This window comes from Enoplosus armatus, chromosome 6 (assembly GCF_043641665.1).
Source record: "Enoplosus armatus isolate fEnoArm2 chromosome 6, fEnoArm2.hap1, whole genome shotgun sequence".
NCBI classification, from domain to species: Eukaryota; Metazoa; Chordata; class Actinopteri; order Centrarchiformes; family Enoplosidae; genus Enoplosus; species Enoplosus armatus.
This window is the reverse complement of record NC_092185.1, coordinates 4,186,667-4,258,755: the sequence shown is the minus strand read 5'-3', so window position 1 is coordinate 4,258,755 and position 72,089 is coordinate 4,186,667. Positions and strand designations below refer to the sequence as shown.

The 72,089-nt window shown below is 41.1% G+C and overlaps 2 protein-coding genes across 2 annotated transcripts; both read left to right on the top strand.

Annotated features, from left to right (window-relative positions):
* Positions 1–36,485: 36,485 nt before the first annotated feature.
* LOC139286215 (zona pellucida sperm-binding protein 3-like) lies at positions 36,486–44,619 on the top strand. The gene is made up of 10 exons (XM_070906950.1): positions 36,486–36,554; positions 39,994–40,162; positions 40,913–41,220; positions 41,347–41,465; positions 41,560–41,663; positions 42,227–42,404; positions 42,645–42,762; positions 42,858–42,940; positions 43,538–43,614; positions 44,555–44,619. The coding sequence occupies exons 1-10, from the start codon at positions 36,486–36,488 to the stop codon at positions 44,617–44,619; spliced, it is 1,290 nt and encodes a 429-aa protein (XP_070763051.1).
* A 7,459-nt stretch (positions 44,620–52,078) lies between these two features.
* Positions 52,079–69,810, top strand: LOC139286742 (ceramide kinase-like). Its single transcript, XM_070907644.1, has 14 exons — positions 52,079–52,214; positions 54,916–54,954; positions 57,196–57,336; positions 57,619–57,741; positions 64,544–64,669; positions 64,756–64,822; positions 65,011–65,156; positions 65,577–65,651; positions 66,808–66,960; positions 67,315–67,420; positions 67,639–67,718; positions 68,390–68,595; positions 68,774–68,991; positions 69,099–69,810. Exons 1-14 carry the CDS (start codon positions 52,079–52,081, stop codon positions 69,184–69,186), a joined length of 1,704 nt encoding a protein of 567 aa, XP_070763745.1. The 3' UTR covers positions 69,187–69,810.
* Positions 69,811–72,089: the final 2,279 nt, after the last annotated feature.

Below are 72,089 nucleotides of genomic sequence, written 5' to 3'. Positions count from 1 at the left end.
AGTTATCTATCAGATCTTTTATTGCCTTTTGTCTCTTCTCGCCCCCCTGAGATCCGCGGACGCATCGCTCCGTGTTGTTCCAAGGTCCAGATTAATTCACAAAGGTGATAGAGCGTTTGCGGTCAGAGCTCCCAGACGTTGGACTGACCTGCCGGTGGAGATCAGGGTGAACTCTGTCTCAGTCTCTTAAAACACTTTTAAAAACTCACTTTTTAAAAATTGCCTATGAGTTCATTCATGTTGTACGACCTACACAACATGTTAGTTCATTTTACTGTCTTTGTGTTTTTAATGTGTTCTCTTTTTATTGTGAAGCACTTTGTAACTGTGTTTTGAAAGCTGCTATATAAATAAAGTTTATCATTATTATTACTACTTTTAACTTGAGGTAAAAAATAAATAAATACAGGTTGAGTCGACTCATATCCTGTAATTAAGCCGTGTTTTATCAGAATTGTGTAACTGTATTTGTGTGTGAAATACGAGTCTCTGACAGCAGCAGCCTGATTACACACAGCAGCAGTAAAAACTTAAGTATCAGTGATTAAACACGGCACATTTTATCACCGTGCGAGTTAATGAATCACTGCAGACGTCTCCTCTCTGATCTTTTCGCTGCAAAGAAACAAGGAAATCACATCTACAAACTGCAGCTTAGCCACATGAGGAGGGACGTTCGCCGCCAGATGAAACAGTCGTTTTCTCTCTCTGTTTTGGTCCTACGTCCAAACTAAGAAGTCAGTTTTCACACCTGACAAGAGAGCCTTTTAATCATCTGAGATTTATACTGTGTCCACACAAAAACCTTGTCTGCAAAGCTGGATAAGCGAGATCACGTGTGAATCCGTGTTCCCAGGCTTCAAGTTATGCGCTTGTGGCCAAATCACAGCAGTTTGGACCAATCAGCAACAATGGAGAGTATTTCTTCATTGAAAGAAGAGCAAAGAACTGAAGGCTTTTCCTCCTCCTACATCATGTGGCTCGTTAATCTGATTGGTTGAAGTTAGCCCGTGACAGACAGATGGCTCATCCAATCACCTGCCAAGTATTATTTGAAAGTGCCGGCCCTTTTCCAAATGGTTTCCAAGGACGACCTCTCAGGTGGTTCAGTGTAACAAACCATCTGATGCGTCAAGTTACACGAAAACTGAAGTCATTTATTAAAAATCTTAACACTTCAAATAAAGAGGTGAACAGATACCACAAAGTCATCTGACAGAATCAACGTAAATACAGGTTAAAGACAAAAGCTCTGCACTGACATTTAAAATGATCACAGAGAAAGTTTGAGGAGACGGAGAATCTTCTTAACTCTGACCATCAACTACTACCAACACTCAGTCAGGAAGTTTTCATTTCCAGATTTATCCACTGTGGGAATTCAGTCAAACGTCTGTTTCCTGTTGAGAAAAAAATTTCAGCAATTTAGAGTTATACAATTATTCAATAATTAAAATTAGCTCCCCCTTTATCAGCTGCGACATTTAAGTGATGTACACATTAATACGTCAATAATCATATCAACATAATAATAATCTAATCTAAAAATATAATAATCAATATAATAAATATTATTCTGAAAGGAGCCATTCTGCAAAATGAGCACTTTTCTTTTGATGCTAATACTTTTACTTCAGTAAAAGTTTGAATGCAGCACTTTTACTTGTAACAGAGTCTTTTAAGATGTGAGTACTTCTCAGTGTGCGTGGAGGGCCAAACATGCATTTTCTAACTTTAGCCGGCTTAGTAACCAGTGAGTTTTATATTCGACTCCCAGCGGATGCTTTTCTGAAGAGTCAAGACACCACCAGCGTGTTTTGATGCAAAATATATGTTGTTTAGAATACCGTGAGAAGCGTCCGTTGTCTCATATCAGTCAAGTTTGTTCTCGTCGTACTTTTTTATCTGTCTATTGTTCTGTCATTCTGTGCATCTATTGAAGATGTAATGACCAACAAAGTTAAAAACCTTTTATTCTTCTGACCTTTCTGCTTCATATTTGCAGAGAGATGTAACCGCGCGTTAAATGATTCATTTCCAGTTCTGCAGTAAAGATGAGCAATGGATTTTTTTTCACAAACCATCTTAAAAACAAGCAGAGACGATTCAAAGAGCCATCTCTTCGGCAGATATTGCAGCTGTAAAACAAAGCTGGGACTTAAACATCGTCTGGACGCGAAAGACCGGTTCAGTTCTCCAGCCGGCGGAGAGGGAGACCTGAAACAAGTTTAATGTTCCCATAAAAAGAGGAGCATGCAGTGAATGAAACTGGCCTCAGGTCAGCAGTGAGCACATTTCATCCAAATTCAATCTGAAATTTACATTCTGTTTCCTGTCATTGCTATGCAGAGCACAGAGTTTCTCAAGGCAACACATAAAATATCTATAGAGGGAGAATTGAACTCGAACTCGACTGCATGATTCTTTCTTCATCTCTCACTCAGTGTTTCTCTGCAGAATCTCAGCAGCAAAACCTGCAGAAATCTGATAAAAAATATCTTTTGTTTGTTTTTTAATCTCAGTCAGATGCTTTTTTTTTAATCTATCTATTATTAGCAAACATTTGCACTCAAAAATAAAATACATTTCTCCAGCAGTGATGTTGAAATTCACCAGCTGATAGTGGAGCTGCAGATTATCTCCGTGATATCAGGAGCACATTTTCATACAGTAATATGAAGCTGAAAGCTCACGCAAAAAAATAAATTATACATTATGATCCATTCAACCGTCTCCTGGTAATTACATTTATGACACAACTAATCTGCAACAGACAAAATGTTTTGAGAGAAACGGATTATGATTTTTATCCAGATAATGAAGAAACGCATCTGGCAAGACACAAACTGTTTATTCTGCACATATCAGCAAATTGTTTAATGAAAACATATTTCATTTGTTTTCCTACAACATCCACCCTTGCAGCTAAACCATGATAAAACTTTTCTATGGTTCTGTTTAGGCACTTGGTCGGGTTCAAGAAAGATAGTGGTCTTAAAAAGTTCAAAAAGTTTACTTACTAACATTTAACTAACTTCTATCATTTTAATACCTGATATCAGATATCTATTCTATATCTATTTTGAGGTACATTTCCCTCAGAGGGCACCGAGTGTATTTCAGGTGAGTTTCTCTCTCACAGGTTAACCTCAGAGCTAAGAGGAAGCCCCCCCCCCCTGCTGCGTCCCTCCTTATCATCTAATAGGCACATTATTCAGCCGGCGTCTCTAAAGGTTCTGCTGCAGCTGGATTTATGGTTCGGCTTTAAGTCAGAGGTAGAGCAGCACATTAGGCAGATCAGAGCGGCCTGTGTGGAATTATTACGCTCACTTTACTGCACAGGAGGAGGATTAATTAAAGGAAACACAGAGGTGATACATCAGCAGGCCGTCACTTCATTTCCCCCCGCAGACACGACTGTGGTTATACTGGATACTAAACACAGTGTGAGGCTGCTGCACTGAGAGAGTATCAGTAGTACATAAAGTACCGCAAAGAGTCGTCGTTACTGCAGGTTTTCGAATATCAGGCTTCATATTTCAATGCAGTCCTGTTGAATAATATCACACGGCTCCTCCTGCTGCCTTTGTGGAAATTATTAAAGACTCAAGCGAAAGCAAATTTCATGTTTTTTGTACTTTTAGAGTTGGAAATAAGCCGCTTAATAAAATGAGACACTCAGAGTTTTTGCAGTAAAATCTATAAAAATGTGGTGAAGCTCATCAGTAGCAGAGATGGTTGGTAGTGGGACAATATCAAACACAGCTCATTGTTTTTAATTAGCTCCACCTTTTCAGTTACTGCTGCTGTGAAACGAGAAGCCGCGGCGTTCACTGTTTCTTTACAACACAGTGACTTACCGAACAACTCAGAAGGAGAGTTTAGAGACAAACTGTCTTTGTTATTTTACAATTTTAAAAACTGGTTTTAGTTTTCATTCTGATGAGCTAGCTAGCCAGGAACATGCTAGCGTTAACCCACCACAATAGTCAGAACACGTTTCGCTTACTAGCAAGAGGACACAGCAAAAACAGTAAAGTAAAGCAAAAGCTAGCTGGCTTGTTAAGCTAGCTAGCTTTTTACTTACCAGGTCTTTGTTTCCTCGAAGGTCAGCGTTGGTGTGATGGTTCGATGGTTCGATGGTTCATCCACGACGCAAATTCACATGACGAACGAAGCGAGCGCAAGCGAGACGCGGCGATAACGGCGAGTTCGGGTGTCTTTAAACGTCACATACACACATTCATCCCAATCACACTTTGTCACATACCTTTATCTGTCGCATCCGGGATTCGATCCCATGTTGTCACATCGATGGTCGACGTTTTTCTCCACTGGACCATTTTCAGCGCTGGTGAACGCGAACAACCAGAGAGATGAGATCAGGCTGACGGAGGAGTCTGCAGAAAATCCACTTTCATGAATCTGGAGAGAAAAAACATAACAAACTTCAGGTTGGACATAAATTCAAACTGAAACATGTTGCAGAGTGAAATAAGAAATGTAAATGTCTGATGTTTCTGAGTGTGCTCGCTCTGAGAGTCCTGATAGCTCAACATGATGTTACCTAGTTTATTAACGTGAAAGTTGAAGGTTCAAATCCTTGTTTAAAATACAAATTTAGTTTTCTCTCTCTCTCCAAAACCACATTTTCTACATTAGAATCTAACCAGGAAGCATTGATATCCAGATAAGTTAGGCTGATATGATGGCATGATTTATCCTTTTAGAGATGAGCCGAGCACATGAGACTCTTCAGTTATAATCAGATTACTTTGTAGATGAAAATCAAAGCTTTTCTTCATCGCTGTCATGACATCCTTTTTTTTCTCTTTTTTTTTTTACAACGTTGTCATTTGAACTCCAAATCTAATTAGTCTGTTTGAGAGCTGATGAACCTGTCAAACATCTGATAGCTCACTCAGTTAAGTGGTAATTAAACAGAACAGATGTTGTGGGTTCAATTCCTGTCGGGAGTTAAGCATTTTTCTCTCGTCCGCTAAGACATAACAGGGTTCAACCAAGAAAAGTTCATTCATATCTAGATTTTTATTTAATTTCCAGAGTTAAAGCTAACACGTTGCTTTCTCAACACACTGGTTAACTTCCCTCTGCAGCTTTTTATTTCCTGTCGTGGCGGTTAAACCCAGAGGAGGAACCTCCGCAGGATGTTTGATGGCGCTCCCTGGCAACTCATTCGTCTGAGGATGAGCAGTAAACAAAAGAGCAATAAGCGCTCTTCTCTGATAAGACTTTGATTCATCCTGTTCTCTTATCGCCCGCTTCTCAGACTCACCTGCAGGCCTTATTTCCACCGACACGCCAAACCTTCTCCGCCGCCATTTATCTGAGGAGTTCACATACGAGGCAGACAGGAAGACGGCGTCGACTGTGTGTCACAGACGATGATATCTGCGGGGAATTAACCGACAGGCCGTCATATGTGGATAAAAACATACACTTTGAAATGACTGAACAGCCGCTGCGCGGAGGATTTAAACACTTAAACCCAGTTGGAAATCTGAGGGAAAAATACCTGAAAGTTTCACAAGAAGAACATGAAATGTGTTTCACATGTGAAGAATGTACATGTACTTCTTCAGTTGCAGAGTCATCAAAATACTCCAAATGAATTTAGTAGCATAGTAGTATAATAGTATCTTTAATCTCAAGGCCTAAATGAACCAAAGGGGACGTGGACGTCGTCTCATTAAACTGGAAGCAGCCAGAAAAGGATGGAAGGAAAAACGCAAGAAGGGCAAAATTTCTTTTTTTGCTATTCTCCTTTTCCTTCCATCCTCATTATCATTTCAAAAATAATAATTATAAAGGATAATCAGGGGTGTAGTGGTGCTGCAGGGGAATGTACTCACCCGGAGGACTGAAACAACACTATTAAATTAAGTTATCGACATTTTTCATGATGATTCTTTTGTAGATTTGATTTGGTCATGTGATCCAGATTAATCATACCACATTTGACATTAGGTGGCACAGCAGCACATTAACTCACCAGTGCATTGTTTGAATGTCACCACCAATAATAATACGAAGAATTATGATAAGAAACTTTATTTATAAAGCACAATTCATGCATAAAATGCAACACAAAGGGCCGAAAATAAAGGCAAATAATCATCACATTTACAATGAAACAAGGATTAAATAGAACGTAGAATAAAGTTAAGTAAATACTTTTACTTAAGTATTGTACTTAAAAACTCGAGGCGCTTGTACTTGAGTATTTCCATTTTATGCAGCTTTATACTTTTACTCCACTACATTATTTTTCTGATAAACTGAAAGATGAAGTGAAGTCTTTTACGTGTTGAGAAGATTTTCCTCCTTCTTAAGCTAAATAAACTATTTAAACCCTCCTTGGATCCTTTTAATGCAGGACTTTTACTTGTAGTGGAGTATTTTCATGCTGTGATATTAGTACATTTGCTTAAGTATCTGAATACTTCTTCCACCGCTGGTTGTTGACTGTTAATGTCCTGTTGACTCTCTTGAATATCAATGAGATTAACCTCCTTAAATAAAGTTGGTAAAGCTGATAATATGATGATAAATAAGACTCCACGTCTGACTGAATGTGGCGGACACACTCAGTGCTCAGGTAAGTGACTCAAAGTGTACACAAAGTGAGTACTATGTACAGTACTAATACTAAGTGTAACTGTGTGAACCTGTGAGTCGTCGTTTTAATTTAATCAGCTGCAGCTTCATATTTCTTCAGCAGAGAAACTGCAGCAGCAGCTCATTACACAAATTAATTCATGGGAAGTTTACAAATGAGCTTTATTTCTTATTTCTAAATGGACACTGGATCCAGCAGTACTCCTGGAAATTAAAAACCCGAGGGAGACCCTGAACCAAAAGTAATTCTGCTTTTAAAGGAGAGTTTGGTCACTTGAAGACAACAAAGCATTTTCACAGACTGAACCCTCTGAATTTAAAGAGAAGGCGGCCTTTAGAGCATTTTATAAATTGTTTCTAGGAGTGTGTCACCTGTGTGAATAATGTTGATTATTAATACTATATGATTGGAGTGAAAGTGTCTCTGCTTCCTCCCACTGTACAAAAATGAAGCCAAAATATCTCGGATACGGCCGCTGCCATCTTGCACTGGTGACGTCATTTGGAGCCAGAGTCTGTGCAGTGGTGACCGGGGGTGGAGCCGCGGTATCGAGGTCCCGCCCATACACCTGCCCGACCCAATCACGAGCGCACCACAGTCAATCACAGCTGTCAATCATAACGTTTCACCCCATTTTTATAGCATCAAATAACTAATTAAAACCAAACTGCTCAGAAAAATGAACACTTGAACAAGCATCAGCTGATAAGAACTACCTAAAATGATGGAAACCATCTTTGGAAAAAGTGTATTTCAATGTGTATTTTGATTTTTTAGTTTGGCCCATGTCCCATCCACTAATATGTGAGGGGGCGGGGCTTATGACTTATACTGCAGCCAGCCACCAGGGGGCGATCAAGATGTTTTGGCTTCACTGTTGGGGAGCTGTCATATCGTCCATCTTTACATACAATCTATGATATTTACTGTATTCACAATGGAAAATTGACATCATTTTAATTTGGTTTAAATTAGTTCTCATATTATTTACTCAAACTGAACATTCAGAGCGGCTGTTAGTGACTCTTGGCTCAATTTTATTCGGTCTGTATACGCTACCCATCCATCATATTATTCGTCATTTCGACGTGGTCTCCAATCATTGTTATGTTGATACCACAAAGTAGGGCCACAGAAAATCTAAGCTTTCAAGAGGAAAATAATATAAAAACTTACAGAAAAGGTCATAATATTACAAGAATAAAGTCACTGTCTGACTGACATCCGTGTTCATACTGTTTGGAGATGATAACTCCCGCTCTCATTGGCCGTCCGATCCTCTTCAGTCAGACCACAGAATCTGGTTTTCAGTCAGCTTGTTAAACCTCTCCTGCTCTCTGTTTAGTTGCTCTCATTTCGTTGTTTTTTCTGTTTCTGTTATCAGACAACCGGATGAGCTGATCCGGTGAGTTAATAGTGATTTTGTTCTTTCACAGAAAGCTTTCTTTGGCTTCATGTTTGACTTGTGAAGAGTCAAACAGTCACAGATTGGACTCTTTATAATCTCCTGAGAAAAACAAACCTGTTGACCTGTTGTCAATGACCAATTACTGCATTAGATTAACCACTTCACTTATGAGAAGACAACTGTAAGAGCTGAACCTCTGCCTCTTCACTATATTATCAGCATATCTATATATAGCTATCTACACACATAACACACTCCAACGTTCATTTGTAGTATGATAGAGGCTCTGAGTATCACTTGGACCCATTAGTATGTATCAGCTGCATTAATTATTACAACATTTAGGTAAATCTTCTTGTTCTCTGTCTTCTCCTTAGCCTAACTTAGCATTATAGACCGTATAAAAGAAGTTGACGTCACCCATTGGTTTGTGGACTACCGTTTTGAAGCCTCAAGCTTTTTGGCCGTCACAGCCGGAAGTGACCATATTTTGACGAGAGGGTAGAGAACCTGAGAACCAGCAACCTGACTGCACCTGGCTCCTGGCTACACTGTGCGAAGTCGCTGCTAACAAAATTAGCTTGTAAATGTACTCCTTAGAGTGTCTTTTATTACAATTGAACGTCTCTATCCTGATTGACAGGTAGCCGTGGTAGCAATTTGTCAATCACAAGTCGCCCCGCCCGAAAGCATACCCTGCTTCATCGTCTATTTTTCTCTAAATGGGACCATAATTTACTAAATTAACATCATGTTGTATTGAAGGAGACTTGAAACTAGTGATTGAGACCATAAACTCATTAGGAAAATGTGACTGAGGTAATAAATCAAGTGAGAAGTCGGATCATTTTCTCATAGACTTCTATACAATCTGAGTTATTTTTGCCCCTGCTGGCCATTAGAAAGAATGCAGGTTTAAGGCACTTCCGCATTGGCTTCACTTTTCAGACCTGGAGGTTGGTGCTAGCTTAGCACTAAGACTGGAAGCAGTGGGAAACTGCTGGCCTTGCTCAGTCAAAAGAGAAGAAATACACCTTCCATCACCAATCCATCCTGTAGTCAGCAAGTTTTGTTGACTGGAGCCAGGGGGGTCAAGACCTTGAAGCTGACTGCAAGCTAACTGGCTATATCATCTTAATAATCTCCGCTACCTGAGTGTTGCATCGATGGATATTTTCATTAACCAAAACATGCTGATTTGTGTTGAGGGATGTGAACCCACAGACGGACTGCATCGTGCAGTGGGAGACCCCGGGTCTTACTACCTTTCCAGCATTGATGGGGTGCGAAAAGAGCAAGTCTGCCCATTATGTGTGTGCCGTAGACTCTGAGGAGTCGTCCCCATATGGGAGTCCACCATTAACGGCTGTTAATGAACCGAAGGAGAACTTCAAATGTATTTATGTGGTACATTATAAAGATGAACTTTTCATCTAAAGGCCCAAAGTGTCCCAGAGTTTCTACTCAATCCCTGGAGTAGAACAAAAAGAAGCTTTCAGAAGCTTTTCCAACATCAAAGCTTTAAAATATTGATAATTTTCTTCTTTTAACAAGATCCTTTTCACATTATAGCAATTTAGTTTTCATGTTACAATATTTTCATGTTATACTTTGTCTTAACAAGAAACTTTTCTTAAGCCACAAAACGTTGTCGTTATTAGCTAAAACCATATAAAACATATAACCAAACCTTTATTTTCAATAATTAATTATTGTCAGTTTTTCTAGCTGATGTATGCCGGATCTTTAACTTATTATAATAACATGTCCACTTGTCATATACAGATGTAAGTCTGTGTATCTCTATAATGAAGACAGTTCTGTTTTAATTAGTTCATTTTGTGTAAAAACAAGAATGTTTTGTGATATAACAGATAAAATGTCACGTTGTTAAAACAAGAAACAAAAAAAAGTTTTTTTTTTACTTTCCTCTAATCTTTTCTAACTTTTCTTTTGTGAAATGTTGGATCCTTTTACCTTTATGGGCCTCGAGCAATTATTTAAATGAGGCAATCTGATGGGAATTCACAGTTTGGTGTTAAAGCGCCACTGTTTTGTAAGAGGTCACAGCTAAAAAATGACTGCTTTACTCTTTAATAATGTGTCGTAACGTGTTTTCTTTGTAAAACTTAATATGAAAAATAACTAGTAAATGTCAAATAAATGTAGTGGAGTAAAAAGTACAATATTTGTCTCTGAAATGTAGTGAAGTAGAAAGTACAACAAAACCGATATACTCAACCCTAACCATCATTAGGGTTAAAACATGTTAGCAGCTGTGATTTAGCTTTAGGATGTTTTTGTATTTGGTCATGTGCACCATGAAAGATCCCCGCTCGTCGTTTATACTGAGTGAGACATCCAGCAGAGCAGAACTGTGTTATTCTCTGTCTGTGCAGGAGGTAATAGTCCAACAGTCTTTGTGTGAGCCCGGACTGGCAAACAAAACCAAATAACGGCCGTGTCGTTTCATAGTATTTAATGACCGTAAAACGCCTGAGGTCGGCTCTGTGTGGATCTGACTCAGAGAGCCGTGTGTGCTGAAATGTTGACTGAAGGGAAGTGAAAACATATAAAAAGTAATTTCCTCCAAACTTTCCACCCTGAACTCAAACTGTTCAGATGTGTGCTGTAATAAGATATCAGGATCAACGTCAGCGTGGATTAACTCGTCTCAGTTCGAAACAGAAGGTAAAGTTTGCAGCTTATTCTCTGCTCGGTCGAGGTGTTTCATCTGAGTCAGCCACTGATCACTACACCGCCTCCGGGAGCAGGTGGAGCCGCACTGGTCAGCTGCACCTATTAGAAGTCATGTGCATCAAATAATAATCTGTCACATGAAGGAACATAAAGTAAACAGGTAGTTATTAGCCCCTAAATAAGCCTAAATTTATATTGATATTAGTTTTGTTTTAACCGTCAGTTTATGTAGCTTGTTGCTGCTTTACTGTTTGAGTTAGCTTGTATGTGACACTTAGCTTGAATGTCGCTCATTACCTGTATTCCCGTGACGTTAGCGTTAGCTCGGTCTGCTAACGCTGTTTCTGCTTTTAAATCCGGTCTTAAAACACATTTTGTCTTTTCGCCTAACAATTAGTCTTATTTCTTTACATAATAAAGCTCTGTTGAGCCACCACTTGACTTAAAGTTTATTTTTACAATTTTCCAACACTTCTACTCTTTGGATGATGTGTTTGAATTTCTTTCATACAGTTCTTTAATTGTGTCCTTATATTTTGCTGCTCGTGTCCTGGCTTGAAAAGTGCTATACAAATAAATGTGTTATTATTATCATTAAGTTGTTAATCCGCAACTGCTGTAATTAACACTGTTTAAGTTTGAGTGCTGCTCCACGTACTGTCAGATTTTTATAATAATGACAATGGGAGGGAATGGAGGCAGAGAGAGTGTCTCATGGCTTCTCTCTAAAACTATAAATCATATCATCATATCAGCCTAAATGATCTGAATATCAATGTTTCTTGAACCCTAATGCGGAAACAAAAAGAAGTCTTGAACCTACAATCTCTTGAGTTACAAACCAGTTGATTAACCAGCTGAACTACCAGATCTAACTGGTGTGAACTTGCCGTTATCTGTGTTGCATTCGGTTCATTCATCACGTTAATTTGCATCGGGGGACCAATCGCAAATCATCAGGACGTTAACCTTCGAGGGAACAAAGAGCTGGTGAGTAAAAAGTTCCAGCTTCTCAGTTGTTATTTGCTGGTCTTCTTCATCTTCTGAATCTTCTTTGGGTGTTAGACGCTTGTTGGTCTGAGAAAACAAGCACTTAAAATGTCCCAACTTGGGCTTTGGCTGGTTGTTATGGGTGATTTTTTAACAATTAATGAATCATTTAATTGAGAAAATTGGCTGCAACTAACAATTATTTTATCATAATCAAAACTTATGTTTAACCAAAAAATATTTAGGCACTGTAAAGGAAAAGGGTAGAGGAGGAGGACGAATCAGTAAGAAGAAGAAAATGTGTAAATGTGTTTGATAAGGAACATTTTCCATCCATTATTTTCTGACTGAATCAGATTACAGACGAAATATAAAAAGAGTGAAAAATGTTTTGTTTCAAAAATAGAGTGAAATGACTGTAATGAGTAGATATTAGGATCAGCGCACATCTGCTGCACAAGACTTAAATAGCTCCAGTCTTTAATAACTTCACCACCACGAACCACACTTACATAAAGCTGCTGCACATGAAGGAGTCTCCAGATCTAGAAGCACGTCGCTTTACTCTACATAAAAGAGACACAACATGATGTTATTTTGATGGTTTCTGTCTGATAACATCTTTAAGGAAGGAATGTATGTTGGTTTGTCGGTTCCTGCAGAGACTTTAAAGGCCTTTAAACTTCTCTTCCACATCTAAGTGCTCTGCTCTCTCTGGAGTCATCAAACTAAATATCTGAGTTGATTTAAACATGAAACATGATTCAGACAATTGACTCGGGGCCATTCGGTGTTTTTATAGACGAGTTTCAGCTGATTACATCATAGACTGAGAGCTGAGCGTGGTCAATGACATGAAGCTAAGTGTAAAAATGTTCACAGGACAGAGTCTGTTCACTTCACTGTGAAGCTGAATCCCTTCAGTTTTTACCCTCAAATTCAATAAATATACCCATTAACATTGATGCAAACAAGGCAAAGAATCTACAGCCATGCTAGCAGCTGTGCAGCTGCACTTAGCATGCTAACATGCTGACAATGCTAATATGTTGATGTTAAGCAGGTTTGTTGTAACCCTAGTGACAAACAGAGCAATACGTTTATAGTCAGTAACAATAAATAGAAAAGTAGAAATAAATAATTAATGACAGTAGCATCGTTAGCGAACAACGGCGCGTACTGTTAATTGTCAGCAAAAAACTGACTTGTTCATTTAAAGGCTCTAATCTCTGGTTTACTATTTTATTTATCTCACGACTCCTTGGAACCTAGAACTGGTCCACTTGCTTATGCGGCAGTGTTTACCATGTTCACCATCTTATTTTAGCGTGTTAGCATGCTAATATATGTTAATTAGCATAAAGACAAAGTACAGCGGAGGCTGATGGGAATGTCATTAGTTTTGCAGGTAACAACTGTTGTCCCAACTGAAGTTTTGACCTGATGATGGCGCAAGAGAAAAAGTCAGAGGATCATCAAAGTCAGTAGGATACATCCTCTGGAGACCATGAATATCTGTACTAAATATCATAGCAGTTGTCAAGATATTTCAGTCTGGACCAAAGTGGTGGACAGACCAACATTGCCATCCCTAGAGCCGCTAGCCTGGCTAATAATACAAATTATCATGGTTTATTTATGGATTATAGTTTTTATGTGGCAGAAACCACTAACTAGACAACAAGTTTATTCTAAAGACACATTTTTACCATCGACTCCTGTCTCATAAGTGTCTGTAAACCAGGTGTCTGGTGTGGAGCAGTTTACACTTTGACAGAAGAGGTTAAATAAAAGTGGATGGAGACCAAATGAGGGCTAAAACAAGAGTAAATATGGGACTCACATTTGTCAGGCGGACTCCTGACACGACTCCGACAGCGTGATCACGTTGCTGTGCTGGATGTGGAAGTAGGCAGCTGTTTGCTAACACATCTACTTTATAAGCTGATATATATATAATATGTCATATGTGTTTACAGACTGTTCTGCTGCTGTGGATGAAGAATATTTTAATGCAGGTTTAAGGATAAAGCATTCTTCAACAGATTCCTGGTGTGTGAGTGTGTGTGTGTGTGTGTGTGTGTGTGTCATCCATTTTTTTTTTTATCCTTTGAGATTTTGGATTAAAGCGTCCTGCCTCCATGCTGAGCAGCTACAGGAGCCTCTAGACTCAGCAACCAAAAAGCAGAACGAAAAAGCTGAGAAATCCTGACAAAAAACCCCCCTAAAAGTTCAAAAGACACAGACAACCTCTGAAGAATCACAGGAGGACGTATACTGAATAGCCACTCTGGATGTCAGTGCATGAGCCTGTTTAACGTTAAAATTTTATAAAGTTATTGAACACGTTACTATAAAAGATGACATATCTGCACTTTCCTCTTTTTTTCACTGACAGATGTTCCTGTGTATCATCAGCTGACGGTCTGTCTGCAGCTGCACCGGCACTAATGTTAACCAGCAGGCGCTCCATAAATCCATCACTGATACTGACTGATTCGTCTGCCATGTCGCCTCCTGGAGCTCTAAACAGCAGCTTCCAGCAGTCAGATAACAACCGTCATCGTCTCAGCAGCAGCAGCAGCAGAAATAGCAGAGCCATTATCCTGCTGTGTGTTATCAGGGACGGATGAGGAGGATATCACCTCTAATCTCCCACCGCCGCCGTCGCTCGCACCGCCGCCTCCGCCGCCAACCACTGCAGCAGCAGGCCGAGGAAAATGGATTCTTCACGCTCACCGCCAAAACATTCCTCCTCTTCCTCCTCCTCCTCCTCCTCTTGGCCAACAATTAGGTGAAAAATGAAACCTTGGCAGGAGAGAAAGAAGGAGTGGAGCTCTCTGACCACAAACAAACAATCAGTCTGACTTTTAATTAAAGTAAAGAGAGACAAACTTCTCTGTTTCGAGAAGGTGAGGGAGCTGGAAGTGATGTACAGGAGTGTCAAACAACCACACACACACACACACACACACACACTACGCACTTTATAGAGGTGAGTTTCATCTAATTGCCACATCTGCTGCTGCAGAAGCCAATTTCTGCTAAAGGAAATATAGATGAAAAGGGAGGAGTGACAAAAATACAAATTAAATTCATTCACAATGATGCCTTCTTATATCAACATTATGAGATATTAAGTCAGAAACTTTCTAAGTCAAAATTATGACTTCTTAAGTCCAAGTATTTGAAAAGGTAGGCCTATGTTTATTTATTTAAACTATTACTTTATAAGTCAGCATTTTGAGATAGTAATGTATTTATTCATTTTTATTTTTATCATTTAAAAGTTTTCATCTGTTGTTTTTCGTGGATAAAATGGGCTCCTGTCGCTGCCAAGTACGAAAAGAATGAAAGGATCGTCGGCCTGTGAAATGTTTTGTCATCCTGCAGGTTCAGTTTAGCTTCTTAAGTACTGAAAACTGGGGAAAGAAAGAGCAGCGACTGTGCAGCTGAGGTGAAAAATCCTCCAGAGAGGTTTACAGAAATGTCAAAGAGCAGGAGACGCAGGAGGTGAAGATAACCAACAATGACACAGATGGCGGCAGGTTTCTGACCTTTGAACGCCTCAGAGAACTTTGTGACATGTGAAACTGTGCAGGAAGGATGACGCCTCGCCTGATACTCCAGAAAACCCGAAGAGAGCCGAGAGCCTGAGAAGAGACGGAGTTGACCAGCCAGTTACACTTGGAGCGCTGGAACCAACCAAGTTTTATTATCAGTGATGTATGTATTAAATGCCTCATAAATTTATTAAAACTGCAGCAGCAGCAGTCACGTGCAATCTGTCACGTCGGCTGCCTCAGTTGTTTTTATTTTCAACTCTGTCCCGGCCTCCAGCCACCTCTCACTTCCCCCCCAGCCCACCATTCATTCCCCCACCTGTCCACCAGGTGCCCTCGGACTTTCCCACCTATCTTGGTCACCTGACTTCCACATCCACCTGCTCACTGTAGCAAAATGTTTAATTCAAAAGGACTCGTGGTGCGTTGAACACCCTGTTGTGTTACGCAAGCGTTGCATCTATGGCAACTGAGAAGGCCATTCTCTGCGTTCTTTATTATCAGTTTGTTCTATTTCAAAACTTTACTATAAAATACGTATGTCAAACATGTCTTCTAATGTCTTCAATTGTTGCATACACCAAGCTGCAGTGGACGCATTTGTAAAGGACCGTAGATGGATCCATTGTGCGAACTGCCTTTTTAATACAGCAGGGTTTGTATACACGTCACTGCTAATAACAAAGTAAGTGTGAATTCTGGAAATGAAGTTATCGGTTTACTTCATCTTGACACCTTTGCTGCCAGCGTTTCCCAGATTTGATCTCTGTGACAGGTGAGTTGTGTCCTCAGTGAGTCTGGTGACTGCTGGGACTATAACAATGTATTAATACTTGAGTATTTAAATGTTCTACTACTTTATACTTGTACCCCACTACATTTCAGAGGGAAATATTTTAAATTTTAAATAACTTTTAATTCGTTTTACTTATTTATTTGTTAACTTCAGTTACTAGTTACTTTGCGTATTCAGATTAATAATACAAAATGTAATCGACAAATGAATTATTAAGTATTATTACATGTTAGGTTTGGTAAGACAAAACTTTATTGATCCCTATAACATGACAGTGATGAACACGTTAATGCATCAGTGATTATAATCTAATAATATATATTATTCTGCATAATGAGTATAATAATTGGTGCATTCTACTTTTGATACTTTAACTATATCTTGATGTTAATACTTTTGTACTTTTACTTAAGTTACATTTTTCTTGTAACAGAGTATTTCTACACTTTTACTTGAGTAAAAGATCCGAGTACTTCTCTGCTGCAGTAACGTCGGTCCTCTGACTTCACTGCTGTTCAGTCAGCTGACTGTCACTCAGACTCTTTGCTTCCTGCTGTTATGAATCATGTGTAACCCGTCTGTCAACAGCTGATATATGAATAAAGATTTAATCACTGCAGTTGACGCTTAAAGTGATGATTGTGATTCTGTTTACAAAATGAATGAGGAAACCATTTAATGCTGCTGAACACATGCTGCTCCAACACCAGCACACAGCTGATCTACGGCGCTCTGATTGATTTATTCAGACAGATGTCTTGAGGTAATTAATTGAGTCAATAAATGCTAATCAGTCACAGAGCCGACAGCTCAGCTTACGTACAGAAACACTTCAACTGTATTCACTTCCATCAGTGATTAATTCAATGTGGAGCGGTTTATCACAATATACAATACACATACACTTTGTTTAGAGTCATGTCATTCTCAATATGGCTGTTTTTATTTATTTCCAGTTGCTGTGGTTTTTAAAAAAATATATTATTTCAAAGTGAAAGTCAGCATTTCCTGCTGATGTTTCACATTAAAAGCCCTCCAGGAAGGGGAGGGATTCTGTCCTTTGAGACGCTGGAGGTGTTCATTTCAAAGAGGCAAAGAAGAACTACTGAAATTCAGAGCAGCAGAGTGGTGAGTGTGACATGACTCTGAATTAGCGCAGTGGAAATGTACTTTATACTGATTTTATCAAGACAGCAGGTAAGTTTTGGTTGAGTTTGTATCTTGTTTGCTTTTCACAAAAATATGATCAAGTCTACTTATAAAACAGAGGAAATTGGAAATAAAGGCATGTCTCTAATATAAACCTGTTTACTTATTAAAATGATTTTTATCACTTTAAGCACCACAAACTGAAAGACAGTAACCTCTGATGTACATCTGATAAACTGAGTGAAACTGGTCCTGGTCCATAAGAAAACCTTGGTTGTTTTGTAGAGTGAACTGTCCCTTTAAAGCTGGCAGGCAGAGCTGAACGTCCTCCCTCTGATCCGACCTGAGGTTTTCATTCTCAGTGTTTCCTTGAAATAATCGAAGAGTTTGTTTTGGGAAATGGAGCGCTGCAGCCGCTGGATGATCCTGTTTCCTGAGAACTCACAGCGTTAAAAATTAAACACTCATCAAAAATGAAAGAGCGGCACTGTGTGTGTGTGTGTGTGTGTGTGTGTGTGTGTGTGTGTGTGTGTGTGTGTGAAGCTCTGCTGATGGTACACTCTCTGTTACTGCTGCTCACACTGATCCGGATAATATGTTCAGTTCAAAGCTTCTGTCAGAGAAATGTTTCTTTACTAACATTTGATGGTAACACTGAAACTGAAACGTCATCTTCTCCATAACCACAAATGTTTTTAAAGGAATAGGTTAACGTTTTGGGAAATTTGCTTATACGCTTTCTTTCCCAGAGTTTAGTGAGGATATTGAAACCCCTCTTAAGTCTGGACAATAAATTTAGAGCTATCACCAACAGCCGGCTAACTTAGCGTAGCATAACGTCTGGAAACAGGGGGAAACAACTAGCCTAGCTCTGCCTAAAGGTAACAAAATCAACCTACCAGCACCACAAAAGCTCACTAATTAACGCATTGTTTGTTTAATTGGTACAAAAACCGAAGTCTCAAAACAACAATACACCTTTTTATGCAGATTATGTTCCAGACTATTTCTGGCCTCGGAGCAGTTGCCAGGCAACTGGCAGGAAGTTACTGTAAAGTTACAATTGTGGTTTTTGCACTCAAGGTTTTGTACAAATTAAAGACACAGGATGTAACATGTTAATTTGTGAGTTTTAACAGTGCTCGCACAGAGCCAGGCTAGCTGTTTCCCTCCTGTTTCTAGTCTTTATGCTAAGCTACAGCTAACCAGCTGCAGGAGTTAGCTTCATCTTTAACAGACAGATATGAGAGGGGTATCAATCAACACTGTTAACCTAATATGGATATGAAGACCCTTAAATTAAAGCTGAAAGTCAGCATTTTAGCATCACATTGACTGTTTAAGAGTACAGGGACAAAAGATACCAAAATAATATCACTGTACAAATACGTTTTGACTGCAGTGAACAAATGAAATTTGTTTTAAAGGGCTGAAACACACCTGTAAAATCTGTTAAACTGTGTTTCCTTCTTGTGTTTTAGTATCTAATGACTTTAAACTGCCGTCCAGCTCGGTGTGCACAGACACAACTTGTCCTGTAAGTGAGGAGCTGAGTGTGTTCAGAGCTGAGTGAGAAGTCATTACTGTGAATAATGACTCGCTGAAGGCGCCCGTGGCCTTCGCCTTATTAGAGCGCCGATGATGACACCTCCAGCAGAGAGAACAGAAAGGAGCGATGGGAGGGGGGGGGGGCAGAGGAAGACCAGGATCCAATTACCACCAGCGCTGAAAGCTCTCTGTGGGCGAGCGGCGGCCTTTTCTCCAGGCGGCGGTAGTCGTGGAAGGTTTTTGCCGTCAAGGTCAGGTGGTGGTGAAGAGCTCTGAGACCGTTTTTCAGGTCAGAGAGGAAAAAAAAGATCTTTATGTTTCATCTCTGTTGGAGGTCAGAAATGACATCCTGGTACTGGATACATACATGTAATCCTTTTAAAAGTAGTCCAGCTGCTGTGACCTTTGACCTTGTCTGTCGGTGTGAGGCAGACTTCAAGAAGAAGAAGAAGAAGACGAAGAAAAAGAGACTGCATGTTGAGGTCATCCTTGAAAAAAACATATTACACCTCCTTTATTAAACTGCCATCAGCCTTCTATTAAAGACACCTTCATCTTTGAATTACAGTCTTCTAAAGCTGCACTAATCAATATGTTGATTGTTATACACTGAATGAACAGACTAATTAGCAGGTCTATGGTGGAGTATTAGGCGAAAAAAAGATAATATTTTGAGAGAGAAGTCTCAATATAATACACAAAGACTGAATTACATGAATTACAATCCTGACATCCATTACTACTACTCTTATGAAACAGCTTCTTCGTCCTGCTTCTCACTGTTAGCAGAGACTCCAGTCTGTAGTTCATAAGTCACCGATAATTACACTGAATAATTACCAGATAAAAGTTTCACCTCTCTGTCTGTCCATACGCACTCTCCCTCCCTCTCTCTTTTCGTCAGAATGTTTTTTGATCGCTCCTCGTTTGACCGGAAAATCGATCCATAACAAAGGCCTCATTTACACTTTACACTTTACACACTACTTCTATTTGTTTTCACGGCTACATGCAAATCAGGATCGTCCATCCTCCAGTCCAGACGGAGGTGGTGATGCACCTGAAGCTGTTTGGTAACTGCCAGTATCACCAGAAGAAGAGTGAGTTCTGCGCTTTAGCAGTTTAGTTACAACAATAACAGTTTGGCTAGCATTAGCCAACAACTATCCATCCTACGAGCGAGACAAACGCTTTATCGTCTACGTGGCTCTAACTCACAGAGACACGTGGATCAATGCTCCCTCGCCCCCACAGGTCATTCAGTGGTTAAATTGATCAGGGATTGATCAGATTGCATTCAATGGTATGTGTAGAAATGGCTTGTTGCTTTAATGAGACAGAGAACGAATGGCTGATTTCGACGATGGTCGTATGAAGAAAATGAGACACACTGCTTACAGACATAGTTACACTATGAGAGGAGTAAGGATTGGAGGTCTCGGATGGACAGATGCATTTACATGTTTTCAACATCTGGCTAGAGTGCGTCTCAAACCAGCTCCTGAATCGCTTTTCAATCCGTCTTGAATTTTTAACACTTTTTTTTAAATCAGAGAGTTGTTCTTGAAAAAACTGACATACAATGTAATGCATTCCCTTTGTTAAACTGCCATCAGCCTTCAATTAAAGGCAGCTTCATCTTTGAATTACAGTCTTTTAAAGCTGCACTAATTCATATGTGTGATACTTACACTGAATTAATTGACTAATTAGAAGTTCTGCGGCTCGATGGTGAGGAATATTATTCAAAAAAAATGATTAGGGTCAATGATTAGCTGCCTGAAGAAGATGCAGCTCACTGAACACAAACCAATGTGGACCAAAACTGTCCATGGACATCACTGTTTAGCGTGTTTTGTCCCTCAGTTAATTTGTTTTAGCTCCTCTACAGCTTCACCAGCGACGTCAACGTCACTGCAGTAAGAAAATAAAAACACAGATTTCTTTCAAATCTGTATCTGCAGTTGGTTTCTGTGTTTGATCCTCAGTGTTTCTCTGAGCAGCAGATATGAATCTGATGACTTTGTGTCCTCAGAAAACCAAACATGTTTTATTCATGACTCCGTCAGTTTCTGCCTCTGAAGAAGTCGATTTCTTCAGTAACAAAACACAGCACGCTAACGGAGAAAAAAGAGATGGAAATCATAATTCTGCTTCCCTCAAACAGACTTTTTTATTTGAGTCAATTTTCTTTATTTTCCTTTTGTCCATCTGTTGAAGGAAGGAGCTGGTTTAACATATTATTATTATTATTATTATTACAGCTGCAGAGAGATAAAGTCACTGTGTTAAAAAGCTGTTTGAACAGATGGAAGAACAAAAGTGATGATAATATAAGATGGATTGGCCGTTATCCCCCGTCCTCTATTATATATATCTTTTTAAACTGGAACTAAATTTTAAAACTTGAACAAGTTGCCAAGTGGGAAAAGTTGTTCACAACAGCCTCTGGTGAGTAATTCTCTAATATTTCTTACAGCTTTGATCTCTCGCATTTGTTTAAAGAAGCTACAGAAGTGTCAACAAACTGGTGAAAAAATGGCTGCCAAGCCTCCGTCGCTGACAGTCAAATCTAAATAAAATTCAACGATTGAGCTCATTTAAAAGGAGCCACACCGTTTACAGGAATAGAAACTAACATTAACTTGTCCTCTCAGTCTATTAAGCTAACATTACCTAGTTAGCTCGTTATGCTAATCTGTGAAACTAACATTAGCTTGTCCTGTTTATCTGTGAAGCTAACACAAGCTCGTTAGCTTGTCCTGTTGATGTGTGAAACTAACATTAGCAAGTTAACATTAGCTTGTCCTGTTTATCTGTGAAGCTAACACTAGCTCGTTAGCTTGTCCTGCTGATGTGTGAAACTAACATTAGCAAGTTAACATTAGCTTGTCCTGTTTATCTGTGAAGCTAACACAAGCTCGTTAGCTTGTCCTGTTGATGTGTGAAACTAACATTAGCAAGTTAACATTAGCTTGTCCTGTTTATCTGTGAAGCTAACACTAGCTCGTTAGCTTGTCCTGTTGATGTGTGAAACTAACATTAGCAAGTTAACATTAGCTTGTCCTGTTTATCTGTGAAGCTAACACTAGCTCATTAGCTCATCATGTTAATCTGTAAAACTAACATTAGCAAGTTAACATTAGCTTGTCCTGTTTATCTGTGAAGCTAACAGCTTGTAACATCTGCAGCTACTGTCAATAAACGATAATTGAAAATTATTGCATAATGTCACTCAAACGCGACATCTCGCTAAACATGATTGAAGTTTGTAAACGTGTCTTGGTTAATAATATGTAGACTGTCACTTTAATTTATAGGGAATAATTGTATAACCTCAATATTTGTCAGAAATCACTGAACTAGAAATCATTCAGCCCTAGTTACTGCAGGAGAGGTGATTTAGGTTCATTCTTGTACTCTCACAGTTGTTTATTTTATGTCCTCAGCGTGTCAACTGAGTTTGGGTCGGATGTTATGAACCAGAATCTCCTCCATCAGCATCCCGTCGCCTCGTTCAAACAGCTTCAGGCAGACTGTCGGGGGAATCTCTGCTGTTAGAGACAGGCTGCCCTCCTCGGTGTTAACTGAAGTCTGCTGAGTGTTTCCTCCACACCAACGCAGCTCAGCGCTGAATATGAAGAGGAGAAGGCGACTCACTGATGTCTTAAAGAGCAGTTTTCTGTCAGAGAGGAAGAGGCAGCGGTGTGAGAGGAGATGCTCAGCGGGAGGCAGGCGACTCTCCAGAGAGACGGAAAAGAAGAGAGGAACTCAGCATGTTAAACTCTGGTGTTTAATACGTGTCTGCGACAGAGGACTCTGAGGTCGTCTGATGCAGAGCAGTTTGAAAATGCTTCAGTGGACGTTTACGTGCTTCGTGTACATCTTGATTTATTCACTACGTCTGTTTCCATTGCACTTTGTTGCATTTTGCTTTCATCAATTCGACAACTTTTTCACCCCAGTCAAGAGAAAAAACTTTTTTTTGATCCGTCCCTTTTTCCCCTTTTGGGTTGTGTCTCTTTGGTTCGGTGATTTAGCCTGTTTTGTTCAACATTCTCCGTTTTTTTTTTATGCCCCAGTTTTTCCCAATGTTGTCTCTTTATTCAGCCGACAATTTTTTAGTCGATTTTCAGTCTTGGTTCATTTCGATAGTCTCTGGGTTTTAGCCCTGGTTTTGTTCAATATTCTCAGTTTTCTGTGCTCCAGTTTTGTCCGATATTCTCTGTTGCTTTATCCCCATGTTTATTCGATAGTCTCTAGTGTTTTAGCCGCGGTTTTGTTTGATATTCTGTTTTTTATGCTCCAGTTTTGTCCCATATTCTCTTCTTTCCCCAGCTCACACAGAAACACATTGACTCTTCCTCCTCTGTCCACCAATTGATCAATACCCCCTCCCATGTTCCTCTGCTTCTGACCCTTCTTCATTTGCAGCACTTGATCTTTGACCTCTGTATGGATCCAGACCTCTTCAGTTCATTTTGTCCTCACTGAGAGCCTGTATTGTTCTCTGGCACCAGCAGCTCCAATTCAGACACTCAGAGGTCAAAGGTTAATGGGATCAGGAGCTGATCAGAAGCATCAGATTAACTGACTGCTGCTGTAAAAACACAGACACACAGCTGACTGTTTGTCTCTGGAGACAAATTTGTCCTGGATTATCTCTCCCAGTCACTCTGATCGATATCTAAAGATTGTAAATAATGTTACACTTAATTGAGCCTGAAGCCAGAGACACTGGTGGTCCTTCCTGCAGGCTGAAACCCTTCAGATTTATCACTGACCGATAAGCTTTTCAGGTGGAAATTAGGTGGCGTTCCCATTGAACTCCATCTCCAACCTCTGCAACATCGGGATGAATGTTCTGTTGTTTGTGTTGAAGCGCCTCGTCGTCTCACCTCGTTGCTCCTGAGCTGCGACGCCTCGTCGACACACAGTGAGTGTGTTTAATCATGCAGCATTTTCTGCCTCACGTCACGGTGAACAACACAGAGGAGGTCTGACTCCACTGGACCAGCTGGAGACAGGACAGAGGAGTCCATTTATAATACATCATCGCCGTCTGTTTAGGAATTCACACCGAATCACATCTAACAGCTGGTGTGACATCGCAGGTTTCGTTTGGCCGCCGGGGGCCGAACAGAGAGGCAGTTAGCAGAGGTCAGACCAGGGTCAACCAATCAGCTTTCATTATTCACACGTTTGTAAGGAGAAAAGTCTGTTCGTCTGTTCGTCAACTTCATCTTCCTGTCAGTTTCCTCCACAGTCGCCTCGTCTTCAGAGCGGTGAGGAAACCAGACGTAGCGCCTGGAGGGTTTGGAGACGAGTGTTTTCATATCTGGATATTCGCAGGAAAGTCAAGCAGTTTGACTCTGCAAGATAAAATCTGTTCAGCTGCTGATCTGATAAAACAGAAAACTGCAGCTAATGTTGTCTCCTCTCTCAACAACCTCCACTGGCATGAGGAACACGAGCAGCCCGAGCTGACCAATCACACTTCTCTTTACTGCACTACATTTGACTGACAGCTCTAAACTATTTAAACCCTCCTTGGATCGGCTGGAAAATGCAGCGTCACAAAGCTGAAAACGGGGCCGTTCTTCTGAGCTCATGAAAAGTTGACTTTTTACAACAACATTCGTATTATATGCGACTTGGCGCCCCCCCCCCACAGTTTTCAGGGTGCAGTTCACCCTCATGAACGGCTGTATTCGCGCATTTGTTGACAAGCCTCCATCAACGTCCTCTTCGGTCACATGACTAACGTGTGAGGTAGTGCCGTAATGCGCTACATGCTTCTTGCGGAAGGTCGTACCCGTTCAACCAAGTTACATAGTGCAGGAGGAGACATCACTCTCCCTTTTACAAGTCAGTGTACCATCCAAATGATATTGAAGCTGTTATTTTAAGGTAAAATAGTTACATAATGCGGCTTTCAGTAAAGTTTCTTTGACATGATTAGACTTCAAGATGAGTGTTTGAGTGTCTGAACTCAGGTCCTCATCTACAGTTAACAGGCAGCTTCATATATAAATATATGAGTTGATGGTAAATGGACACTTTTCTACCTTAATGTGAAAAGCACTTTCTCAGTGACGTCGATACTGACTTGTTTCAGTGAAGTCTACATTTCATCTCTGTCTGTCTCAGCCCGAGCAGCTTCTTTTTCTTTCTCCCAAACTCCGTCCTCCTCATTAGTGCTTCGTACAGGAGTCCCGTTGGCAAGGTCACCGTTGCCCCGGTAACGCTTTGCTAGCAGGACGATGCTGAGAATAATGATGAGGCCTATCAGAGCGACATCAGCAGCATCGGGAGATAATAAAAAAACACTGAGAGGGGAAAAAAAACAACTTTATCAAAAAGATTACAGCCTGAGGGAGAGAGGAGGGGAGTTAGTGAGGGAGGGGGTCAGTGTGTCCAGGTCCAGGTCCTGATCTGTCAGTGTCAGCAGTTTGAGTCTGGACTTTGTTACATGTGTCTCTGCACACTGAGAGGTCTTATGGAGGTGGACAGACGTGTGAACCTCATGGTTATAAGGAGGGAAATGACAGCTGGTTTTGTCCCTTTTAGTTTCACCCGGTTGGAAAAACAGTTTGTACTTGCAATAAAAGACGAAGTCCACTAACAGTAAAGCTTTAAACAGAAAACTGCAGATTTATGTCAAAACATTAAGAGTCAAATCAGGCGGACTCAGAGATCCACTTAATGTAGTTTCTTTCTCTTTCCTTTGAGGTTCATCTCTGCAGCTCCTCTTCGTCTGCTCTGATTTCTGTCAGACTGTGTCTATTGATTCATTATTGATCAGTCAGATTCAGGTAGCATGGCTCTCTGTGAAGTGCTTTGAAACATGTTCCTTCACGCTGTATTAAGCAATAGCTTTTAGATATATAATAGCTTTTTAGCTTTTCATTTGGCGTCTCTTTATGGTTGTTTTGCATCTTTTTGTCTCTTTTATTTTATATTATTTAAAACCCCACACATGTCCTCCACCAGAGTGGGTGGAGTACCATGAGTATGAGTACCAGCTTCTTCCCTCAGGCAGACTCTGCAGAGACCCCCAGTGCAGGCTCAACCGCTCTAAGAACTCCTTCGTCCCCCTGTCCTTCAAAGCCCTAAATGGCAAGCCCTCCAGAGCCTAACCCCTGTAACGCTGCTTTCATCTTAACTGCACTCGTGTACATTTTATGATGATTCTATGTTGATGAGACAGCTTTAGTCTCACTGCACATATAATGTACTCTACTATGATGAATACAGGTATGTTGAATGACAGTGTGCTGTCAGTTGGTTGGTGGCAGCAGCATCTTGTGGTCGTTTTGTGTTTGTCTTTGGGCATTTTGCAGCTCTTCGTGGTCCTTTTGGGTTGGTTTATGGTCGTGTTGTGTCTCTGGGGTTTTTTTTGTCTCTGCGTTTCTTTATAGTGTCTCTTTATAGTAATTTTGCATCTCTTTGTGGCTTTTTTGCATCTCTCAAGTCTCTTTGTTGTCGTTTCTTGTCCCTTTGTAGTGCATCTCTTTGTGGTTGTTTTGCTCGTCTTATGCAGGTGAAGCCCAGAGGCCCCCTTTTGCCCCTGGTGGGCCCGTTCAGTCATCCATCCTTTCCTCTAACTACAAGTCCTGGAACAAGTCTTTACAGTGCGCACTATAAATCTGAATAACATTTGTACATTAACATTCATGATTGCAGGAAATATTCTCCTCACACAGGATCGTCTCTTCACTCTGTGAGGTTTACTGTGTGTAATTAACCACGTCGTCATCCATCATTCATCACACACCGACGATACAGCGGCTCCCGTTTGATGCATAAATTCAGACTTCCTCTGTAATCTGCCGATCTGCCTGAGTGAACTCTGCTAACAGCCTGTACAAACTCCAACAAACCTCTGAATTATTGATCTGGACCCAGTGTTTCCTCTCGTCAGCTGTGGTTTCCTCTGATATCAGATCAATACGTTTCAGACCACACAGTCTCTCAGCAGCAGCAGCAGCAGCAGCAGAAGAGTGTCTTTTATCACAGGGTTTCAGCTGTGAAGGTTACAGTTTCAGTGGATGTAGCTGTTGTTCAACAGCCTTCTAGTTGTGATGACTTTGGTGTAACATGAGGGTAGCTGCTTTTTTCAGGATCATTTGACGCAGTATTTCAACATGATCTCGTCCCTCATACAGACGTACAAAACCACTTGGTTTGAAACTAACATAAATGTCATGATTTCCACACCGTTTTCCGACTGGAGAATTACCACTGATTACCTCCACGGATCAATGACAAATGTGCATTAATTTGCCTTTTCTTTTGACGATTTTCTGAAAATGTGGTTAAAATTTGTGCTACATTTGGATGAAAACGTGACTAATGACGCCTGCCTGGTGTAAAAGACACAGATCACAAAAAAGAAAATGTGTTGACTTCATTTTACGCAAAGACTCAGTTGTCTTTAATCTGAGGTTTTTTCCTGTCAACATGTTTTCAGGTTGTACTTTATAATCACAAATGCTCACAACAACTTAAAGATACTTTTTAGATCCAAAAGGTCCGTTTGTACGGTTTATTTATCTGTGTGTGCAGATTTTCATGCCAATATGTTTTCATCTATATGACTATATGATACTACATGCAGCTCTGGCAGCAAAACTGATGTAAAGGTGACAGAAACGTGCACTTAATGTTTTTGATTGTTACTTCCATAAAACACCATTCTACATGTAAAGTAAGTTGGTTTGTGCAGAGATGTTGGAGTCCAGTTCATGTACAGGCTTTTCTTTGATTCATTATTGATCAGTCAGATTCAGGTAGGCTGGCTCCCTGTAAAGTGCTTTGAAACAGATTCCTGCAGGCTGACCAGTAACTTTAAGACAATGAAGAAGTTTTTAGTTGTAAATGTAAAACCGGGAATGTTTTACGAAGGAAGGCGACACAAAACGTTTAAAACCAGCTGGTTCACATGTCAAGATGTTGGAGCTGAACTCAAATACTGTATTCCCCCACACGTTATTATATATATTATAACCTCTTCACTGTGTCTGAGTCAATATTTCATCATCTGCTGTTTGATTCATGCTCTGCAGACAGACAGGAAGTGAAGTGTGTGTGGTTGGCGGCGGCAGCAGCGGCTCACGTTCATTCGCTCGCTTTGGGAGGCCCGGCGCCCTCAGGAGAGATGATGTGTTTGATGTGTGAGGCCGGTTTGTCATGTCGGCGTCTGAGTTTACGCCTGTTAATGTCACATCAAATATGGATGAGACACAAAGGATGATGGGAGTGGAAACAGAGCGGTGACGTGCTGACGGTGTCTTCACCTGTCACCAGTCAGTCAGGTGACGTTTGATTGACAGGCGGTATTTAAGAACATTTACATCACACCCTGTGTCTACGCCCTAAAAAACTTTCCGTCACAGCTTAACATGTAAATCATGTAAAAGTTGTGAGTTGCCGTCTGCCGCCGACTCGGAGCGTCATCTGCTGAAAGGTTAACGCCTGCAGGAGCTACTCTCCACACGCCTCAGCCAATCACAGGCGTCCTGCTGACAGATCATCAGCCGTCCTCATGCTGTCAGACAGCAGGAAGTGCCACCCGCCGCCGCAGCGTGGGACAGAAAGTCGTGGAGTCGCCTCGAGCAAAGTCATGACCAGAAGACGACGACACCGCGGCGAGGAGGACATGATGATGACGTCAGAGCTGAGGCAGCTGCAGTGATCTGATTGGCTGAAACAAAAGCTGCAGTGAGGAAACACAAAGTCTGTTGCTCCTCGATGATGGAAAAAGATAATTAGTGTTAAATTAATAACCTATTAATACCAGAGCTAATAAAAGATCATTTGTCCAAGTATTTTATCACATTATTAAATATTGTTAAGTATTATTAATACACTTTTCACATGGTTTTCCACCATTTGACGTACTTAATCACGTCATCTTGGTGCACCTTCTTCTTCTGCAATGATTTAATGGCACCCGACTGGAGAATTAGCGCCACCAGCTGTTTATCTCCATGAATTAACTACTAACATGCATTCATTTGCGTTTTCTTTTGACGATTTTCTGGAAATTCATTTAAAATTTGTGCTACATTTGGATGGAAACACGACTTATGATGCCTGTCTGGTGTAAAAGACACACGTCACAACAAATCTAAGACTAAAACTTAACTTTATTTCATGCAAAGACTTAATAGTCTATCAGTTATCTGTTGTTTTCTCTGCAGTGACACATTGAATGTTACTTCCTTGTTGAAAGCTTATTAAAAGACGGCAAAACCCACAAAAGCAATCACGATGTGGCTGCTGAGCTATTTAACAGTGGTTGTATCTAGTTTTGTACTTAATTGAACATAACAGTCAGAATCAGAGCTGAACGTCTTGGAAATGTATTAAAATATTGTAAAAGGTTTACCACAAAAGACAAAACACAAATTAGCACAATGAAAATACTATAATATTATTTCTCCTTGCCTTTGATACGTGAATATCATGTCTCACATTCAATTATAAATCCTAGGCAGGCACCAAATTAAGCCACACAACAAAGAAATAAAGCATTGGCAAAGCAGCGAATCTGATATCCAGACTTCGGTTTGTTCTGTTTGACTGTACTTTGTGGTGTGTTCAGGCGTTTCCCCCCTCATTCTCCATCCACAGCGTCTTGGATAAAGCGATCAGCCTGACAGCAGCTGCTGATATATATGATCCTCGTCATCCAGTCAGCAGCAGGAAACACATCACTTTTATGGAGGGGGGAATTAATACGACTGTTATTCAGCGATTTATGAGTCCATCCTGCAACGGCCGTTTGTCCCAGCAGGCACTAAAACGCACCACAGTGTGATAACCTGCTTAAGATGTCCAACAGCAGACTGTAAAACCTCAATGTAGAAGAGATGAGGGGGGATTCAGTGTGTCTTGATGCATGTTTGGTCAGTTTATTGTTGTTTGTTTGTTTAGCTGTGAAAATCCTTTACAAGTAGTGACGCTTTTTATAGCATCAAATAACTAAAACCAAACTTATCAGAAAGATTAACACTTGAACAAACATAAAATATATATATGTATATAAAGATGTTGTCTATCTTTATATACAGTTGATGATATAGACTATAATAACACAGACAGTGGGTGTGGGTCAATTTTTTTAAATACCTCTATTGGTCTTTCTGTTGTTACTGGTCAGCTGCTATCAAACTGTTTTTTCCAGGCTTGGTGGTTTTATGTTCACAAGAAATTCAGCTGACCTCCAGAACTTGTGACTCAGTGTTTGCTGTGACTCAGGTAAATATCTGTGTGTTATTCACTGACTGAGAGAGGTGACTTGGACCTGATTGGGGGAGGCCCTCTGAGGATGTGATGCAGAGACTCTAAACCCTCCCGAGCTCAATTACAGGCACAGAAGTCTGCAGGGGCCGACTGCAGCTCTGATCAATAAGTCACAGTGTGATGGAAGAAGCTCACTGATGGGTCTCTGCATCAATTCACAGGAGCCACTTTTCTCATCATTTCTCTGTTTTCATGACTTCTCCCAGAGCGTCTGAATATAAATCTGTGCGAAGGATCGAGACCAGATCTGAGACAAGATCTGAGACAGGACTGAAGACGCTGATTCACCAAACAACAGCCACACTAGCAGCTCTGTGAGACTGTACTTAGGCACAGTGGGAGCTAAATGCCAACATCAGCGTGCTAACAGTGATACTATGAATTGCATAGATGCCTACACTGGGTTTAGACCAGGTTGGACTGGGATTAGACCAGATTAGACTGGGTTTAGACCAGGTTACATTGTGTCCAAACCAGGTTAGACTGGCTTTAGACCAGATAACACTGGGTTTAGACTAGATTGGACTGGGGTTAGACCACGTTAGACTTGGTTTAGGTCAAATTTGACTGGGTTTGGGCCAGATTAGACTGGGTTTAGACTAGATTAGACTTGGTTTAGACCAGGTTAGACATGGTTAGACTGGATGTAAACCAGATTAGACTGGGTTTAGGACACATTAGACTAGGTTTAAACCAGATTACACTGGATTTTGACCAGATTAGACTGGGATAGTTTGTCGCTGGAAAACAGAAATGAAAACTGATTAAACGTCTTCACATATTCTGATCACTGTAACAGGAAATCGCAGGAGACATTTGAAGAACTGCAGTTTGTGTAACCGAGCGTCTCAGTGTTTTTGAAAAGTTCAAGTGGACTTTGAGCAGACCGAAGGAGTTTGAGTTTTCTCAGAGGACGGATCAATATTTATTATAAAATGAGATTCTGCAGGTGAGTCTGTCAGCTGGAATGAGCTCATTACTTCAGCGGAGTGAGACATCCAATCACTGTCTGTCTGATTTCTACCTCTGAGAACACACACACACACACAGCAAGGTGAAGATCAGTCTGATCTTCTATACGAGTCCATCAAAATTAAAACACTCACAACTCTTCTCCAGTACAACGTGCTTTACTTACCAAATTCTTTCAGCTGCCTGTCCTTCACCGGGGTTGTCACTCTAATGAAGGACAGGTAGGTGATCAGAATTTTAATCATCTCAATAATGACTCATAATAATATTCAGTGAGTTCACACACAGACAAAATATTTTTTTGTTTTCTTCACCTTGTTGTCAAATCGTCAAATTCCCACGTCCAGTTTTTTTGTTCATCCCAGAATCAGTGTTTGGTGTGTGTGTGTGTGTTTATGTGTGTGCGCTAGAAGCTGCTTAACACGTCCTGTGTGTCGGCGATCACACAGGAGCATCGTGGGAAATGTCAGTTTGAATAATGGACTTTGACAGTCGGTTTGGGGTTTTGGAGGTTTGTGTGCAGCCTGTCAACAGCAGTGACATCTCTAAACTGCTGTCTGTTGATCCGTCTGTTGAAGCTGATGTTTGTTTACATATCAGTGCTGTCTGAGATAAACCTGCTATCTCTGTGCAAAAACAAGCATGTTTAATTCACGCTTTGATGTAGAAAATATGTTATTTCACATGTTCGTTGACTCAAATTGAAATTTCTATTTTATAAAATTACTTGAAGTACATAATCTTTCCACGTACCCAAGAAGGTACAAGTATACTCCTGGTTGGGAATCACTGAACTACAATAGCTGGCAAGCTAATCACTAACATGCTAGCCAGCGGTAAATATGCTAGCATGAGTCAGCTCCAAAAGCTTCTTTCTGTTTTGTCTGTATTGATCTGTTTCCACCCCCTTGACATTTTGTTATCAAAATATTATACTTATTAAGTTAGTTTAATGGTAATATATTATACTATGTTTATTTAATTCAGCAAAGAGTTACTGAAGAGGGGAACAAGCTCTAAATTCATTAGCTCAGTTGCTAACGGGATTAGCAATGATTCCTGTCTAGTCCATGTCTCTGTCTTGGATCAGTTACTAAATAAATAGAGCTAATAGTGTATTTTTATTTAACCAGGTTTTTATCCACAATGTCTTAAAACAGAGAAACAGTCCAGCTGTCATTTGTTAAATTGTAGATATCTTCTTTTAGAAATAAACCTCATATGTTCCTGAGGAGTTGAGAAAACGGAGCCTGCTGCACTCAGCTGTCACATTCAGAGACAAAAACATTTTGAAGTGGAAAACAAACTATTTGATCCAATAAATCACAGTGTGGACCTGAAGTGTTTCTTGTGACAGAGGTTTCAGCGAGCGACGCTGCGCTGCAATCACAGCCGAGGCCTTGAAGAGACGTTTGGAGGGCGGAGGTGTTTTATTGCAGGCGGAGGACGCGGCGTCTCCAGGCAGTTCAGACGTCACCGTGAACAGACTTCTGATACAAATGTCAACGTTTGTGTCCAACGCTCCACCTTCAATCTGTGTCCGGACAACGACCACGCCGCTGTCACCGCCTCGCCTCAGCTGTCCATCACACCTGGCAGGGATATTATTGTTCTGACGCAGGTGCAGAGCGGCCGTTCTGATGACAGATGTGTCGTCCTGCTCAGAGAGGACCATGGGAAAAAAAGATCCAGCCCTGGAGAAATGAAAAACTGGAGTGTGGATGTCAGAGATTAACAGCTGCCTGCTGTCAGATAACATGAAACATCTTTATCATCAACAACAGAGAAACTGTCAGACATTAAACTGACTTTTCTGCAGAGGGTCAGTGTATGTAAAGGCCCAAAATATTCTCCACTGAGGTAATGTGGATTTACACCCGTGACTTACACTCTCTTATACCTTTTCTTATTTTGTCTCTGCAGTTGACAGAAGGAGGGACGTTGCAGAATACTTGTGTAGCCCTTTAAAACATCTGTAGAACGAGCAAAAATGTTAAGAACAGTGATTTTAAACCGCAGAAGACAAAAGTCTATAGTGGGATTAGCAGAAACAGATGCTTAATCGTTTGAAAGCAAAGCAGTCCATGACTAATAGGAAAGGCAGTGGCTGAGATACCAGAGGAGAGAATATGTAATGTGTATGTTCGTGTGCCGAAATATGCCAATAAAAATCTTAAAAATCTCTCAGTAAACTGGCGTGCCACGATGACGATGATGATAATGGCGTGAACAGAACGCTATTTGCATTAAGTTTGTTTTAGTTAGCACTGTTGTTGTCGTATTTGCTGCTGTTCTGTCCAGGACGTCACTGGTCAAACGTTCATTGATAATTTCAGAGGAAACAAACACAACTCTGAAACTCTTTACCATCATAAAGTTATATTACATGAAGTTACAGGCAGTGGTGGAGGAAGTATTCAGATCCTTTACTTAAGTAAAAATCCTGTATGTTACGGAAATAAAAGTATGCAAATATAATGAGGAAAATGTACTTAAAAGTAAAAGTACTCAATGCAGAAAATGTCTCCTGTGTCTGTTACACTATTATATACAACTATTAGTACAATTTTCCCCCGGGGATCAATAAAGTATTTGTGATTCTGATTCTGATATCATTAGCTTATTATTACTCATGCATTAATGCAAAAGCAGGGTTTTCCATGAAATGAAATGTTATCATCAAAAGAGTTGCCAATTCAGACTAATTGATTAACTGACTAATCGTTTCAGCTGTACTTGTGTAAACTGCTGGGTAGTTTAAGTTATAACAAAACATCTTATTTTATCAGCTCTTTGTATCTTTTGTGTGTAAAAAAAAATAAAAAATCTTACTTGTAAAGTAACTGAAGCTGTCAGATAAATGTAGTGAAGTAAATATTTCCTTCTGAAATGTGGTGGAGTAGAAGTAGAAAGTGACACTACAAGTACAAGTACAAGTACTTAGTAAATGTAAATGTATTTAATTACCCAGTAATGGCAGGTTGGTGGTTTGATCCCCAGTTCCTCTCATCCCTGAGCAAGACACTGACTCATTTATTATTTATTATTTACTTATTCATTATTCCTGATGGTCAGGCCACTGGTAGCTCGCTGCCATCAGTGTGTCACACCAGAGAAACCAGTTAACAGTCGATGTCTGAAGTTCTGACAAACAGGTTTCTCAACATGAGTTTCAGATTGTTTCTCAGCAGTTTGGGGACCGAGGAGCCACCACAGATAATGAGGGTTGAAGCTCTTTAATAAGAGGCAGATTTCTAATAAATTAGTGCTAATAGCTCACTATTTATATCAGACTAATGTGGCATAATGAGATAGGCCCTCAATTACAGCATGTTTCGTTATATAATTGATGTTCATCCTCGTTTTGTTTCATTCAGACACACAGAGAGAGAGAGAGGAGGGCTCAGCCTGCAGGATGAAAAATGTCTAAAGTTTAAATAATCGCCCGAAGAAATTACAGTTTCGCAGAGAGAACGCTCTCTCAGTTCAGGTTAATGAAACACCAACACAAGGACTCAAGTGCCTCTCTTACAAACTTTAATCTAAAGCTGAGCGAGGAGCTGAAACTCTTTACAAAGCTCCGTAAAGCCGAGGGGAGCTGCAGAATCAGCTGACGACTCTCTGTAGGTTCATCACTACCAGCGACGCCTTTAATATTGTTTTCACAGTGTTACTATAGAAATATGGATTATAGCCCCTTAAAGCGCAGTACTACAGTGAATTAGTTATTTTCCACCACTGGATGTCAGAGAAGTGTCTTGGCAGTTATCAGAAGGCACCAATCTGTCCTTCCGATAAACTTAAAGTCACGTAACAACCTCGTGTACGTCATCATGCAGTTCAGTAAGTGTTGATAAAATATTCAGCAGCAGACAGCAGGGATTTGCTCTGATAGAAACAACCCACAGCTTCCTCTAACAGCCCGAGGAGTCACTCCATCTCCTCTGAACGTCTCTTTGTCAATCAAATCAGCAGCTTCCTCGTTGACCAGCTGCTAAACCAAACCCACAATCCCTCTGCAGGCCAGATCCAGCAGACCGACATCAGCTCTGTCAGATCGTCTTCCAGCTGACAGCAAAGACGCCAAGAAGCTCAGACGAACAGAGGCGCTGGTCTGGGTCCATGTGGCGTCTAAACCTCCAAATCTGGATTCAAAGGTTCAGGCGCAGAAATCATCACAGACCAGAACCAAGATCCTCAGTAGACTGACGGTGACAGAGGTCAGAGGTTCACCAGACCTCTGATCAAATACACTTCAAACACGGAGATTGGGAATGAAAGACCTAAATTTATCTTCTCTCAGCTCAAACTGGAAAACAAAATCCTCAGCGATGTGATTATCACCGTCATTATCGTCAGTTATCGCTCTGCCAGCTGCTGATAAACAGGAACACATCACCAACACGGACATGAATACAAATACAGGTTTATACGTATTAATGCAGCAGGATATTTACATAAGACTGAGACGCCTCATTTAGCAGAGTGTGAAGAAGCCTGGCAGACAACACACAGGGAGGGCAAAACAAAGAAACACCGTTAGTTTACCCACACAGCTCCAGCAGCCAAACGGACTCACGTCAGCCACAGTTCCTCACTCAAACCCACTAAAAGAACATTAACTGTCCGGAGGATTAAACAACTGAAAACGTTCTCTCTCCAAAGCTGACAAGTCATCTTTGTCTTTATTTCCTGTTCAGACGCTGATCCACTTCATCCTCCACACAAACAGGATGCAGGAGGTGTTGTGGATTTTAAAGCTGGAGTCACTCCGCGGTGTTGACATCAGAGTCCAGTAATTATTGTGCGTTTTAATTAATCCTGATTGTGATTGATTCCCCTCAGGGGTTCTTTGATTTAGTTTTTGATTAACACAAGTTTGAGTGACGAGGATAATTGATGAAGAGTTTTCTGTTCAAGCGGAGTCGTATGTTTTATCTCAGGAATGAGCTGATGGGTCATAAATACACAAGTTATTATAACCTTTAATCCTTATGATATTTGAATTTAAATGACTAAAGGAGCCTTTAAATGTCATTCTAAATGCTTCCCTGTCCTCTGAACACTGCTCTGGTTTACTCTTTTTCTCTCTCAGTGTCGGTGTTAGAGCTCCTGAAGGAGCTTCCAGTTCTCAGAGTCGATGTTGGAGAGTAAAGAGCTGAGGGCCGCCGAGTCGCCGGAGGCTAAACGCTTCTTCTTCTGCTCCTCCTGGACTTCCTGTCGTCTTCCATCTGCTCGCCCTGAGCTGCTCTCCTGAGCTGTCAGACAGTCTGCTCCACCCTCTGCAGCGCTGCAGCAGCGAGGATCTGATGTTACAAAGCTTTTAGACACAGAAACGTCTGTCTGTCTGTCAGCAGGAAGTTTCTGGAAAAGCAGCTCACTGGGTTTCTGGTTTGATGAGACATCAAGATGATGATGATGATGATGATGATGATGATGATGGGAGTCGTGCAGATGTTCAGCAAGCGGTTCGTCCAGGTGAGAAATTAACCGTTTAGATTTTAGAAATGTCATCAGTTATATAATATTGCAAGCCGGGTGAGAGCGTCCGTGGTCATCCTGGAGAAACAAATCTCCGCCGCAGAAGATTCCTTCAGGAGTTGAACTCAAGCACCAACCTCCAGGTCTGAAAAACATCCTGTCAGCCTGGTTAGTTAAACTATGTTTGTTATGAGTATCGCAGTGTGACTTTATATAACAAACTGTACCTGCTTTATTTTGGATTACTTTAGATTAAGATTTACTTTAGTGTCTGATGATGACTATGTTTGCAGCTCTGTTATAAATGCTTCCCTATTCATAAAACCAGACACACAGTGCCAGCTGGTGTATTTCCGCAAAGGAGGTTGGAGCGGGACTGTGATCACGGGATGGATGGTCGAGGTTAGAGGCCAAACAGGAAGTGCGCGGCTCAGCACTTTTCACAACAGCGCTCGCTTGTCTTCTGACGACCTCCGACCTCGTCTGTCCGAGCAGCTACCTCCACACACAAACACACAGTCCAAAGTATAAAAGTTAAATAATAAAAGCCTTGATGTGTTTCTGTGTCCTCCAAGTCCAGGAGTTCTCGAGGGGAGGTTTTAAAGTCTGAAATTCTGGTTTAGTGTTCACTAAGTATCTTTGGAGCCCAAAGGTCCTAATTGGGTCCAGAATGGCTTCGGTTAGCATGTTAACATTTACTCATCAGCACCAATAACCAACTGACAGACCAACATTGCCATCCCTAGAACTGCGCCGCTAGCCTGGCTAAAATGTAGAGAGACTGGATGTATAATAAGACCTGGATATGGCGCCACCACTCAGCCTAGTTTCCAATTTTGCCAAGTGGCCACTCGCAGTATTACAACAAAGTGAAAACCTTCTGAATGAAAAACAAGAACTTTATGTTTAGCTAAATATTTACATTCATAAAGCCTTGAATGTCTCTCTGATGTTCCTAAATGAGTGAAATTTATAATGTGTATGAAATTTGTGAAACTACAAAGAAAGAAAAGCACAGAAATTGTATTTGGTACTTTAGACTTCAGAACTCTCCTTACAGTGATTTGATTGTATTTAATATACTGATATACATACATACTTTTCATAGATTATACATATATATACACTTTTATACTTTTACTATGAGTGTGCACAATTTGCACCTTGCTTACAACATTTAAAAAAAAACCCTCATATTTTAAAACCTGCTTTTATCTACAGTAAACCTTTGCTATATTTGACCTTACCCACAGTATTAACTGTCAGTAATTAACTGTTAATTTTATTTGTTTTTAAAAATCTAATTTGTTTTCTGTTTTAAAAAATAGTTCTCTTTTTATGTAAATTTTGTAATCTTTAATGAATAACACTATATTGCATATTTTTGTATGAAATGTGCTATATATATATATATATATATAGATATATATATATATAGATAAAGTATCATTATTATTGTTTTTATTATTGTTAAATCTTTGTTCTTTGCCTGTGGCCAGTCCCATCACAGCAGAGTTTTGGTGTCTAAAAACTCTCCGCTCCTTCATCAAGGTCGTCCTAAAAACTTGCTGCCATCATCATCATTAACAAACTGCTTCGTTTTCGAGAAACAAAAAAAAAAACAGCCACGTCTGCGTAAAAATAACACGACATTAAACTTAAACGACTGAACCCTTTACACACACACACACACACACAGACACACAGACACACACCTCGTTCCTCAGGCTGTTAGCAGTTAATAAATAAAGGAAATGAGCAGAGAGAGCTCATTAATATCAGTGAAGGTGAGCAGCTAACAGCCCCAGGAGGCTGCAGCAGTTTATACAGGAAATGAATGGAGGGAGGCGACCAGAGCTAACGCTAATGCTAACACACACACACACACACACACACACACACACTCTCTCTCTCTCTCTCTGGTGGTCAAACTCTCTCCTATAAATATTCAACAATACAACATAAAGTCCAAAAATAAAGAAAGTCACATTTATAAATCACTCACAGAAACACGTTTGACGCTGGAGGCTTCTTAAACAAATTAAAATTAATTGTTCACCAGAATATTTCAGGGGTTTTTTTCGAGCCATTTAATGAAACATTTACACTCATCATCATGTACAGTACAAAAGAAAATGGGACTTACTTTCATGAATGTTTACATATATATAAAGCATTTTATATATTTATATGCTTACACATATAAAAATGCCTGTACATTACATAACATACCTCATATATCAGAATTTATGTGAATTTATGTTTATCTGTGAAAATATATTGAATACAAAATATATCACTTTTTGTAGATTTTGAAATAGATGTGGTAAATATGTCACTTATATATTTTGGATACTGATGACAGACATATTACTTATAAAATGTATTAAAAAGTTATTATTATTATTATTATTATGTTTAAGTATATTTTGTCAGATTTTGATGCCGTTTCTCACTTCACTTTCTTCCTCCTTCACTCTCCAGTTTTCTTTTTTCTGCCCTCCGTCTCTCTTTTTCTCTTCCCTCAGGACCTCCATCACCAGGAAACCACACTGTGTATGTGTGTGTGTGTGTGTGTGTGTGTGTGTGTGTGTGTGATGTGTGTGTTAGCGTTAGCACGAGTGTTAGCATGAGTGTTAGTGTGACCTTGGCTGGACTAATTATTTATATGGAGGACACACAGGGAGAGCATGCTTTTCTGCCTCTAATGATTCATAAACAATTTTAACAGGATGAACTCCATCAGGACCTTCATTAATCTGTAATACACACATGCACGCACGCACACACACATACACACACACACTACATACACACATCTGTTATATGGCACAAACATGAGTTAACTCGATTTAAAACCACTGCGAAACCTCTCAAATTAAAATCCCCTCTTTGTCTCTGTGGTGGTAGACAGATTTACAATACAGAAAACTTTATTGTCCGACGGCACATAAACAGAATAAAACTTTATTAAGACGACGAGGCATGGCTGATGTAACAGCAAATAAACACAAAACAAACAGAAACAAAAGAGGGGAAACAGAAGATTTGGACTTTCTTTGCTGTCTGATGTGACCCAGAGTACCAGTCTTAGATACTGAGCCGAGCTGATCCAGGATCAGTCTGGATGTGTATTATTTTCTGGGTTAAAATAAACTGCATATATGAATATGGGGGAAATGTATATGGTGATAAAAGTATCTGCTGCATCATTTTAGACTAATTTCCCCAAATTTTGACAGATTTGTCATCTGTGGAAACTAGAATTTAAAATAAAGTTCTGTGTGTTTGAATGAAGGTGACAGGTGAGTCTAAGCAGGTGGGTGCAGGTGAACGAGGCGCAGCTGGAGAACCATCAGGTCAATGAGATGGTGGGCGGAGCCAAACTTCAGCTCTACAAAACCACCTGCAGCACAGGTGAGTGTGTTTCAAACAGAAGAAAACACAGAATAAACTAATCAACACGATGCTGTCCGTCAGAGTGTCTCTCTGTCTGTTATGCGGAGCTTTAGCAGCAACTCAGGATTTAAACTGGAACATTCAGCCTGCAGCCGGCAGGTTTGGAAACCAGAGTCCAAACCAGCCTGAAGTCCAGGGACCAGCAGGTAGACCTGATCCACACCACAGGAATCATTTCAACGCTCACCGTTTTAATATTGGATGTAAAGTGATGATCAGAAATGTTAATGTTAATGTTTCAACACTGAAAACCTGCTCATTAATAAACTGAATAAGAGTTATTATTTGAGTTTCAGCAAAAGTAAAAGTACTGAACAATACAGACTGTTATACTATTACTAATTATTATAATTATTATTTATTATTCATGCATTAATGTAAAAGGAGGATTTTGCTCTTGTAGTTGGTTGATGTGATGCTCATTTTCAACTATTTTTTGTATTATGTATTAATCTGATTATTCTCTCCATTAATTGATTGTTTGGTTTTTAAAAATTCATACAATAGTGAGAAAAGCTGTCCTTGTCAATTGCCCATAAATGTATTGAAGTAAAAAGTACAATATTTCCCTCTGAAATGGAAGTGCTCACGTAAAGTACAAGTACCCCGTCTTCATGCCGTAATGATCACATTACTGCCCCCTGTGGCCGGAGGGCAGAAAACACCCACTTTAACTGGTTGGGCAGAACTGCAGTTGTAGTTGGTGGATTAGATTTATGTTTTTACAAGAGAAAAGACCTCAGAGATGAGGACTAACTGTTGTCCTGGTATGATTTATTAAAACTGTTTGTCAGTTGATCAATTCAGTTTCACGGTCAAGAATCAACTTTCAAGTACAACTTTGTTATTTATATCTGTCATCAAACTGATGGATAATATCACCCCCTCCCTCCCAGCTCTCCTCCAGGAGAAGCAGTCTTTCCATGAACCGTTGTCTTGGAGGTTTCCGGATCCACCGGCTGAAGAGGAGCCTCGGTTCCCTCCAGACTTTCAGCTGAAGGTCCCGACGGCGGCCGACAGCGTCAGCGCCGTCTGCGGGGAGAACTCTGTCCGGGTGGAGGCCAAGAAAGACCTGCTGGGGATCGGTAAACCTGTCCAGGCTGCAGACGTCACGCTGGGAGGATGTCCTGCCACGGGGGAAGATCTCGAAGCTCAGGTCCTGGTCTTTGAGTCGGAGCTGCACGGATGTGGCAGTCAGCTGCAGGTGTGTTTTACAATAACACCTTGGTTGACTCCAGATGGTCGGTTTCATTTAAGTGCATCAAACAAACCTGCTTGGCTTCGTATCTCCAGTCTTGACCCTTAAGGTATCCAGTAAACTGTGTTTCAGATGTCTGAGGACTCGTTCATCTACGCCTTCACGCTGCTCTACACTCCCAGTCCTCTGGGAGACAGTCAAATCGTCCGAACCAGAGAAGTCTCAGTCAGCATCCAGTGTCACTACCCGAGGTCAGATTTTATACAACAGAACCCGGAAAGTTTGTGTCGTCTAGAGTTTTGTCTGTTCCCTTGACTTCAGAGTTTTGCTGTTGGTGTTTTTTAGGAAGCATGACGTGAGCAGCAGCCTGTTGAAGCCGACCTGGACTCCGTTCAGCGTCACCGAAGCTTCAGAGGGAAGTCTTTACTTCTCCATCAGACTCATGACTGGTTTGTTCCAACTTCAACAAGTGTGTCTGGTGACTCATCCATGACGCAGTTCTTTTTAATAACCAGACTTTTGTGATCCTTGTAATGTTTATTACTGAAATCAGCAGTGGTGAAAGTATATAGATAATTTTACTAAGTTTTAAAAAAAAGCAATACCACAGTATTAAAAAAATACCCAATTACAAGTAAAAGTCCTGCATTTAAAATGTAACTTAAAAGTACAAGTATAGGAATGCAAGAGTAGCTACTGTCATCGTTGTACTATTGTAGTATTGGATCATTATTATTGATGTATTAATATGTAAGCAGTACTTTAATGTTGGTCAAGGTGGCGCTAATTAACTACTTATACTTTTTGTATTTTAAGCTGTAACAGTGGATCATATTTTATTAGCTGTTTTTTTTTTTGTTGTTTTTTAATGGAAACGAGTACAATTCGAGGTAAATGTATTTAGTTATAGGACGCCACACTATTTGGAATCCTGTTGAATTACCAATAAAATTTAAAAGACATAATTAGCATCTCGTCCTGTCTTTCTTTGTTTCTGTCCTGTGTCTCTCAGACGATTGGCAGTTCTCTCGTCCGTCCGCTCAGTTCCTGCTGGGAGACATGATGAAGTTTGAAGTTTCAGTCAAACAGTTTCATCACGTCCCTCTCAGAGTGACTGTGGACAGCTGCGTGGCCACAGTGGTGCCCAACATCGACACCGTCCCTCGATACGCCTTCCTGGGAAACTACGGGTCAGTCTACTGTATTGAAAAACTTACCTGAAGTCATTATTCAAAGCAAAATATTTTGTTGGTTATTTTTATGCATGCCCTGAAACATGTCTGGATGGAGTCTATTTAATTTTCTTTATTTATTGTCCCTTGGACAGTATTTATTTATTCATGCTGTAGCCTGTCGTCCCACACACTGAAATCTTTCCTCATTTATTGAGGTCCGTTTCTTTCTGATGGTCCCCTGTGTGTTGCGTTCAGGTGCCTGTTTGACAGTCAGCTGACGGGCTCCGACTCTCACTTCCTGCCTCGGTCTCAGGACGACAGACTGCAGTTTGAGGTGGAGGCGTTCAGGTTCCAGCAGGACGGCAGCGGCGTGGTGAGACTCAAACACGCATCCTTCCTTCCAGACAGCTGTTGGCTTCAGTTCATTTCTATGACTATAAACTTAAATCCTCTTTGTGTCTCTTTTAGATCTTCATAACCTGCAGTCTGAGAGCCACGGCAGCTGCTGCAGCTGTTGATGCCACCAACAAGGCCTGTTCATTCTCAAACGGGTAAGACGCCATCAACACTACAACTCCCATCATCCTCTCTGCTGCCAACACTACAAATACCATCTTTCTCAGTGGGTTTAAATAACTTGGATTTTTAACTGACATTGTGTTTTTTGTTTCTGAATCACTACAAAGCAATTTTATTTGTGCTCTGTCAAATTCACTTCATTACCTTGATTTAGATTTTCATTTAAGATGTATATTTTTAGATTTTCAGCTGAGGTTTCTGTCTAAACAGCTGAAAACATGTGGTACATTCCACTTAAATTTCAGAGAAATATTAAGGACAATAATTTCAAATAGCACTCACTTCATTTTAGTTCATGGTGGATGGAGAAAACCTATCGATCTGAAATCTGATGGTCAGAAAATAAAGTTCTTGTCATTGCAAAAACAAACTTATTTTTAAGAAATATGTATGTTAATTATTGGAGATGTGTTTAAACTAAAATGCAAGAGCTTGGCACATACTACAAAGAATACCGAGCGGTAACGCTGTCAGCTGATGGATTTAAAAAGAAAAATCTCCTGAAGTGACGAGATGGAAGAATCTGAAACATTTTTTATCCGTAAAGAATCTGAGCTTTTGTTTGACAGGTGGAGGGAAGCCAGTGGCAGCCATCACACCTGCACCTGCTGCGACACAAACTGTGGGACAGGAGGCCGCCTGACTGGTAAGTGGAGGCAGTCCAAAACCCAGTGGTGGAAGACGTACAAAATACAATATTGGCTTCCAAAATATAATATATATAAATATAAAGCACAATTTTGAGGTACTTGTGCTTAAGTACAGTACTTCAGCAAATGTCCTTAGTTACTTTCCACCACTGCCTAAACCTGTCCAGCACAACCTGAATTGATGGCAAAATACGACGTGTACCAACATCACTGAAAAGAACCGACTAATGAAAGCATTTTTCTACAGTTTGTCATGGTTGAATCTAAACGGAGGTTCTGTAGCGTCTTTGTCCACAAGCTGTAAGATTATTAAAGTTTATCACTGCATCTCCACCACCTGCTGCTGATAGAGATTCAACGTCTCATGCCGCCTGCACACCTTTTTTACTGGGTTTCCTACACTTCTCACACCATGTTAATAAACCTGTATGCAGCCAATAGCAGAAGGAAGTGTTGATTCACAGCTCTGGCCCCGCCTCCTGTGAGGGGCGCGGCCTGTAAAGGTGCATCGTTTTCATACCTGGAACTTTTTAAGCCATGTTGTTTTTTTTTATCTTAGTTTCATATATCGACTTTATCAATATAATCAAGGTCATTCCAATGGGATTGAGTGGACACTATTCCTGTTCTGATTTATCCATTGAAATATTGTCATGGATTATCTGCAAAGTTAAGGAGGTAAAACTCTCCTTGAATTTGACCAAGTGACACCAAAAGCTATCCATTTAAGTGGAAAATTAAGGGATGGCTATACTTAAATTTTAATTCTCCCCTTATTCCATTAATTGCCTGCAAATTTGGGGTGAACCCCCCCCTCCCTTTTTTTTTTTTTTTTTTTTTTTTTTTTTTTTATTGTCCTTTTTTTGGTACATATCAAGAGGTACCTGTAATAACTTATTAACATTAAGGGCTTGGTGTCGTGTTTCTGTGTTGCAGGTGCTCAGTGGGAACAGGAAACGGCTTTTGGACCAATCACAGTGAAGGAGAAACCTCTACAGTGAAAAATCCAGATAACTAAAAGAAATGAATGAGATTAAAGCTTCTACCCTGATGAGACCTTGTTTGCATGGTTTGTTCTAATGGATAAATCAGAAGAAACATTTAAATTACATTAATATGTAACCACCATTATGTTTAAAAAAAAAAAAAAAAAAAAAAAAAAAAAAATCCATTAAACACTATTTAAGTGAATACGTACATTTTTAAAGGGAACTATATAGATGTATCTAACACTTAAGAATCTGGTTTAATTTGTTAATGAATCACTCCAAATGTGTAACACTGCATAAGCAACGGTTAAACTATTTGACAAATCATTAATGACCATGTTTTATGTGTTAAGGTAGCCTTAACAAGGGGTTCCCAAAAGGCAAAAACTAAACTCTTAATTTCCTGAACCCTTAATTATCACTTTAGGTCAAATATAATATTAAACTGATGTTATCTCTGTTCTGTTTGTCTCCTACACGTCAACTCTGGATATGGATTAAGGAGTTTTGAAAGGGTAAAACCCTTTTTTAAAAAGTGACCAAATATTGTGAAAGCCATCTTTTCAATTTCCACCTTAATTGAAAAGTTATGAGAGTTAATGGTTACTAATTTACCCATTAATTATCCCTTGAAATACCTTTTTTTTAATATAGCATTATCAATGCATAAATTATTTGAATTTCAAGGTAAAAAATAATTAACGGATTCAGTAATGGTGAGGAGGATAATGATGATGAACACATCCGCTGATAAACCTGCAGAATGAGGCTCCAGCTTCAGTCGACTCTCAGGTCCGATCAATATGTTCAGTGAAGTGAATCAGACCTGGAAGGGAAACTCCACCGATCTTCTACATCAAAGTCTGTTTACAGCTGAAGACTGCTTCTGTGGTCCACTCTTCATCTCTGCTGCAGGCTAGAGGCTCCAGGCTACATTAGTCGCTACTAGCATAACACACCTAAATCTCCAACCAAACAGTCGGCAGTAGAGTTGCACTGTGGGAAATGTAGGCACCAGCTTTTGACCATGAAGAAGGCATAAACTCAAAGATCTCTCATTCCTCTGCATCGATTTTCAACTTTTTTTTTTTTTTTTTAAATCCATTGTGAGACTATGTTAAATTGGTGGAAGCTGCTGAAAGTGATGAAGCTGCAGATCCAGCAGGACTCTGCTTTCTCTGTCCTGATCTGGTTTGTCCTGACCTCCCTCCTGAGGACCCAAAGTCTGTAAGCCAGTGGGAACAGTAGTAGGAGGCGCATGAGGGAGATGTGTCACGTCCTTGAGCAGCCTTTTAGCAGCTTTCTCTAACGTTCAGAGCTTTCCCCCCACAGGACTTGAGTGTAAAATAATGTTTGGTAACAGCTGAAGACTGATCCCAAAGACTGCTAAATGTAATCCTCCTTGTGTACTAGGTGTTAAAGAAATACTTGGCGAAATTAGTTACAGTAAGTAAATACAACCTGGTGGGCGTTAAGTAAGATGCAGGTGGTGTCAGCCTGTTGGAGAAGATTTAAAACCATGCGTCAGTCACAGATTATAATATATTATCTGGAATAGAGCTGAAAACAGGAATCTCTCGTGTTTGATTCAAGTGAATTTTCTTCTAGCAGGTCGACAGCACATTGAGTCATATTTAACGTTAGCATTAGGTTATAACATCCTACTCTATATTTTCAAGACTCACTAATGTTAAAATGCTAATGTTAGTTACAAACGTCTTGACTGAAGATAAAGTTAGATATGTTCGGTGGTACTCGGCATCTTGACCACCCAGCCAGATTCCAGCCGGAAGCGGGAAGAGAGCCGGAATAAGAGCTAAGCTAACCCAGCTCGGACCCAAGGCTGCTCCACTACCCAGCCTACTTGCGGCTAATGGACTGGACCCAACAACGGGAAATCAGGGACTGTCGTGTCCACGTGTTTACAGAGACCTGGCTCCATCACAACATCCCGGATCAAACTGTTGCACTCGAAGGGCGGACCATGTTCCACCCCGACAGAAAGCAAGACCCCGTCGAGACGAGGGGACTCTGTGTTTACATCAGTGATGTTTGGTGGACAATGTTCCCCAGATTGTTGCTGCTGTTTACATTCCCTCAGACGCGAATAAAAAAATGCTCTACAGAGTTATTACTTTCTGGGTGTGTATTCATGTATAATTGGACTGAATGTTCATTGTGTCCATTTATAACATTAATGGAGTACAGTACCTGGGCCGTACTCACAAAGGATCTTATCTTACCATTAAGAGTCCTCCTAAATGGTCCTGGAAGGTCCAAACTCAGAGTTTCCCCTTAACAGCTTTTCACAAAGCTGCTGACTGCAACTTTCCCTGAGAGAACTGCTGAGATAAGAGAGGAGGCAGAGTTGACCCTGTTACCATGGGAGACATCAGGTCTGCAGTGATTGGTTAACGGGTCATCGTCAGTTAATGTGAAATAAAATGTTCATTAATACACAGGAGCGTAAGAACAAATTAAATTAGACGGACATGTATAAAATTTGCATGTTCACCGAACAAATCTTCATACTTTGAGATAATTATTTTTTGTTTGTTTGTTCATGAGTTGATTGGATCTTTGTGAACTTGCCACGACCAAAATATATTATATACTTTTTTAAAAGTTCATTATTGTTGTATTTTCCAAAACACTGGCATGAACACTGAGCAGCTCTGCCTTTAACTTCTCTCTCCAAAATATTTTGTGAATTTCTCACACTGAGTCGTCCTCGGGCCTTTCTCAAACCACCCCTACACCCTCTTCCTACCCACTTCCACTCTGTTTGAGCATCAAACAAGAGCACAAGTGCCACCCCAAACCACTTACCCATGGTTACGGAAAGTTACGAGAGAGGGGAAGTTCGTCCCGAAGCTTGCCGCTGTATTTATACCCTACATGCCCTACACCTTCATGCGAGTGTGACTACAAAGAGTGGGTCCGGTTTGAGAGAGGCCCTTGAAGTCTTAAAGGACTAACTCCATTAATGTACTTAATGACCTTTGACCTTCAGTCTGAGACGTCTAGTCTCTGATCCTGAACATCTCCTCTTCACGCTGTGCTGAGCAGAGTTTACTCGACTGGGTCGGTCGGCGGTGTCTGCTGGGACAGCTGCTCTGCCACTTTGCCCATCGTCCATTTTAGATGACATCACCTGAGTGGACGCAGCTGGAGAGACTGTCATCATGCATCACAGAGAGGGCGGAGCAAAGGGCTCACCATCTATTTTCTATATATACCCCTGACCTACACCCTCTTCCTCCAAGTTCCCTCGCCGCGGCCTGAGAGTCGGAGGCAGCAGCATCTATCACGGGCCGGAGAGGAGCTTCCTGTCGGACTCATCCGTCTCTGCTCTCCGTCTCTCGGGGGAGGAGAGGACGACTTCTGGCTGTGTGACCTGAAACTGAGAGGTCACAGGGTCAAACTCAACAGCAAAATAAAAGTCCTTAACACTCCTCAAAGAAAAGTCAGTGATGAACTTGTTTCTGTTACAGTGATGATTTTATTTTGTCTTTATTCATTTATTCACAGACAGCAGCAAATTCCTTGTTTTTTGATGCTGTTTGAAGAATCTTCATGAACACTAATTCATGTCTTCAACATCACTGCGTGGATCTGCTGATAGTTGAGAAACGGGTTTAAAGTTTTCAAACAATCATCAGTCATCATCACTTCATCTTCATCTTCTGGATCAAGTCACATGTTGCTTTTCAGGGCTGAAAGAAAACCTGATCGTCTTCAGAGACTCAACAGATTCAGTGTCATCAGGACAATGACACGCAGACAAACATGCCGAATGTCAAGAGTTTTATTTGTCAACGTCTCATTGAAGACAAAAAATTACATTTCTAACAACGCAGAGACAAAGAGAGAGTCTCCTTAGAGCTGGAGATTTGATTAATCTTAGCATCTCCGCTGCTGATGCCACACTATTCATCAACAACTGGTTGAAAATTAAATATCCGGCTTTTAGGTCATCATATAAACCTTAATTAAATGTTTTCTCTGCCTCCTGGACTTGCAGGTAAAATGAATTAAATGTAACACGAGTGATAACTCAGATGAGCCCAGCAGACTGAATGGATTCATAGAAACAGTAAAACATCCACTACTAAGAGGCTTGCAGGTAATTTAAAATCAATATGATTTCATTGAGTTGTTCAGTTCAGATTCAGCTGAAGGTTTAAACGGTTTGAGCTGAGATTAACAGCAGTTTGATATGATGAGTTTAATTTTGAACCAATATAGTTTCAAAGAAAAATGCATAAAATCTGAAACGAAACTGCTCACACAGAGCAGTGAGTGCAGCAACAGCTCCCCCTGCTGCCTCTGAATTAAACTTCCTTGTTTGAATTTAAACTTGAGTGAAGAGCTGGGAAACACACAACACATCATCCTGGGAAACCTAGAACTATCTTTCCAATCATGGAAACATCCTGGAAAATGTCAAAATAAACGTCTTTGAAAACAGTGAGTTGATGTCAGTCGATGGTCACATCAAGCTTCGTTTGTTCATTTTCTCACATAAAAGTCACATGAATTTTTTTGTTTTCATCAAAAAATAAATGGAAAGAAAATTTATGAAATTAGTTTTTTCAAGAAAAGTTCCATAGTGGTTTATTTATAGAGCATCATTAAAACCTGCAATGTTGAATTATTCAATATTTCACTAAAAAGAAAGGGTTATAGAAAAGTTTGAAAAATGGGAATAGATTTGTGTATTTTCTTTCCTGTCCCATTAATCATCTCATGACCCCTCAGACCTATCTGGTGACCCTTTGGAAGGACCCGACCCGTAGGTTGGGAAACAATGGACTAAACTAGTTAACTGTATTTAATGTACTTAAAACCAGCTAAGTGTATCTAAAACAGTTAACAGTATAAACAGTAGTTAAAACTAACTAACTGTATATAAAGTAGTTAAAACAAGCTAACTGTATATAAAGTAGTTAAAACCAGCTAACTGTACATAAAACAGTTAAAACAAGCTAATTGTATATAAAGCAGTTAAAACTAGCTAACTGTATATAAAGTAGTTAAAACAAGCTAACTGTACATAAAGCAGTTAAAACTAGCTAACGGCATATAAAGCAGCATTTTGCTGATAATACTTTTGCACTGTTACTTAAATAGGAATTTGAAAGCAGGACTTTTTTAGGTTATTGTATTGGCACTCTTGAACAGCTCCACAGGATATGAAATGAAAAAAGCTCGATCACCTTTGGACTTTGACTGGGAACTGATCTGAGGAGTCTAGACAGAAGAAAGGGGACTGAGGAGATCAGATATATCAGCTGGTGCTGGTCCATGCTGTACTTTAAAAACAAATAAAAGAACCTTAAAATCCAAAGTCCTCAAAGTCTATTGTTTGTTGTGGAAGTCAGGGAATATTCATGTGTTAGCGGGACAGATGAGTCTTCTGTCAGGACTTTCTGTTCAGTAATGTCAGAGGTCAACTCTTACAGTCGTGGTTTTGTTTGAGTGTCTCTAAAACTTCCTCCAGACGTCCACCTGTGACAGGAAACACCAACATGTCCAGAAACAGTGAAGAAGAGAAACAGTTGATCCTGAACAGCTGACCAAACAACTTACTTTACTTAAGTAAAAGTACTACACTGAAAGTGTTACTAAAAGTATAATCAGGAAAATGTACTTTAAGAATTAAAAATAAAAGTACTCAATGCAGACAATTGCCGTTATACAAGCATATATTATATTATTATATTATTATTACTCAGGCATTTTAACTACTTTGTAATAGACGGCAACTAATGATTATCCTCATTATGGATCTGCTGATTATTTTCTACATTAATCGACTGATTGTTTTGTAAAATAGTAAGAAATGCTGTAAAAGTTAAGCATAAAACTGTGTGCTTGAATTATTCAAAATCTTTTTTAAGTAATATTACAGGAAACAGGAACTGAGGAATAAACTGAATGAGCTCCGAGTTGTCATAGTGACACTGAAGAGAACATATTAATCAGATGATTTCAGACAGAACAGGAACTCTGATGTTAAAATAACACATAAAAAAACAAACTCACTAAATAAAAATCTAAATCTAAAGTGTTTCTAGTTTCCAGCAGCTTTGTTCTTCCAGCGCAGGGTCAATCAGAGGACGTAATGACGTACCTGACGACAGACGCGACAGATTTCTGATGCTTTCAAGGGCTCTGTGAAATGTTGGACTTATGAGACTTTGTTTTCATAAACACAAACAACCAACCAGTGAGAAGGGAGAAACACCGTCCGTGTACGTTTTGATACCTTGTTTATTGTCGGGTTTTTTTTAACGAGACGCAAAAATGAAAATACGAGTCGTTTTTTCCTCGTCTTGTTAAAAGGTACAAAACCAAAATAGACAGGGGCAGAGACAAGAACAAGAGGAAGCTTCGTTTTTTTCGTTTGGTTACTGTTCTCTGTCAATTATCTTTCCCCGCCGTGCCGCTTTCAAAATAAGAGTTCCCCACTTCCGTCTTTGCCAGCAGGTTGACAGCCTCATCTAATTAAATTAATTTAAAGCTGCCTTTTTTCAACTTTCAAACATTTCTAAAGCCAGAGGCTTTCTTTCCCAGTCTGACTCAAACTGTTGTGTAGTTTATTTTACAACAAACCATCATATTTTCATTATTTCCATGCTTGCAACACACAAACAACTCCAAGCTCGGCCAATTGGTATGTCAAGGATTATCCGCAGTTTGGCCGTGGCAAAGTTAAAGTCCTCCATATCCAGCGCCTCCTCATCCACCAGGTGGATCAATGCTGTTTTCAATGGGTAGCCTGTTGTTGATCTCCAGCCGCATTCTTTCCACTGTGTGACTCCGTAATTGTAAAATATAGAAAGAAGACGTTTTCAGATTCTTTATACAGAAACATTTTTTTCAGAATAACTTATTATATACTATTGTATTGGTCTTGTTATAAGTTCTTAGACACATTATTAATTATCATCTACCTTCAGCTGTCCATTATGAATAAAAGCATGAATTATCAGCTAAAGTTCCAAATTCAGTCAGGGTGTGTACAACCTTTAGCATCACTGTATATATCCAGTCAGTTTTAAAACACACTCACCTTTGTGGCTGGCCACTCACTCTGACCTGGTCCCACATGCCATGCTCCATTACCGCACTTGTGTTAAAAAAAAACCCAAATAAAACGATGAGTACAAAGGTGAATATTGAAACTCAATAGTAGAGTTTTTCTGGCACTATTTGAACGCACCACCAGGCCCCTCCCACTTCCGGTAAGAAACCGCTATCTGTCACAAAAAAACATCCCGAGCTGAAATCCGTTACACAGACTCACCTTTACTGTTTCCGCTATACTTGTTTATTTTCGGGAGTTGGAGCCTCTCCGAACATACAGAGAGAACATGCCCGGGCAGAGTTAACCGTACCCGGACTGTCACTGTGCCTCCTCAGCCGGCTGAAGGACGGAGCAGAGGAGAAGGACGGACAGGCGCAGATGGAGAGGCCGGGCAGGCTGCTGCTGCTGTCCGAGCTCCGCGTCAGAAACGCCGCGTACGATGTGAGCCTGAGCCGGTCCTTCCTCACCTGGAAGAGACGGATCTCCAGCCCGGTGTACCACCCGTTCAGACCCAGTAAGACCCGCATAATCTGTCTGTGTCTATATCTTTATCTCTCTCTTTGTCTGTCTTTGTGTCTGTGTGTGTGTGTGTGTGTGTGTGTCGGCCTTAAACACACCGCGACATCCTGTGAGATAAACAAAGAACAGAGAGGACATACAGAGGACATGTTGGACATGTTTGGACCTGTAGATAACATACACTAATGTACAGAGCAGAACATAATGTAGTCCGAACTGTAATAAGTGAGACATTATATATCCGGTTACATAACACACAACATCCAGTCTGACACTCAGTATGTGGAGGTCACACTGAGGCTGCAGGCAGGGGGAGGAACAATACACACCAAACCTCATACATTTTTTACGATATTCTACACACACGCAAATATGGAGAAATTGAGGAAATAAAATGTGCTTGAAGGACTAAACGACATAATTTGAAATACTTGTCACAGCTGGGGTGGATTCAGTGATGTGGGGGTCTTTGGCAAACCCTGTTATATTCTCTAACTGAAAATGTTAATGATATTTAGGAGGTTACTGATTGTCATGCTTTGGATTGTCCTCTGTTTCTCTGACATTAACTGCTTACTGGGCAGTGGTGCGATGTAACCAAGTATTTCCATTTTATGCTGCTTTTATGCTACAGTTCAGAGGCAAATATTTGTACTTTTTACTCTACTACATTCATTTGACAACATTAGTTACTGGTTACTTGGCAGATTCAGATTATTATTACAAAATATAAATAAACTAATAAATGATTATGTATTATTATGGACTGTGGTCAGTGGCTCTGGTGCTGGTAGTAGTTTCAGGGGGTTCAACCTTTTAAAGGAGTTTTTTCTTCAGTTGTTTTACATTGAATGCTTTATGTTCTTTGTTTTCTTTCGGGATGCCCTCTGTGGTTCTGTGTTATGTTGAGGCTCCATGTTTAGGTTCACAGTAGCTCGTCCAGGGATGGAGAAAAGTTCATTTATCTGTAGAGCTGGTGATAAAAGAAGTGCTTTGAAGGTGTTTTGATGAATGATCCAGAATCAGAATCAGTGACCTTATTTACACCGCTGAATGCTTCTACAGAGAAAGATTACACTTTGCAGGAACAACAGGATCTGAAGCTCTGTGATTGGATGTTGGATTACTGAAATGCATTTTGGGAGTTGTAGTCGACTTATTTCCCTCAGTTTTTGTGTCCGTGGGCTTGTACCTTAGTGTTCATGATCCAGAACTGTCAATCAGCTCACACCGTGAACATGAATAAGGCTTTTGCTGCAGGAACCTGAAGTAACTCTGACAGTGTTTGGTGTGGGCTCCTTCCTGTCTCCTCTGATTCAGTGTGTCAGCTGATCGCAGTCCAGATGTTTATCATCCACATAGCTTTGTCATGGTGACAACCTGCTGGGTGTGTACTAAGTTTAAAACGACATATCAATGAAGACGTATGGCATTAATTGCACAGTGAACATGACTATATACAGTATATATACATATAAACACACAGACTTATATTTGTTTTGTTTTTTTCTTGTGATCAGGAAACATGCTCTGTAAAAATACAATTGTCAGTGCTCTCTGGTGGTCAAACTAAGTAATGAAGACACTGGTTTTAAATGACCTCAAACCTAGTTTTTGCCGTGGTCTTTGTATAGCTGTACAGATGATCACTTTGGTTATCCCTTAACTTTTCATCAGGTCAAAATTTCACTTTATACCTGCAAAACTAATGACATTACCATCAGAAAAGATGGCGCCCTGTTCATTCCTATGAAAGATGCTCACTGGGATGCTGAAAAGCCTGTGAGTCTTTTTTTGGGCCCATAGAGCATGCTCACTACAGTCCTTCTCCAGCTGGTTGAGAGCATATATAATATATATAATTGTAATTATAAAATAATGAATTACTGGGGAGTGACTGACTTTCTGACCGTGTGCAACGCCGTGTTGCGTTCGTCATGGATGACGCATCTAAATTGAGTTCTGTGCAACGTAAACTGCTCAAAGTAAGATAGACATTTGATATTGTAACTGCATGTGCAGCCCTCTGCCCTCCAGGAAAAAAAGAATAACAGACAAAATGAGGACAAACAGTTTTTATCACATCACAGTCAAATTACAAGAATGTAGGCTTCATCTACACAATTGAATTGTTAGTCTACACGAAACCATGGTTGTGAAAAGTTACGAGAGAAGGGAAGTTCGTCCCGAAGCTTGCAGCTGTATTTATACCCTACTCCTTCATGAAGGGTGCTTCATTCAGCTGCGAGTGTGACTTCAAACAGAGAATTCTGAAAATAGAAAGAGTAATTTTGGGTGTTTGTGATGCTCAGAAAAATGATTCACTGTTTTACAGCAGCTCCTTTTCTAATGATTGTGTATGTTAATAAGGCTTTGTGCGTTATGTGATTCTGTGATATCCAGTGGTGCTTCTAGTATTGTCAGGGATTGATCCACCGAAATAGGAAAACTAAGCTGAGCTATAAAGTAAAGTGAGTAGCAACGTTTATTTTATCAACTGATTAAAAGAAATATATAAAACTATTTTATTTTAATTATTATAACTGTATTATTTTTTTACTCACATGATTTACTACCATTTGTTAGTTTTGGGACTCCGGACTGTGGAGGTCCACCACAGTTGACTCTGGTTTAGGGGTTTCTCTTGGGTGAACCTGCTCTGTGGAGTGTTTGGTAACTGTGTGGTTCTCCTGCAGGGTTTTGTGTTCCTTTGTTCCCTCGTCGACGAGACTCAGGTAGGAGATTTTGCTCCCACAATGCAGTGGGGCACCCAAACCTGCTGACTGCAGGTTTAGTGGTTGTGGTGCTGCTGTTAGAACATGTTTCTGTGTTTGATGGCTGAGATATGAACTCTGTTTGTGTGTTCCCAAACTGAACCTGCAGTTATGTTCCAAAATGATGCAAAATCATTTTTAAACAAAGATATTCACTTTCTGGTTTTCATCAATCTTAAAAACCCTAAGAAATAAACTGGACTTACTCTTCAAATTCCAGACTTCTGTCAAACTACTACCATTTGTTTTTTGTTTCATTAATTATTCTTGATTTCATTAGACCAAAAAAAGTCACCAAAAATCACATTTTGGAATAAAACTCATGTTTTCAGAGAAGTAGAAAGTGTGTAGAAAGTTTTGGTGCTGTTTTCCATCAACATCAAATCCAGCAGAAACATGCTGTCCTCCTCGCTGCTCCTGGTTCAGTGTTTGATGTGTAGTTGGGCTGAATAGTTTGAGTAACTCTGCTGTAGTTTGTTCAGTTTGTAGATTAATGAGCTGCTGCTTTCAGAAACATCCTGTTACATCAAATGTTCTCTTTGTGTCTGAGAATGAGGCTTTCAGATGGATATCAACCTCATGTCTGTGGGTTAAGTACGCAGCTGGAGTCAAGAAGCAGTTAGCCTAGCTTAGCACACCTCCAGCATGTAACTCCCCCTAAAACCACCAGTTTTTACAGTTTGTCCTCTTTCTGCTGAGTCAAGCTGTCAGAAACCTACAAGTTGTAGTTGGTTTGGTTTGATATTTAATATTAGTTATTATTTCCTTGAAACAATTACTCATTTAGTTTATGAAAGGGTAAAAATATAATAATATATAATATAATAATTTGGAAAATATAGCATTCAATAAAATACACGTTTGCAGCCCACTGGCTTTCTACAAGCTTCCCTTCACCTGAGACCTGATTCAGCCTCAGCGGTGCCTTCAGGTGCAAACAGAACAGCAGTGATGATGATGAAAGTGATGATGCTTGATGTCGTCACAGCACCGCAGCGTCTCGGTTCAGGTGTCCTCGCTACGTCTCATGTTTCTCAGGTTTCCTCTGGTCGTCTCCGTGGAAACGGCAGCAAGATATTATCTCTGAAAGATGATCTGTACGGCAGAGTTTCGCCCGTCCTCCCTCAGGGTTACCATTATGTAACGTGTTCAGTCAAACATCTGTGAGCGTGTGACACTGATATGAGAATCATGTGATCGACAGGTAACCGAGGGCATCAGGTGGTCAGTTAGTAACATGTAGATTTGAATGTTAGATAAATGTTTGTTTTTTGCATCAGTGAAGAGTTGTAAACCAGTTCCCAGTGTAGTTTAGTGTGGATTTTATCGATTACTGAAGTAGACTGTGAGTCGCCTTCATTTTATTAAGTTGATTTATATTAAATATATAGACTGTTCACATAAATTATGTTTGTGAGAATTAAAAGCCTGTAAACATTAAAATGTTTAATGTAAATGATGTTCTTTAGCAAATGGTAATATAATAACCAGGTAAATGAATTTCAAAACTGAAATCAGTTTTCTATTTTACCATTTTCTGACTCACAAAGTGTTTTATAAAAGACATAAAACCAAGCAAGATCAGTGTGACATGAAGTATTTATGAATATGAATGAACACAATAAAATCTAGGAAATGAAAATAAAAGAAAATTGAAGATTGAATTAAGAAAAAAATGATTAATCAAAATCCAAAATGTGCATTCAGACTCCTCATTGACCTCTCTGGTTTTTAGTCTCTGACCTGGAGAAATCAAAGAACTGCCGGAGGGTTTCAGGCTGCATTCAGCCTGAAAGTAGGTCAGAGGTATCGTCAGGAGGTCATATTGTAGACCTGGAAGAACCTGGAAGAACCTGGAAGTTCTGGTTTCACTTCAGTTCTCTGTGACACCCAAGAATATCGCGCAGACATTCCTCACTCAGTCCACTTTGAATCCTTTTCTTGTGTTGGTTCTACATTGATTTCTTCTTTTGCTGTCGGCCGTTGGTTTCAGTTCATTTCTTTAAACATCATGTGAAACTTTCTGCATCATATGAGGTTTTATTTGGGTGCAGTGACGTCGTTCCTGAAACTGTCAACGAGCTGTCTGATGGTGCATTCATGTGCTGCAGAGAGGCTCCGAGATACCTGATGTACAAACAACTACATCTTTGTGTGTGTGTGTGTGTGTGTGTGTGTGTGTGTGTGTGTGTGTGTGGTCAGGTGTGTGTCGCAGCGTGTCAGTGTCAGAGATCATCTCTGTCAGAGAGGAAGAGGAAGAGAACTGCAGCAGAAGAAGAGACGATGGCAGCTGGAAAAAGATCAGAGAGAGAGAAGAAAAGGACTGCAGGCAGGCCTTCACAGGTAAACACACCTGGAAACACATCTGGAAACACACCTGAAAACACACTTCAAAAAAACATCTGGAAACTATTTGAAAAATAAATAAAAAATATTTGAAAGCAAAGTAAACACACCTGGAAACACAGCTGTGTGTTCTCTCCGTGGATCGACTCCACGGGCAGAAGGTTTTTAATGTGAAGCAGCTGATCAAAACAATTTATGATCTGGAATTTATTCCCTCACAAATCATCAAATGATCAATTATAAAACGATCAGTTTTGACTTGTGTCTGTTGTGTTTCAGTGTTGTACGTGGAGAGGTGTCAGCAGCGCCGCTGGCGGTGTGCTGAGGTCACCTTCACGTGTCCAGAGGAGGCGCTGTGTCAACGCTGGGTCAGCAGCATCAGAGAGCAGCTCGCCGCTATCAGTACGAGTTTATACTCACACACTCTGACTCACACTCTGACTCACACACTCTGACTCTGACTCACACACTCTGACTAACACACTCTAACACACTCTGTCTCACACACTCTGACTCTGACACACTCTGACTCTGACACACTCTGACTCACACACTCTGACTCTGACTCTGACACACTCTGACTCACACACTCTGACTCTGACACACTCTGACTTACACACTCTGACTCACACACTCTGACTCTGACACACTCTGACTCTGACTCTGACACACTCTGACTCACACACTCTGACTCTGACACACTCTGACTCTGACTCTGACACACTCTGACTCACACACTCTGTCTCACACACTCTGACTCACACACTCTGACTCTGACACACTCTGACTCACACACTCTGACTCACACACTCTGACTCTGACACACTCTGTCTCACACACTCTGACTCACACACTCTGACTCTGACACACTCTGACTCACACACTCTGACTCTGACACACTCTGACTCACACACTCTGACTCACACACTCTGACTCTGACACACTCTGACTCACACACTCTGACTCTGACTCTGACACACTCTGACTCACACACTCTGTCTCACACACTCTGACTCACACACTCTGACTCACACACTCTGACTCTGACACACTCTGACTTACACACTCTGACTCACACACTCTGACTCTGACACACTCTGACTCACACACTCTGACTCTGACACACTCTGACTCACACACTCTGACTCTGACACACTCTGACTCTGACACACTCTGACTCACACACTCTGACTCACACACTCTGACTCTGACACACTCTGACTCACACACTCTGACTCTGACACACTCTGACTCACACACTCTGACTCTGACACACTCTGACTCACACACTCTGACTCTGACTCTGACACACTCTGACTCACACACTCTGACTCACACACTCTGACTCTGACACACTCTGACTCACACACTCTGACTCTGACACACTCTGACTCACACACTCTGACTCTGACTCTGACACACTCTGACTCACACACTCTGACTCACACATTCTGACTCACACACTCTGACTCTGACACACTCTGACTCTGACACACTCTGACTCTGACACACATTCTGACTCTGACACACATTCTGACTCACATATTCTGACTCACACACTCTGACTCTGACACACTCTGACTCTGACACACACTCTGACACACATTCTGACTCACACACTCTGACTCACACATTCTGACTCAAACACTCTGACTCACACACTCTGACTCACACACTCTGACTCACACATTCTGACTCAAACACTCTGACTCACACACTCTGACTCACACATTCTGACTCACACACTCTGACTCACACATTCTGACTCAAACACTCTGACTCACACACTCTGACTCACACATTCTGACTCACACACTCTGACTCTGACACACACTCTGACTCACACATTCTGACTCAAACACTCTGACTCACACATTCTGACTCACACACTCTGACTCTGACTCACACACTCTGACTCAAACACTCTGACTCTGACACACTCTGACTCACACATTCTGACTCACACACTCTGACTCTGACACACTCTGACTCACACACTCTGACTCAAACACTCTGACTCACACATTCTGACTCAAACACTCTGACTCACACACTCTGACTCACACACTCTGACTCACACACTCTGACTCACACACTCTGACTCAAACACTCTGACTCACACATTCTGACTCACACACTCTGACTCTGACACACTCTGACTCACACACTCTGACTCAAACACTCTGACTCTGACACACACTCTGACTCACACATTCTGACTCAAACACTCTGACTCACACACTCTGACTCACACACTCTGACTCTGACTCACACACTCTGACTCACACACTCTGACTCTGACTAACACATTCTGACTCACACACTCTGACTCACACACTCTGACTCTGACTCACACATTCTGACTCACACACTCTGACTCACACACTCTGACTCACACACTCTGACTCTGACTCACACACTCTGACTCACACACTCTGACTCTGACTCACACATTCTGACTCACACACTCTGACTCTGACACACACTCTGACTCTGACACACTCTGACTCTGACACACTCTGACTCACACATTCTGACTCACACACTCTGACTCTGACACACTCTGACTCACACACTCTGACTATGACACACACTGACTCTGACACACTCTGACTCACACACTCTGACTCTGACACACTCTGACTCAAACACTCTGACTCACACACTCTGACTCTGACTCACACACTCTGACTAACACACTCTGACTCACACACTCTGACTCTGACACACTCTGACTCACACACTCTGACTAACACACTCTGACTCACACTCTGACTCTGACACACTCTGACTCACACATTCTGACTCACACACTCTGACTCACACACTCTGACTCTGACTCACACACTCTGACTCACACACTCTGACTCTGACTCACACATTCTGACTCACACACTCTGACTCTGACACACACTCTGACTCTGACACACTCTGACTCTGACACACTCTGACTCTGACTCACACACTCTGACTCACACACTCTGACTCTGACTCACACATTCTGACTCACACACTCTGACTCACACACTCTGACTCTGACTCACACACTCTGACTCTGACTCACACACTCTGACTCACACACTCTGACTCTGACTAACACATTCTGACTCACACACTCTGACTCACACACTCTGACTCTGACTCACACATTCTGACTCACACACTCTGACTCACACACTCTGACTCACACACTCTGACTCTGACTCACACACTCTGACTCACACACTCTGACTCTGACTCACACATTCTGACTCAAACACTCTGACTCACACATTCTGACTCTGACTCACACACTCTGACTCTGACTCACACACTCTGACTCACACACTCTGACTCTGACTCACACATTCTGACTCACACACTCTGACTCTGACACACACTCTGACTCTGACTCACACATTCTGACTCACACACTCTGACTCTGACACACTCTGACTCACACACTCTGACTATGACACACACTGACTCTGACACACTCTGACTCACACACTCTGACTCTGACACACTCTGACTCAAACACTCTGACTCACACACTTTGACTCTGACTCACACACTCTGACTAACACACTCTGACTCACACACTCTGACTCTGACACACTCTGACTCACACACTCTGACTAACACACTCTGACTCACACTCTGACTCTGACACACTCTGACTCACACATTCTGACTCACACACTCTGACTCACACACTCTGACTCTGACTCACACATTCTGACTCACACACTCTGACTCTGACACACACTCTGACTCTGACACACTCTGACTCTGACACACTCTGACTCTGACTCACACACTCTGACTCACACACTCTGACTCTGACACACTCTCTGACTCACACACTCTGACTCTGACACACACTCTGACTCACACACTCTGACTCTGACACACACTCTGACTCACACACTCTGACTCACACATTCTGACTCACACACTCTGACACACACTCTGACTCTGACACACTGACTCTGACACACATTCTGACTCACACACTCTGACTCACACACTCTGACTCTGACTCACACATTCTGACTCAAACACTCTGACTCACACATTCTGACTCTGACTCACACACTCTGACTCTGACACACTCTGACTCACACACTCTGACTAACACACTCTGACTCACACTCTGACTCTGACACACTCTGACTCACACATTCTGACTCACACACTCTGACTCACACACTCTGACTCTGACTCACACATTCTGACTCACACACTCTGACTCTGACACACACTCTGACTCTGACACACTCTGACTCTGACACACTCTGACTCTGACTCACACACTCTGACTCACACACTCTGACTCTGACACACTCCTTGACTCACACACTCTGACTCTGACACACACTCTGACTCACACACTCTGACTCTGACACACACTCTGACTCACACACTCTGACTCACACATTCTGACTCACACACTCTGACACACACTCTGACTCTGACACACTGACTCTGACACACATTCTGACTCACACACTCTGACTCACACACTCTGACTCTGACTCACACATTCTGACTCAAACACTCTGACTCACACATTCTGACTCTGACTCACACACTCTGACTCTGACTCACACACTCTGACTCTGACTCACACACTCTGACTCACACACTCTGACTCTGACTCACACTCTGACTCTGACACACTCTGACTCTGACTCACACATTCTGACTCACACACTCTGACTCTGACACACACTCTGACTCTGACACACTCTGACTCTGACACACTCTGACTCTGACTCACACATTCTGACTCACACACTCTGACTCTGACACACTCTGACTCACACACTCTGACTCTGACACACTCTGACTCACATATTCTGACTCAAACACTCTGACTCACACACTCTGACTCTGACTCACACACTCTGACTAACACACTCTGACTCTGACACACTCTGACTCTGACACACTCTGACTCTGACACACTCTGACTCTGACTAACACTCTGACTCTGACTCACACATTCTGACTCACACACTCTGACTCACACACTCTGACTCACACACTCTGACTCTGACTCACACACTCTGACTCACACACTCTGACTCTGACTCACACATTCTGACTCAAACACTCTGACTCACACATTCTGACTCTGACTCACACACTCTGACTCTGACTCACACACTCTGACTCACACACTCTGACTCTGACTCACACATTCTGACTCACACACTCTGACTCTGACACACACTCTGACTCTGACACACTCTGACTCTGACACACTCTGACTCACACACTCTGACTCTGACACACTCTGACTCACACACTCTGACTATGACACACACTGACTCTGACACACTCTGACTCACACACTCTGACTCTGACACACTCTGACTCAAACACTCTGACTCACACACTCTGACTCTGACTCACACACTCTGACTAACACACTCTGACTCACACACTCTGACTCTGACACACTCTGACTCACACACTCTGACTAACACACTCTGACTCACACTCTGACTCTGACACACTCTGACTCACACATTCTGACTCACACACTCTGACTCACACACTCTGACTCTGACTCACACACTCTGACTCACACACTCTGACTCTGACTCACACATTCTGACTCACACACTCTGACTCTGACACACACTCTGACTCTGACACACTCTGACTCTGACACACTCTGACTCTGACTCACACACTCTGACTCACACACTCTGACTCTGACTCACACACTCTGACTCACACACTCTGACTCTGACTCACACACTCTGACTCTGACTCACACACTCTGACTCACACACTCTGACTCTGACTAACACATTCTGACTCACACATTCTGACTCACACACTCTGACTCACACACTCTGACTCACACACTCTGACTCTGACTCACACACTCTGACTCACACACTCTGACTCTGACTAACACATTCTGACTCACACATTCTGACTCACACACTCTGACTCACACACTCTGACTCACACACTCTGACTCTGACTCACACACTCTGACTCACACACTCTGACTCTGACTCACACATTCTGACTCAAACACTCTGACTCACACATTCTGACTCTGACTCACACACTCTGACTCTGACTCACACACTCTGACTCTGACACACTCTGACTCACACACTCTGACTCTGACACACTCTGACTCTGACACACTCTGACTCACACACTCTGACTCTGACACACACTCTGACTCTGGGACACACTCTGACTCACACACTCTGACTCACACACTCTGACTCTGACACACTCTCTGACTCTGACACACTCTGACTCTGACACACATTCTGACTCACATATTCTGACTCAAACACTCTGACTCACACACTCTGACTCAGACACACACTCTGACTCACACACTCTGACTCTGACTAACACACTCTGACTCACACACTCTGACTCACACACTCTGACTCTGACACACACTCTGACTCACACACTCTGACTCTGACACACACTCTGACTCTGACTCACACACTCTGACTCACACACTCTGACACACTCTGACTCTGACACACTCTGACTCACACACTCTGACTCACACACTCTGACTCTGACACACTCTGACACACTCTGACTCTGACACACACTCTGACTCACACACTCTGACTCTGACACACACTCTGACTCTGACTCACACACTCTGACTCACACACTCTGACACACTCTGACTCTGACACACTCTGACTAACACACTCTGACTCACACTCTGACTCTGACACACTCTGACTCACACACTCTGACTCACACACTCTGACTCTGACACACTCTGACTCACACACTCTGACTCTGACACACTCTCTGACTCACACACTCTGACTCTGACACACACTCTGACTCTGACACACTCTGACTCACACACTCTGACTCTGACACACTCTGACTCTGACACACTCTGACTCACACATTCTGACTCACACACTCTGACACACACTCTGACTCTGACACACACTCTGACTCACACATTCTGACTCACACACTCTGACACACACTCTGACTCTGACACACACTCTGACTCACACACTCTGACTCACACACTTTGACTCACACATTCTGACTCACACATTCTGACTCACACACTCTGACTCACACACTCTGACTCTGACTAACTGTGACTCACACACTCTGACTCACACATTCTGATTAACACACACACATGACTGTTGACAGAAACTGTCGGTAACACCGTTGTTGTTGTCTACAGCCAGCAGACCCAAACACCTGCTTGTCTACATCAACCCGTACAGCGGGAAGCGGCAGGGCAAACGCATCTACGAGCAGAAGGTCGCCCCACTGTTCGCCCTGGCAGGCGTCTCCACGCACGTCATTGGTACGTCACGCATCACCCACTTCCTGTTCGTGGACTTCCTGTGTCAGGGATTTACATGTAAAGCACATGTGTGTTTGTTGTTATAGTGACGGAGCATGCCAATTATGCAAGGGATCACCTGAGGAGGGAGGCAGAGCTGAAGAAGTTTGATGGGTGAGAGTTCAGATTAATTATTACATGTAAAGAAAACAGTGCAACCGCCAAAATAAAAGCACCACAGAGATCACACCTGTCAGGCTGCTGTCTTGTGTTTTACACTTTGAGTGACAGTAAACAAATTGATTGTTTCTGTTTCACTTTTCTATGCTCCTGCATAACATTTCCCTTCGACCCCGGCTCAGGGTGGTGTGTGTCGGAGGCGACGGCATGTTCAGTGAGATCATCCATGGGCTGATCTGGAGGACACAGATAGACGGCGGGGTGGATCCAAACTGTCCGGATGAAGCGCTGCTTCCCTGCTCGCTTCGCATTGGAATCATTCCTGCAGGTCAGAAAAAAAATAATGCTTATATTTTTATATTTTTGGTTGATTGGATTAAAATGTAGGTTGCCTCCATCCTTCAGTGTAGCAACGATGTGTCGAGGTTGAAGAGATCCTTGAGATGGTTCCTTTGGTCCCTGCTTAGGTTTTAGGGTGTAGAGGGCCTGTAGGAGGCTCCAGGGATCCTTGAGTGAAGTAATGAAGTTGAGGTGAATACTGAAATGATTTTAATAGACAGCTGACAGCCAATCAGAGAGCAGGACTGTCTGTCACCAGGGTATAAATGCAGGTACTGTCGGTGGGCTTGTTTCTCAGTTTGTTTGTTTGTGTCCTTCTTGTAGTAGTTAATGAGTCAATGAGGACAACTGGACCTCCATCATAGTCTGTGTTGTGTTCTGTTAACTATCATCTGTTTGTTTGTTTCAGGTTCAACAGACTGTATCTGCTTCGCCACTGTGGGCACCAACGACCCCGTGACCTCTGCACTGCACATCATTGTGGGTCAGTCACATAGTCTCACTACACATCAACTATAATATGAATCAGACAGGTTCTTTAACATGTTATACACAGGACACACGTGTGAATAAAATCTAAAAGCATGATGTTTTGTCCTGCAGTGATGAGATTTAACAGCTTATTTGTAAAAAGACTCGTGAAAGTCATAGAAGGACCTCCTCTAGTAAAAATAAAATGACCCGTGTTCATCATAAGTTATATATGTTAGATATCCATACGTTTCTCACAAAGAGCTGCATCTACTGGTGTAAGTTATGTCCTTTTTAAAACAGTTTTAGCAATTTCACCTCATATGCAAAACTCAGATTTAGAACTGCAACGATTAGTTGATCAACAGAAAGTAGTTTTAAGTCATTTTTCATGCAAAAATATTAAACCGGCTCAAATATTAAATATAATTAGCCGGCTTCCTGTTATCAAATGTGAGAATGTGCTGCTTTTCCCATCTTCCTGTAAGAAGACGTCACCTTGGATTCACACTTTCACTGTTTTCAGGTGCTTTATAGACCAAATGATTCATCAAAGAAATGAGAAAATAATCAGAGGATTAATAAATAACGAAAATAATCTCAACCAACTGCAGCCCTTTTTCTTTTTTTAACTCAAGAGATGAAAAAAACATTTTTTTTTAAATAATGATGTTTTAAATAGATTAATGTGTTTAATATAGATGTTTAATATTCGTATGACTTTGATTATACAGTGTCATTTTTGCCATTTTGGAAAAAACATCTCACCAATAGATTCTCCACATTACACCAGATATGGTGTGAATCCAACATTTTTTTTCTATCCATATATCCAGTTTGTCCTCCAACACACATTTAATGTAAATCCATTGACGTACATTACTTTGCTGTGCATGGTCTCATGCTGCCATCTACTGTTGAACATGCACAGGACACTCTCTAAGCATGACCACATGTACAAACGTGTGTCAAACAACCTGTTTGAGCCTTATTTAGCAATACCTCTAGTTTCCCTATGTGGTAAATACTGTATTGGGTGATTAGACCCCGGTTTACCTTGTTGCAGGTCTAGTTTTTTAATTGTTTCTTAAAAACAAAGATTTGAATCTAATCTAATGAAATGATTCCAGGTTAGTATGTTGATTGTGTGTGTTCATGTATGTGTTCAGGAGACTCGCAGCCGATGGATGTGTGCTCTGTTCACCACAACAACACGTTCCTGCGATACTCTGTCTCCCTGCTGGGATACGGTTTCTATGGCGACGTGCTGACTGACAGTGAGAGGAAGAGATGGATGGGACCGGCCAGATATGACCTCTCAGGTAGAAATACAACACATGTTGAGATGTTTTCGGGGGGAATCGGTGATGTTAGTTATGATACTGGGAATTTAATCAGCTGCTGTTGTTTTAGTGGCTGAAGCTTCCTGAAGCTGAAGAAAAAAAACATCTCGACAACACACGCTTCCATCATCAGACAGATACAACTACAGCTACAAACGGAAGTACTGAGGCAGATAGAACAGAAACAAGCTGAAAGTCCATCCAGGATCTCGAGACATTTATTCATTCAGATCAGTTCTCATATCGTCAAGGGTGTAGGACAGACTGTGTACTGATGATGAGGATGAGAGTAGTCCTTAGTCGTCCCATCCATTTCTGCTCTGACTCCTGCAGGTGTGAAGATGTTCCTGACTCATCATTACTATGAAGGAACAGTGTCCTACCTGCCAGCTAGAGGCATCATTGGAACTCCACGGGACGCCACCAAGTGTCGATCCGGGTGAGAGAGATACTATATAGATGTGAACCCTGTTTAAATAAAAAAAAAGATAACACAAAAAGAAAAAGTCTGGTATAAGTTGGCTAACACAGCTAAAACAGTTGGGTTCAGGTGATCTAACAGTTGAGTTTAGTAGCTAAAAGAGTTCTGGTTACGTGATCTGATTATTGTTTTATGCCTTTTTTTTAAATAACATTGGTGTGTGTGTAAATTTCCAGCTGTGTGGTTTGTCAGCACAACAGGCAGCTACTTTCAGAGAGAGCTGAGAGGTACGAGATGGATGAAGCATCAGAGAGCGGTGAGTCCAACAAATCCTCATCCGAAGCTTCCAAAACAGGAAATTACTGAACCGTCTTTGGACTTGATATCTTGTCAATCTAATGATTTTTTACTGAAAAGACAATAAGTCACAAAGACTGGCAGCAGGGGTTTCCCCCTTGCCTGGTTTCATCAAAAGTGATAAAAATAGACCTTACAAAATAAAAGTGGTTCGTGAATTGAGCCCTGGGGAACGCCACAGGATAGTCCTGTACGCAAGAAACTAAAACAGGTGAACATGAAAAGACCTACCGTGCATACAATATCATCTTAAAGTTGACAAAGTAATCTTACGTTAACATCCATCCATTTAGTAGCTGTTCTGGAGCTTTCAGTCATATCCCATGATTTTCATCTGCAGAATGAGTTTGTGTGCACTTAAAGGACGTCTTCAAAATGTCCAGGTTGGCTTATAAATTAAGTTCCAAGTTCATTCTTGACCTTGGAAACCGCAATTGACCAAACAATCTCACCTCAAGGTACATTTAGCTGTTCTGGAGGTAAAATCGCTTTTTAAGGTCAAGAATAAACTTTGAACCTCAACTTTTTAAACTTTTATTCAGGATATTAATAACCTGCCGTGGTGAAGGTTTAGCAGCAGCAGCAACAGCAAGAAAGCTCAAATCTGTCTTTATGGGGTTTTGGTTCCAGAGAGTGACAGCAAGTGGAGGACAATCCGAGGGAAGTTCCTGGCTATAAACGCTGCCAGTATGAGCTGTGCTTGTCCTCGCAGTCCTAAAGGCCTCTCACCTGCTGCTCACCTGGCCGACGGCACCACCGACCTCATCCTAGTCCGAAAATGTTCCCGCTTTGACTTCCTCAGACACCTCCTCCGACACACCAGCAAAGACGACCAGGTAATAAATCAGTGTTCTGGTTTATGGTCTTTCCGCATAATCATAAAAAAAGTTCAGATTTGGACAAATGAAACGCTCTGGTTTGATCCAGATCCCAAACAGCTGGTACAGTTACACCTGCTTTCCTCCAGACCTTCCTCACTGTCTCCTTCTTCTTCCCTCGTTCTTTCTTGACCAGTTTGACCTGAACTTTGTTGAGGTCCATCGGGTGCGACGTTTCCGCTTCACACCGCGTCACTGCCAGAGCGACTCGGACCTGGAGCTGGACCTGCGGGAGAACAAACACCAGATCTTCAGCCAGATCTGCCGAGACCACCCGGCTTGCGGCTGTGCCCCCGCCTACAGCAGCTGGAACTGCGATGGCGAGATCCTAACCCACACGGCCATTGACGTCAGGTACCACGACCCTCTGGGAGTTTCTTACTTTGCTATTGTCAAATATTTTAACCCAGGTTCAATTCAATCCTAAAAAACACTGTCTCCTTTGTTTGTTTTTTTCCCAGAGTGTACTGCCAGTTGATCAAGCTGTTTGCACGAGGGATTGAAGAACCAACGGTGTTCGAGGATCTCACCAACCCCTGTGCAATATAGACCCACACTCCTGTAGCGCTACACCACCATCATTCCCTGTCAGACACTGGAGTCGTCACTCTGTTTCCAGCCTACGTCACTGCTGCTGCCACCAGCGAGTTGTTGCTGTCACTCAACGAAGATCAACAGTACAGACAGAAACACAAAACTTAACTTTGTGGGTCTGAAAGTCCATAATTATTCACTTCTCACAGACGGGAAGTGAGGTGCAGTTTCCTTAAAACATCCTGAACAGCTTCACATCTGTTCCCTGAAAACTTGCAGCTGTTTTTAGAAGTTTAAGTTATTGACCCGGAGAGTAAGACTTCACCCTCAGCTTTTAGATTTGCTCTGGGTGACGCTGTTCGTGTTTTTGATGTTAACAGTTTAATGGTTGCCGGGTGTCTGGCACCTGATTTATTTTAGATATTGAACTCCAGTCCTGAAACTAAGACCTGCCCTGTTTGATCTTATGTTTTTCACCATAATCCTCAGATGATGACTTGGTGATCTGGTTACCTTGAGGTTACAAATGTTGCCTGTTACAGTAACAAAATGTGTAAACAGACAAAAGCTGCTGTAGGTGGAAAATGTCAAAACAACATAGACTCTTGCTCTTCTTTGTTGTCCAAAACGTTTCCTCATGTGTCACAGAATGGGCTGTGGTACTCAAGTCTGGTTTTAATCTCAAATCCGGTCGTTTGCTTTGACCTGGACTTGACATGTGAGTGTTTGGACTCAGACCTGTCCAGATTCTGACTTGTCTATGTCAGGCATATGTAAGGTAATTGGACTTCTCTTGGTCTTGTGGGTGTTTTGACTTGGATTTGTCTCGGTGTCGGCCACCAGTCTCACGTCCTATAGACTTTTGTGTCGACCGAGTTCAGACTGAAGAGGCTGCTGTCAGTCGGCTATTAGGGCTCTTGACTCGGACTTGACCCCATTTTGACGTCGATTCAACCCCTATTTGGACTTGAAAGTGAAACTGCTTTGACTTGATGCAAATAGTCTGTTGACTACTACTGTAGTCGAGTCTTTTTGTATTATCGCTGACTTGTTTCTGACTTGTAGATGTTTTGACTCGGACTTGTTTCAACTGCAGCCCTGCAGCAGATAAGACCGGAGTTTTTCTATTTATTCGGCATATAAATAGATTAGAAATTGTTACATAAATGTTAGCTAGTTTGCACTTTTTAAATAGTCTTGATCATTTTAAATACTCAACAATGGTCTGTTACATGTTTTAAGAATGCCAGACACCTGCCAGTCATTCCCAGGGTCACATGATCATTAGGGGTCAGGAGTTGATTCACATTCATGAGGAGTAGAAAGTAAATCCCCCTCACATGGTCAGTACTTACAGAGAAAAGATTTATTTTCCACGGTCAAACTTTCCTCTCATGGTCTCTGTTCTTCAGCTGTGGGAAGGTTTCTTTCACTTTCTTCTTCTCAGACAGGTCCATTAGAGTTATCTCCTGTCCTCCATGTCTCTCAGGAAGACCTGAGCTCAATCATAACTATGAAATTGTATTTTTACATATTTTAATTCCCAGCAATTTAGGCAAAAAACTATGACAAATTTTAGTTTTTAGTCAAGAAAATGTTGTCAGTCAAGCTGGTCGTGGCTGAGCAGCGCGCATGTGAATGTTTTTAATCTTCTATTTCTGTTCGATATGCAAATGAACTCAGTCGGAGCAAACGCAAGACACAAAGCAAATCATTGTAGCTGTAACTTCAATTTACTCTCAGTGTGACTTGATGTTCTGAACTCGTCTGTCGGGTAAATTTTGTTTCTGAAAACCTCGAGATAATCATCAGAACCTTCCACAAATCAAATAAGAGCCACATACAACAGAAGAACCCTAAAGAAGTGGTTCCCAACCTGGAGCTCGGGACCCCCACCCCCAAAAGGTCGCAAAATACATCTGAGGATTGGAAAGTAAAAACACAAACAAACATATTTCTGAAAACCTGTTTACTTTTCAACCATCCTGGCGACGTGGCACTGAAATGTCTCAACAACTACTGAATGGTTTGCCATGATATTTGGTATCCTGTTCCCCTCTTTTCATGTGGTTCCACCGTCGGGTCAAAAGTTTGTTTCAGTTTGTCCAGCACTTTGGTTTATGACCAAATACCTACAAAGCTAATGACATTCCCATCAGCCTCAGCTGTAGCACGTTAACACACTGAACTAAGATAGGGAACATTTTAGGGATAAACATTAGCGCATTAGCATGGTCTGTTAGCATTTAGCTCAAAGCACCACTGTGTCTAAGTGCAGCCTCGCAGATTGTGAATTGTTGCATAAGTTTATGTCGTAACAATTAAAATTCAATCTCATCTGAACACAACAAATAGATATTTGCAACCCGTGTCGAGGGGTCGTAGGTAGACATAGCCTTGTTTTACGGGGTCACAAGCCAAAAAGGTGGGAATCGCTGCAATAAAGGGAATGGACTGGGCTCTCCAAGAACCTTTGGCCATATTTTTTTTAAAGGTTTATCCACAAACTTTTGCAACTACAACTTTTCTCCACTGAATCCAAAAAGAAAACTGGTTGTGTTTAAGTGAAACCATCTTAATGTAAAAAATGCACATTATTTCACTTGTTAGATTCAAAACCCAGTTAGGAAATTTATTGTTTTAGTGGAAAGTTCGTATTATTGATTTGAGGTTTTGTTGAAAGAAGCTGCTCTGTGAAGTCCAGTGTTGATATTCAACCGCCTGCTCACAAAAAAACAATATATTTTGAATTTTAAACATTCACCGTGGACAGCTCTGAGCATGTCGTAGCCTGATGTTAACTGTCTCTGTAGCCGCTGCTCACTGTGTCCACAGGGTTATTACAATCTGCATGTAGCAGCAGCATCTGTAATGTTATTTTTCATGTTCTTTACTAATATTACTCATAGTGAGGTTGC

What these genes read in the sequence shown, in the direction of transcription:
- LOC139286742 (XM_070907644.1), top strand. Translation starts at nt 52,079, where the DNA reads ATGGAGAGGCCGGGCAGGCTGCTGCTGCTGTCCGAGCTCCGCGTCAGA. An exon ending in TGCACTGCACATCATTGTGG is followed by an intron (nt 65,652 to 66,807) that starts GTCAGTCACATA and finishes GTATGTGTTCAG; the next exon opens with GAGACTCGCAGCCGATGGAT. An exon ending in CACACGGCCATTGACGTCAG is followed by an intron (nt 68,992 to 69,098) that starts GTACCACGACCC and finishes TTTTTTTCCCAG; the next exon opens with AGTGTACTGCCAGTTGATCA.
- LOC139286215 (XM_070906950.1), top strand. Translation starts at nt 36,486, where the DNA reads ATGATGATGATGATGATGATGATGATGATGATGGGAGTCGTGCAGATG. An exon ending in AGCAGGACGGCAGCGGCGTG is followed by an intron (nt 42,763 to 42,857) that starts GTGAGACTCAAA and finishes TGTCTCTTTTAG; the next exon opens with ATCTTCATAACCTGCAGTCT. An exon ending in GCCTGTTCATTCTCAAACGG is followed by an intron (nt 42,941 to 43,537) that starts GTAAGACGCCAT and finishes TTTGTTTGACAG; the next exon opens with GTGGAGGGAAGCCAGTGGCA.